The sequence below is a fragment of the Lolium perenne genome, chromosome 1 (genome assembly GCF_019359855.2).
Source record: "Lolium perenne isolate Kyuss_39 chromosome 1, Kyuss_2.0, whole genome shotgun sequence".
Taxonomy (NCBI): Eukaryota; Viridiplantae; Streptophyta; class Magnoliopsida; order Poales; family Poaceae; genus Lolium; species Lolium perenne.
Window position 1 is genome coordinate 92,719,768 of NC_067244.2, and position 72,089 is coordinate 92,791,856.

General features: G+C 46.6%; 1 protein-coding gene across 1 annotated transcript; it reads right to left on the reverse strand.

Moving 5' to 3' along the window:
• Positions 1-7,745: 7,745 nt before the first annotated feature.
• On the reverse strand, positions 7,746-29,086 carry LOC127305425 (probable prolyl 4-hydroxylase 7). The gene is made up of 7 exons (XM_051335852.2): positions 28,866-29,086; positions 28,711-28,768; positions 28,516-28,620; positions 8,832-8,889; positions 8,569-8,744; positions 8,445-8,505; positions 7,746-8,251 (listed from the first exon to the last, which is right to left on the reverse strand). The coding sequence occupies exons 1-7, from the start codon at positions 28,991-28,993 to the stop codon at positions 7,941-7,943; spliced, it is 897 nt and encodes a 298-aa protein (XP_051191812.1). The 5' UTR covers positions 28,994-29,086; the 3' UTR covers positions 7,746-7,940.
• Positions 29,087-72,089: the final 43,003 nt, after the last annotated feature.

Below are 72,089 nucleotides of genomic sequence, written 5' to 3' on the forward strand. Positions count from 1 at the left end.
GTGAATATCTGAGTTATGAGTTTGGATGAGTTTGGCATGCATTTAAAGAAATGCGGAATACTTTCACAATTGACACCGCCGGGAACACCACAACGAAACGGTGTGTCCGAACGTCGTAATCGAACTCTCTTAGATATGGTTCGTTCTATGATGTCTCTTATTGATTTGCCGTTATCATTTTGGAGTTATGCATTAGAGACAGCCGCATTCACTTTAAATAGAGCACCATCAAAATCCGTAGAAACGACACCGTATGAATTATGGTTTAATAAGAAACCTAAGCTGTCGTTCCTTAAAGTTTGGGGTTGCGAAGCCTATGTAATGAAGTTACAACCGGACAAGCTAGAACCCAAAGCGGAGAAATGCGTCTTCATAGGATACCCTAAGGAAACTATAGAGTACACTTTCTATCACAGATCCGAAGGCAAAATCTTTGTTGCTAAGAACGGAACCTTTCTTGAGAAAGAATTTCTCACTAAAGAAGTGACTGGAAGAAAAGTAGAACTCGATGAGATTGATGAATCTATACTCGTTGATCAGAGTAGCGCAGTACCGGAAGTTGTACCTGTACCGCCTACACCGGCAACAGAGGAAGCTAATGATAATGATCATGATCATGAAACTTCGAACGAGGAAACTACTGAACCTCGCAGATCGACAAGGGAACGTGCCACTCCTGATTGGTATGATCCTTGTCTAAATGTCATGATTGTGAATAACAATGATGAGGACCCTGCGACGTATGAAGAAGCGATGATGAGCCCATATTCCAACAAATGGCAAGAAGCCATGAAATCCGAAATGGGATCCATGTATGATAACAAAGTATGGACTTTGGTAGACTTACCTGATAGCCAAAAGGCTGTCGAGAATAAATGGATCTTCAAGAGAAAAACAGATGCTGATGGTAATATTACTGTCTATAAAGCTCGACTTGTCGCAAAGGGTTTTCGACAAATTCAAGGAGTTGACTACGATGAGACTTTCTCACCTGTAGCGAAGCTAAAATCTGTGAGGATTTTGTTAGCAATAGCTGCATTTTTCGATTATGAGATTTGGCAGATGGATGTCAAAACGGCGTTCCTTAATGGAGACATTGAGGAAGAGTTGTATATGGTACCACCCAAAGGTTTTGTCGATCTTAAAAATGCTGACAAAGTATGCAAACTTCAGCGTTCAATCTATGGACTGAAGCAAGCATCAAGAAGTTGGAACCGACGCTTTGATAAGGTGATCAAAGACTTCGGGTTTATACAGTGTCATGGAGATGCCTGTATTTACAAGAAAGTGAGTGGGAGCTCTGTAGCATTCCTGATATTATATGTAGATGACATATTATTGATCGGGAATGATATAGAACTATTAAGCAGTGTAAAAGGTTATTTGAATAATAGTTTTTCAATGAAAAACCTTGGTGAAGCATCATATATATTAGGCATCAAGATTTATAGAGATAGATCAAGACGCCTAATAGGGCTATCACAGAGTACATACCTGGATAAGATTCTAAAGAAGTTTAGAATGGACGAAAGTAAGAAAGGGTTCTTACCTATGTTACCAGGCAAGGTCTTGAGTAAGACTCAAGGACCGGCTACGGCAGAAGAAAGAGAAATGATGAGTAATATCCCCTATGCCTCGGCAGTAGGATCTATCATGTATGCCATGCTATGTACTAGACCGGATATAGCACATGCCGTTAGTTTGACTAGCAGATATCAAAGTGATCCAGGAATGGAACATTGGACAGGTCAAGAATATCTGAAGTACTTGAAAAGAACTAAGGATATGTTTCTTTGTTATGGAGGTGACCAAGAGCTCGTTGTAAGCGGTTACACCGATGCAAGTTGGAACAACGATCCCGATGACTCTAAGTCACGGTGCAGGTACGTGTTTATATTGAATGGTGCTGCGATGGTCGGGCAAGCTCGAAGCAGTGCACGGTGGCGAAGTCTTCAACAGAATCAGAGTACATAGCGGCTTCAGAGGCTTCATCAGAAGCGGTATGGATGAAGAGGTTCATTGTAGAGCTCGGTGTGGTTACTAGTGCATTGGACCCATTAATCATTTACTGTGATAACATGGGTGCCATCGCCAATGCACAAGAGCCAAGGTCACACAAGAGGCTGAAGCATATCAAGTTGCGTTACCACTCGATTCGCGAGTACATCGAAGATGGAGAAGTAAAGATTTGCAAAGTACACACTGATCTGAATGTAGCAGATCCGTTGACTAAAGCTCTCCCTAGGGCAAAGCATGACCAACACCAGAATGCCATGGGTGTTAGGTATATTACAATGTAATCTAGATTATTGACTCTAGTGCAAGTGGGAGACTGAAGGAGATATGCCCTAGAGGCAATAATAAAGTGGTTATTATTTATATCTTTATGTTTATGATAAATGTTTATATATCATGCTATAATTGTATTAACTGAAACATTAGTACATGTGTGATATGTAGACAAACAAAGAGTCCCTAGTATGCCTCTTAACTAGCTTGTTGATTAATGGATGATTAGTTTCATAATCATGAACATTGGATGTTATTAATAACAAGGTTATATCATTATATGAATGATGTAATGGACACACCCAATTAAGCGTAGCATAAGATCACGTCATTAAGTTATTTGCTATAAGCTTTCGATACATAGTTACCTAGTCCTTATGACCATGAGATCGTGTAAATCACTTATACCGGAAAGGTACTTTGATTACACCAAACGCCACTGCGTAAATGGGTGGTTATAAAGGTGGGATTAAGTATCCGGAAAGTATGAGTTGAGGCATATGGATCAACAGTGGGATTTGTCCATCCCGATGACGGATAGATATACTCTGGGCCCTCTCGGTGGAATGTCGTCTAAATGTCTTGCAAGCATATGAATAAGTTCATAAGAGACCACATACCACGGTACGAGTAAAGAGTACTTGTCAGGAGACGAGGTTGAACAAGGTATAGAGTGATACCGAAGATCAAACCTCGGACAAGTAAAATATCGCGTGACAAAGGGAATCGGTATCGTATGTGAATGGTTCATTCGATCACTAAAGTCATCGTTGAATATGTGGGAGCCATTATGAACCTCCAGATCCCGCTATTGGTTATTGGTCGGAGTGAGTACTCAACCATGTCCGCATAGTTCGCGAACCGTAGGGTGACACACTTAAAGTTGGATGTTGAAATGGTAGAACTTGAATATGGAATGGAGTTCGAATATTTGTTCGGAGTCCCGGATGAGATCACGGACATCACGAGGAGTTCCGGAATGGTCCGGAGAATAAGATTCATATATAGGATGTCATTTTATGTGATTTAAAATGATTCGGAAGGTTCTATGGAAGGTTCTAGAAGGTTCTAGAAAAGTCCGGAAGAAACCACCAAGGAAGGTGGAGTCCCGGAGGGACTCCACCTCCATGGCCGGCCAACCCTAGAGGGGGAGGAGTCCCAAGTGGACTCCCCCTATGGGGGCTGGCCACCCCCCCACATGGAAGGGGGGAATCCCACCCCAAGTGGGATTCCCACCTTGGGTAGGTTTCCCTATCACATGGAAGGTTTTGGGTTCGGGTCTTATTCGGAGACTTGTAGTCCAACACTTGGGGCTTCCACCTATATAATGAGGGGCCAAGGGGAGGGGGCCGGCCACCCCAAGACCACAGCCTGGCCGCACCCCCCAAGTGGCCGGCCACCCCCTCCCAAACCCTAGCCGCCCCCCTCTCCTCCATAAGCTCTCGCACGCTTAGCAAAGCTCCGCCGGAGTTCTCCACCGCCACCGACACCACGCCGTCGTGCTGTCGGATTCAAGAGGAGCTACTACTTCCGCTGCCCGCTGGAACGGGAGGTGGACGTCGTCTTCATCAACAACCGAATGTGTGACCGAGTACGGAGGTGCTGCCCGTGGTGATTAAGATCTTCTACGCGCTTTTGCAAGCGGCAAGTGAACGTCTACCGCAGCAACAAGAGCCTCATCTTGTAGGCTTTGGAATCTCTTCAAGGGTGAGACTCGATAATCCCCTCGTTGCTACCGTCTTCTAGATTGCATCTTGGCTTGGATTTCGTGCTCGCGGTAGGAAAATTTTTGTTTTCTATGCAACGTTATCCTACAATGGTGTGAGAGACAGACACCCGCAAAGCCACTTATGCAATACAAGTTGCATGTCAAGCGTGGAGCAAGTCTCATGAGACGCGGTCATGTAAAGTTAGCCCGGGCCGCTTCATCCCACCATCCCGCAAGATGCAAAGTACACTAACTAAAAACAACAAAAGCATCAACGCCCACAAATCCATTGTGTTCTAATCGTGCAACATATCTATGCATAGACACGGCTCTGATACCACTGAAGGGTTCGTTGCATGGAAACCAAAAAAATTCTACCGTGAACATGAACAAAACCAAGATCCAATCTAGGAAGAAGCAAGATCTAATCTATGAAGATCGAAGCAACGAGATGTATGAGAGACTAACCCTCGAAGATCCAAAGCCTTACGAGATCAGATCTCGTTGTTGATGAAGTCGATCGTTCGGTGCTGCAATCCGGCAGCACTTCCGTACTCGGTCGTGCGTACAGTGTCGATGAAGTCCGTCCTCTCCCCGTTCCAGCGGGCAGCGGAGGTGTGGTGGATCTCCTCGGAAGTCCATCAGCACGACGGCGTGGTGGTGGTGGTGGAGGAGAATTCCCTGCAGGGCTTCGCCTAAACCGGAGCAGGAAGAAGCAGGAGGGAGGAGAGGTGGCAGCTTGGGCTCAGAGTAGGGGAGGGGGACGGCTGCCCCTCTCCTCTATTTATAAAGGGAGGGTGCAGCCAGGGTTGCCCCCCTTGGCCCACCTCCTCCTAGGGCCGGCGCATGGGACGGGGGGGTGTGAAAAAACCCCCCCCCCCCCCCCCCCCCAAGTCTTCCCCCCTAACTTTTAGGGATTTGATCTTATCCCCTTGGGATTTGATCTTATCTCTTGGGGCTGGCCGGCTGGGCCTCTTGTATTAAGGCATCGCTTTCGCGGTCAGCGCTTCCGCGTCTACGCCGCATCCTTCGCCTTCAATGTCGCGGTTGCCTGTTCTGCGTGCGCACTAGCGGGCAGCGGCTAGGCTTCTGCGACGTCTTTAATGGCATCGTATCCCGCACGCGGCCGGCCTTAAAAGTCGACCAGCACCGTTCTTGCCCTCGCCTACCTACACCTCCACTCCCATCTGCATCGCTGCGCGCCACCGCAGCACCATGGGGAAGAAGAAGAAGAAGAACGACTTTGAGGTGTCCGGCAGCGGTGCCAAGGAGGAGCGGCCGGGCAGGGTGGCACTGCCCGTCAGCGTGGGGAGGCTGATGCACGCGCACTGGACGCCGTGCGACGCCTAGAGGGGCGTGCACATGCCTGGCGACTGGCGGCTCAGCTATCGCCGGGTGCCCGTCCCTCCGGTGCCTACGCGCGAGCCAGAGAGGAGCGCCGAGATCCTGCGAAAGAGGCGGTACCTGCCGCCGGACCTCCGCGCCGATCCGGCGTACGCCATCGACTCCGATAGCTGGCGCACGTATCTCGTGTCTGAGAGGGATCGGAGGAGGAGGGCGGGCTTCATGGGCGACAGGGACTTTCCCTTCGACCGTCCACCGCCGCCTCGTCCTCGAAGACAGCAGGCGCCGACGCGTGCGCACCAGGCGCCGACGCCGGCGCAGTACGAGGACGACTTTGACGAATACGGCGACGACTACATCGAGGCACTGGCGTACCACAACGAGGAGGTCAAGGACGACAGCGATGACTACGTCGTGGTCGTTTTCTAGGATTGGCAGCTGGCCATGGCGGAGGGCCGCGAGTTTGAGTTCCCGGACAACATGACGGACGACGAGATGGAGAAGCTCGGCGTCCTCGTCTCCGAGAAGGACCGACCTATGCAGCCACCGCTGCCCCGGTACGCCACCGGCTTCATGTCGCCGGGCCTGTCGGGGGATGAAGCCCTACGACTGGCGCTACAGGACTCGGTCGCGCCACAACCGTCGCCGTACAACCCCTGGGCTCCTCCTCCGCCGCCACAGCCCTGGGTGCCTCCACCGCCGCCACAGCCACAGCTCTGGGCGCCTCCACCTCCGCCACAGCCACAGTCTGGGCGCCTCCACCTCCAGCACCGCCGGCGCGCCCGACGTACGTTCCGCCGGTTCCCCACTGGCCGTGGACGGTATCGGAGCTCATCGTGCTCGACAACGGCGAGGAAGCGGTAGACGCAGGCGTTTAGGGTTTATTTTCATGTGTTGAACTATGTAAATTATGTTTTCATGTTATAAAAAAAATGATTCTCACAAAAACGTCGTGCCGCTGAAGCCACCCGACGCAAACGGACGTGCGGTCGATTTCGACCATTTCAGCCGACGCAAACGAACGCGCGCGGACATTTTCGAATGCTGAAATAGATGCCTAAGTGCTACGAGCTGTGAGGTAGAAACCCTCGTATTCAGATGTATTATGATTATGAGTGACAGATTCAGTGACCGATTTTCCTTACTTTCCCTGCATCAATCTTAAAGCAAATCTACGCGGTGGATCTATAGGGGGTGTGCCACCCATGAGCCAAAAGTCTGCGTCGCTCTGCAGTGCCCTCTTTTGGCCCATATGGATGCTTCGGCGCTAAACACAAAATGGAGGTCGGTCAGGCCCCAGCCATGACCCCATACCCAAATGATGTACGTTTTAAATAAAATTATTATTATTTCACTATAAATAAAAAACTAGTCATATTCATATCTAGGCTTATAGTACATGTACTCGAAGTCGTTGTCGTCGAAGGAGCCGTCGTCGTCGCTAGCCGGACGCGGCTCGAACCTACGTGGCGGCGGTGGTGGTTGCATCCGTAGAGGCTTCGGCGGCGCACGCGGAGGGGACAGATGGCTGCAGCGGTTACAACCTAGGCCGTCGTCGCCACGGCGTGCACGGTAGGCCTGCTCCTCCTACTGGCCAGCCTCCACCAGCAACGGCAGTGGCGGCTTTAGGGGGAGGAGGGAGGAGGATAGGGCGTCCGAATGACTAAGGCGCTGCGCTCGCTGCCGCCCTTCTTCGGCGGCTGGAAGTGAGGGTATTGCAGGCAGGGGTAGTCGCCCACGAAGATGTGGTTCATCACAACCTCGAGGGTCCGGCGCCCCATCAGCCAGCCTCGTTGTTGTCCACGGGAGGCGGCCCACCCCCCTCGTACCTGGCGAGCTCCATCTCCCATCGATTGGCGAAGGTGTCCCAAGTTGCGGCATTGTCGGGATCCCAGCAAGGATCCATGCGCTGCCCGGGGGTGAGCTCGACGTAGTAGTGGTGGGTGATGGCCGCGCCAAGCTGCACCTTGGGGCCGAGGGAGACCGGTACACCTCCGGTGTTTAGGCGCCAACCCCGGGGGGCATATGAACCCTAGCGAGCAGGGGAGCGCCTCCACCTCCGCATGGGTGAGGGCAAGATCACTGGACGCCATGGGTGAGATGTGAGAGAGAGAGAGATATATGTAGAACTAGGGTATAAGATGTGGCCCTTCCACCACTTGCCGCCTTCATATAGCAGCAACAATGGCAAGAAGCGATGGAAAGGACAGGAAGATGTAGGCAGGAATCGACGGAACTGGCAACTGGCAGCGAGATGTGGCCCGCGGCGACTTTCCAGCCTTCGGCGCCCACCCCCGCTAGCCTCCTTTCTACTGGGTTCAGCCCGAGGGCACCGGATTGAAAGTTGTGCAATTATTGGCTCAGCTAAAACGGGTAAATTACTAATTAGCCGAAAGCTTGGACATGAGGACAATTGTTTTTTTCTCCAGCTGCAATTTATTCCAAGACAATATATGATAGATCTTGAATTTCAATTCATTCCAGGCCGCACATGATATCCATGAGCAAACGTATATACCAACCCTGGACTTAGCACTGGATCAATAATTTATCCATTCCATCTTGCCTATCAGGGCGGTGGATGGATGGTTTAAGTAACTTACTGTACGCATACGTTGCAACTCTTCCTGCAGAAGCCAGGTGCTTCCTTGGTGCCCACCATATAGTTAGGATTCTTGGCGCACTCCCCCACTGCCGCCCACTGAGCACACAGAACATTCTCATCCACACACCCATCACCGGAACCTCCGTGCTTGTCAGGCTTCTCGAACGACCTCACATGGATCCATTTCGTCGCGGACCACTTCTGGCCTTCGATGACCGGGCAGCTCCCATGCAAGCTGTCAGGATCTGTTGTTGCATCTGGGTGAAGGCTGAAGAACAGCAGAGCATCACCTTTCGTGGGCTTTACTGCAGAGGGCAGCCAGCATTTAAGTTTCACAATGACTTGAACTGTCACTGTATAGTATACCAGTAAGATATGTAAAGCTACCAGGCGTATGAAAGAACCAAGTTCTACTGAGCATTGAAGCTATCATGCCAAAAAGGGGTACAGGGGCAACATTCCAATATCAAGCGAGAAGGGTTCTCAAAGGTACTTTACCTGCATATCCATTTTTAGCACACTCAGATGTCATCTCATCCTTGTGTTGTGTTAACTTCCCCTGCAGAATATGTGCAGGTGCGTGAGAGACCTAGGACAGTTGAAGGGACTGTGGGCAAATTACCTCTGCGTTGGGGAAGATGGTCTCTCCACCCTTCTCAACATTAGATAGGTACATGAGTACAGTCGCAATTCGGTGACCCCCCAGGGCTTGGTTGTTTTTGTCATGGAAGTAATCATAGTGTGGCTCATACTTCTCGCCATTCTCATAATGTAATATTTGAATGGACTCGCCATTCTCTGTCCATGGGCATAATTCAAATACTATTATTGACTATTAAAAAAACACAAAGACATAAGATGTAATGGATAGATCAACTGAAGTACCTGATGGAAGGAAAGTCCAAGCAGCAATTCTCTCCTCTATCCTTGCTACTACTTCATCCTGCCAAATGATTAGTTTAGTTAATATATTGATGTTACATGTTGTACATTGTACTGACGTAGTTACCAGAAGATGTGCCTTATGTAGTGTTATACTAATTCCATGTGCCATGGCACACGCACACACAGATAATATATGCTAACAAGCAACACAACTTACTATAGTTCAACTAACTTCCAACCAAACTAGCTCTAACATGGCCTTTGGTCCAGAAATGATTTAAGGAATCTTTATTGCATCTGTTTCTGAGCACGCGTATTTGGAGTGAACATGAATCAACATCACAGCACTCAATAACTCAGGTTCAGCTGTTAAGTCTGAAACAATCACAAATGCAAGCTTGAGAATGGCCAGCACTAAAAAGACCCAGACTGGGGTGATCCAACAAATCATAGCCATCTAACCGGTATCGTACAGTTCATATCTCACCCACGTTTGCGGTAAAACAGTGTCAGTCAGTCGGACGATAATCAATACTGTAACCGCCTCGCCCATTTTTTTCCCACAACCAGCGCCATCACACGCCCTGCCCGACGAGACCATGCCGCCGCCGCAACCCTGCCCGACGCGATCACATCGCCACCCTGCACACCGCGCCGCCTCTTAGCTGCAGGCCTGCTACTGGATCCCTGCACCCCGTGCCGCTGGAGCCCTCCACGCCGGTGCCAGCGCCCTGCATATCGCCGCCACAGCTACCTCCCCACCATTGCCGAGTACGTGGTGGCTGTTGAGAATACTTGATTACGCTGATAGGTGTGGCGTTCACGACCAGTCCACACCATGCCACCCGCGTGCCCCAAACGGGTTCCCTGGTATATTAATCATGTGCATGCAAGAGTACTTCTGAACCTGCTGCTGCGACGGTATGCCTCCCCTGACGGTACGCTGCAGGCGAAGATGTCCACTGTGAAGAGGATGCAGGTCAGGGCTGTACGTTTCTTATTGAGGGCCGGGATGTGGTCAGTGTTGAGAGGGATTGATGTCATGCTGCTGGAGAAACGAGGTATGAATTATATATTTTAACTACCACGAGTATTTGCTTACAGTGTGCTTCCAGGTGCAGAAATATCCATACACATGATGTGTTATATATAAAAGTAGTTGCCGTTTTAAAAGTAGTTGCCATTTTAACATTTTCTCCTCCTTCTATTGATACGGGGTGGCCTTTGGACACCTCCTCCTCAAGACCGACAAGCCCTACACGTGGCCCAATGACACGAGCTCGGGCCAAAGCCATACACCAAGAGGTGAATTCGCTCCTTTCCACATATACATTGAACACCTCTTTGGATTGAATGCTACCTCATGCAAGTGCTCTATGTGTCATCAGGTACCAAGCTCACCAAGGAACTGAAGGAGAAGAAGGAACACCGCCAACGGAGAAGACAGCCCAGGGCCAGCACTGCCGCCACCACCAGGCCGGCACTGCCGCCCAGAGCACCCCGGCACTGCCGGCCGAAACTGCCCGGCGCTGCCGGCCTGAGTACCCCGGCACTGCCGGCCCCGGAATCCCGACACTGCCGGCCTGACGCCTTCGACGCCCCGAAGCCCGGCATTGCCGCCGCTGGACCACCGGCACTGCCGGCCTCCCCCAAGTCAACGACATCTGAGCCGTCCGTTTGAATCCTGTGGCTGTATACTTTTCACAAATGACTAAGTTACCCCTCCACGGATCTGGGCTATATATATGCTTGTACCAGCCACGAATTAGGGTTAGAATTAGAACCAAGAAGAACTTGAGCTTTGCTCTTACCCCCTTGAGGGAAACCCTAGATCCTAGATCTTGTATCACTCGATCTCCTTACCGAATCCTTGTGGATCTCTTTGGTGACTTCTACTGGTTGTTGATCTTTTGCTTGCACTTCTACCGTTTGGTCTTTTGCTTGCACTTCCATCAACCTTCCGGTCTTTTCACCCTTCTAGATCTCTCGGGTTCGATTCGTCGATCTCTTTGCGGGACTTCTACCGGAAGGTCTTTTCCTGCAACCTCTATCGAGTTGGTGGTTCGGGCCAACGAGGACAAACCGATTTGTGTGCGTGTGTGAGTTTGTATCCCGTGAATCCCCTCCGTGTTCTTCGTGTTCTTCGCGTTCCTCCTCCTTCCCCCACGAAATCCATCCAAATCCGTGAAGATCGGGCACATCCTTGGGCTTAGCCCTTATCATATGGTATCAAGAGCTCCTTGGTTGCCACGGATTTGACCCCCACCCCTCCAAAAAAATTCTTGAGAAAATTTTCGAAAATCCCAAAAAATAGCCCTAAATTGGCCTTGGTTGGATCTGACAATTTGTTGACTTTTTGGTGGTTTTGGTCCAATAGAAACTTGGTCCTTGGTGTTGATCTACAATTCCCCCAACTTTTCACACCGGATTGTGCCAATTTTCCCACGAAATCGAAGATTTTCGGGTCAGTTTTCCACCAAATCGACGAACAGCCGCGACCAGGCCGCATCGCCGTCAGAAGGACCGGCATCGCTGCCGAGGCCGGCTGCCGCCCCCTGCACACCGGCATCGCCGCCGAGGCCGGCATCGCTGCTCCCTGGACGCCGCACCGCCATTGCCCCGAATTTTTCACAGCTCACTTCGTTTTCGTTTTGGCATTTCCAATTTGTGTTTGAACTTCGGTTTGAGTGCCATTTCAGCTACCACAAGCTTCCGCAACATCGACGACGGCACCCCGAGGATCCAAGCGGTTCATTTGACACCCCCACCACCATAGCAAGTTCAAGGTCGTCGGCCACCATCATCAAGTGGTATAACTTGCCTCCTAACTTGTAGCCCTAGCCTCTTTTGCGTACCTATCCCATCGAGAGTGGTTTTCTAGTGTTGCGAAGCATTGCGCAAGCGTCCCGACCGTGAGGGTGTGCGTGTGTTGAGCAAAGCTACGAAGCAAGCTCGGTGTGAAAAGATAAGTAAAAGAAGTGTGACATACTTACATAGATAGTAGTATCCTTGCATAGTGAGAAAAAGAAAGAAAAATACAAAAATAAAAAGAGTGTGTGTGACACCGATACACAAAAGAGTCCAAAGCTTATAAGCAAAAGAGAGAAAAGAGAAGAGAGGCGTCTTGCGCAAATCTAGTTGCTTCTCAATTTTGCAACCAAGCCACGGTCTCTCTTGCGTTGGCGTGACACCGAGCTAGTAGTCTTCATTAGGACCAATTTTGTTCGAGCTCATTTTCCTAAGTCGCGCTAACCCCATTTTGTCCCACGCGTGTGTTCCACCTTGTGTATGCCTTTTGTGATCACCGCTATTGACTTGTGACTTTTGGATCTTACCCACTTTTAACAATAGACTTTTCGTTTGGTTCTTCCATTTGGCTTTCCACATCCATACCTAACACCATATAGAGTTTTTGTTTTGTGTGTGTGCATACATATCGGTTGTCCTCCGACTTGAAACACCTTTTCGATTTTGGTTTGCAAGTTTTGACACTTTTGGTAGTTTTTCCTAACCACCCACCACATAGTTCTTGTTTTAGCTGTAACCATGTCTAGTGGAGAAGGGAACCAACTACCGATGACGCGTCACCAACATTGGATAGCTACTCAAGCCGTCCACTCCAAGCTCAATGAATTTGAAGCAATGATGAAAGATACCGCCGTCCGCTATGAAGAAAGAGCTCAAGTGCAAAGGATAGACCTCAATAACCAAGTTCAAGACCTCAATGAGAAGATTGAAGCTCAAGGCAAAGAGTTGAAAGCAACACTCGCCTTACAAGGTCAAGAAACAAGGGAGATGAAGACGGCGTTGGGCAATATTCTTCACACACTCAACCGCCAAGACAATAGGAGACACCACTTAAGGTCTTCACGCTCTCAAAGTTCAAGGTCACGAGCTCCTACACCGTCTCACCATGATTCCAATGAAGACCCACGCCACCACAATGTGGATGCTCAAGTGCTTCAACAACAAGCTCAAGAAGCGGAGCAAGCATGATTTCGACTTGTCCAAGAACGTCAACGCCTTGAAGAAGAGCGCCTTCACCAAGAGACCCTCCAAGCTCAATTCCAACAAGAGCAAGAACGCCTACGACATGATCAAGAGCTAGTTCGTGCAAGAGAACAAGAGCGTATCCGCAATGAACAACAAGCACTTGAAGAACAAGAACGGCAACGACATGCACAAGAAGCTCAAGCTAGAAGGCAATGCATTAATGAAGAGGAACAAAGGCAAGCGCATCAAGAGCGTCAAATCATCAATGTTGTTCAACCTCAAAGAGATGGGGCACCACGTCCTCCACGCCAAGACAATCATCGCCATCATGATGATAGACCTCATGGTAGAAGACCACCTCCTCGGGAGAGAAATGAGGAATCAAGTCATCACCAAGCATCAAGTGAAGAAAGTGTGATGCCTCGACACCGCCGCAGCAATGATGATCAAGATCAAGGCCATGGAAGACCACCTCCTCGTCATCAACGTCAAGAACATGATGAAGAAAGACAACCTCCTAGACGCAATGACCGCAATGACGAAGAAATCTTTGGGAAGCTAAAGTTCACCATGCCCAAGTTTCAAGGAGAGGAAGACCCCGATGCATATTTGTCGTGGGTACTCAAGGTTGACAAGATATTCCGCATCCACAACTTCTCCGAAGCAAAGAAAGTGGCCATGGCATCACTTGAGTTTGAAGGATATGCAAATGTTTGGTGGGAAGAAGTCAACAAGAAGCGTGAAAAAGAAGACTTGGAGCCCATTGACACATGGGAAGAGATGCAAGAAGTCATGCAAAAACGCTTTGTGCCCACCCACCACAAACGTGACCTCTTCAACAAGCTCACTCAACTCAAGCAAAGCTTCAAATCCGTTGAGGAGTATTACAAGGAGATGCACATGACCATGATGAGTGCCAATGTAGATGAGCGAGAAGAGCAAACTATGGCAAGATTCTTGAATGGATTGAACATTCCCGTCAAGAGGATAGTGGAGTTCTTGCCTTACACCAACATGATTGAGTTACTTCATCAAGCTACAAGGGCCGAGCGCCAAGTGCGAGAAGATTTGGCAAGTGCAAAAACAAAAACCTTCTTCGCCGCAAGAAATGCCACAAACGCATCCTCAAGCATCAAAAATACAAGTGCTATTGCTTCCAAGGATCCTACAAAGCAAGCAAGAAGTGCCATCAAGACTACAAGCTTCAAGCCGGACCAATCAACTATGCTCTCCAAAGCTTCCACCGGATCTAGTAACATCACTTGCTTCAAGTGTGGTGCTCGAAGGACATAAATCCTTTGAATGCAAGAACACAAGAGTTATGATAACTCGGGATGATGGAGATGTGGAGTACTTGAGTGAAGGTGAATATGAAGCCTTGGTACAAGCCGCAACCAATCATGAAGATGATGACTTGGAAGACCAAGAGCAAGTCCTATGTGTGCATGATGCAAGCCCATCACTTGTGGTGACCAAAGTGTTGACAACCCATGCACTCCGCAATGAAGACCAAAGATGCAATATCTTCCAAACAAGAGCCTGAATCAATGGCAAGTCAATAAATGTTATCATCGATGGAGGGAGTTGCCACAACCTCGCAAGCACCGAACTATGCTCCAAGCTCAACCTCACGCTCCGGAAACATCCCCATCCTTACCATGTGCAATGGCTAAGTGACAATGGAAATGTGAAGATACAACATACCATCACAATATCCTTCAAGATTGGCGCCTATGAAGACACCGTTGATTGTGATGTCGTGCCCATGACGGTGTGCCACATGCTACTTGGTCGCCCTTGGTAATATGACAAAAGAGCAAACCATGATGGCTACACAAATGCCTATAGCTTCAAGGTCGGCGACAAGACATTCATCTTACGCCCAATGACTCCTAGCCAAGTAATTGCGGACAATGCAAAGGCTTTAGCGGGGGCTAAGGAAGCTACTATCACTAGTGAGATGAGCGGTGAGAGAGTGACCCACCAAAAAGAAAGTGAGCGCCACAAGCTATATGTGAGTGAGATGAAGAGTGTCCTCATAGCTTCAAAGAGTGAGATGAGAGAAGTGCACCACAACCCATCCACCAAATTGCACTATGTGCTCATTTGCAAGGGTCCACCATCGGAGACTAACAACTAAAAACACTTCCTTCGTCTTTGTTGTCTCTTTTCAAGGAGTTCCAAGATGTCTTCCCTGACGAGCTTCCTCATGGACTACCACCGCTTAGAGGGATCGAGCACCGCATCGACCTCATACGCGGCGCCCATCTACCAAACCGCGCCGCCTACCGCACCAACCCCGAAGACACAAAGGAGATTCAACGCCAAATTCAAGATCTCCTCGAAAAAGGGTATGTACGTGAAAGCTTAAGCCCTTGTGCGATTCCCATGATTCTCGTTCCTTAAACCGGATGAGTCGCAAAGAATGTGTATGGATTGTCGCCCCATCAATGCCATTACCGTTCGATACCGCCATCCCATTCCGCGTTTAGATGATATGCTTGATGAATTGAGTGGTGCCACGATTTTCTCTAAGATAGATTTGCGTAGTGGCTACCACCAAATCCGCATGGCAATTGGTGATGAATGGAAGACGGCATTCAAGACCAAACTTGGTCTCTATGAATGGCTTGTCATGCCATTTGGTCTTTCAAATGCTCCATCTACTTTTATGGGTCTCATGAATCACATCTTGCGACCTCTCATTGGCAAGAGTGTGGTTGTCTACTTTGATGATATTCTCATTTATAGCAAAAATCTCGAGGACCATGTGCAACATGTGAGAGAAGTCTTATGCATCTTGCGCCGTGAAAAGCTTTTTGCAAATCTTCCCAAGTGCACCTTTGCACAAAGCAAGTTGGTTTTTCTTGGATTTGTGGTTTCCGCCAATGGGATTGAAGTTGATTCTTCGAAGGTTGAGGCCATCCACAATTGGCCTACTCCTACAAATGTTGGTCAAGTTTGAAGTTTTCATGGACTTGCCGGTTTCTATAGACGCTTTGTGAAAGATTTTAGCACCATTGCTTGCCCTTTAAATGAGCTTACAAAAAAGAATGTTCCGTTTGTTTGGGGCAAGGCACAACAAAACGCTTTTGATGAATTGAAAAAGAAACTCACCGAGGCACCACTTCTCGTTCTTCCCGATTTTACTAAAACTTTTGAGATTGAATGTGATGCGAGTGGACTTGGAATTGGTGGTGTCCTTATGCAAAATGGAAAACCCGTGACATACTATAGCGAGAAGTTGGATGGCGCACGCCTCAACTATCCTATATATGTCAAGGAACTTTATGCTTTGGTTCGTGTTCTTGAAGTTTGGCAACATTATCTTTGGCCAAAAGAGTTTGTCATTCACTCCGACCATGAGTCTTTGAAGTATTTGAAAAGTCAACACAATTTGAACAAAAGACATGCAAAGTGGGTTGAGTTCATCGAGTCCTTTCCATATGTAATCAAATACAAGAAGGGCAAGGACAATGTAGTTGCGGTTCAAGGGCAACAAACTTTGCATTCCCATGTTGTCGCTTCGCCTTTTGCTCTTACAAGAATCGCATGGTGGTGGTCTTATGGGATACTTTGGACGAGAGAAGACATATGCAATGCTATCAACTCACTACTATTGGCCAAGGATGTACCGCGACGTGGAACGCCTTTGCCGACGGTGTACAACATGCTTACAAGCTAAGTCCACTTCCAACCCCTATGGCCTTTATACACCGTTGCCTATTCCTTATGCTCCTTGGTCCGATATAAGCATGGATTTCGTACTACGATTGCCTCGAACCAAATATGGTCATGATTCCATTTTTGTAGTGGTTGATCGATTCTCTAAAATGGCTCATTTCGTACCATGCTCCCGAACGGATGATGCTTCACATATTGCCTCCTTGTTTTTTAGGGAAATTGTGAGACTCCATGGTGTACCACGAAGCATTGTCTCCGACCGCGATGTCAAATTCATGAGCTACCTTTGGAAGACATTGATGGCAAAGTTCAACGTCAAGCTTTTGTTCTCGTCATCCTCGCACCCACAAACCGATGGGCAAACCGAAGTGGTGAACCGAAGCCTCTCCACACTACTCCGAGTCCTTGTCAAAAAGAATTTGAAGGCGTGGGAAGATTGCATCCCGCATGCGGAATTTGCCTACAACCGCGCCAAGCACTCTACAACAATGAGAAGTCCATTCATGGTCGTCTACGGGTTTGAACCACCTACGGCGATTGACCTCCTTCCTCTTCCGCTACATGAGCAAGTGAACATGAACATCGACAAGCGAGCCCAATACATGAAGAAACTACATGAAGATACAAGGGCAACGATCGAACAACAAGTTCTCCGTCACGCCACTAGACTCAACATAAAGAAGAAGGCACGGATCTTCAATGAAGGAGACCTAGTGTGGATACACCTTCGCAAGGACCGTTTCCCTCAAGAAAGAAACTCCAAGCTCAAGCCCCGAGGCGATGGTCCATTCAAGGTCCTCAAGAGCATCAACGACAACGCCTACGTCATTGACATACCGACATCAAAGTACTTGGTGAGCAACACATTCAATGTGTCCGACCTCTCACCCTATCATGGCGATGAGGAAAACACAGAGTCGAGGACGACTCTTTCCCAAGGGGGAGATGATACGGGGTGGCCTTTGGACACCTCCTCCTCAAGACCGACAAGCCCTACACGTGGCCCAATGACACGAGCTCAGGCCAAAGCCATACACCAAGAGGTGAATTCGCTCCTTTCCACATATACATTGAACACCTCTTTGGATGGAATGCTACCTCATGCAAGTGCTCTATGTGTCATCAGGTACCAAGCTCACCAAGGAACTGAAGGAGAAGGAACTGGAGAAGAAGAAGGAACGCCGCCAACGGAGAAGACAGCCAGTGGCCGCAGATCGCTGCCACCACCAGCCAAGACCGCCAGAGCACTCCCAAGATCGCCGATCGAATCGCTGCAGATCGCTGCTCGAGCACTTCCCAAGATCGCTGCTGGAATCTCGATCGCTGCCCCTGACACCTGTCGACGCCTAAAGCCCTAAGACTGCCGCTGGACCACCGGCACTATCGGTCACCCGCATCGTCGCTGCTGGACCATCAGATCGCCGGCCTCCCCCAAGTCAACGACATCTGAGCCATCCGTTTGAATCCTGTGGCTGTATACTTTTCACAAATGACTAAGTTACCCCTCCACGGATCTGGGCTATATATATGCTTGTACCAGCCACGAATTAGGGTTAGAATTAGAACGAAGAACTTGAGCTTTGCTCTTACCCCCTTGAGGGAAACCCTAGATCCTAGATCTTGTATCACTCGATCTCCTTGCCGAATCCTTGTGGATCTCTTTGGTGACTTCTACTGGTTGTTGATCTTTTGCTTGCACTTCTACCGTTTGGTCTTTTGCTTGCACTTCCATCAACCTTCCGGTCTTTTCACCCTTCTAGATCTCTCGGGTTCGATTCGCCGATCTCTTTGCGGGACTTCTACAAGAAGGTCTTTTCCTGCAACCTCTATCGAGTTGGTGGTTCGGGCCAACGAGGACAAACCGATTTGTGTGCGTGTGTGAGTTTGTATCCCGCGAATCCCCTCCGTGTTCTTCGTGTTCTTCGTGTTCTTCGCGTTCCTCCTCCTTCCCCCCACGAAATCCACCCAAATCCGTGAAGATCGGGCACATCCTTTCATGTCCCATTATGATCATGGAGATATGGTGCAAGAATATATTCAATAATGATTCTTTAATCTAAAAGAAATTACTAGATTGAATCTATTTGCATTAAAAAAAACGATCGAAAAAGGGCTGAGTGATTCTTTTCCTTGTACTACAGAGGTAGGTATCCTGCAGTTAATTATCTTTTGTGTGAGATATCAATTAGCTTCAATGGTGAAGGTTATTTTCTTATAACTAGAGAGGTATGCATCCTCAAGTTTCATTTTTTGAAGTTTATTTTCTTGGGCGCATTATCAATCAGCTTCCATGGTAACATATTTTTGTTTCATTTCAGTAGAGAAGAAGGGATCTCACATTTCCATTTTTGTTCTAATCAGCCAGATCTCTGGGTGACATAGCAGCTTTTGACCACAAACAAGGCTTCAGGTAATGGAGCAACACGCGCATTTGAGAGATGGTCCTCATTTCTCCTAATGATTTTAGTAAGCTAAGAATTTCACTTATCTCTTCATCTACCAGACCATCAAAATGCAAAACTAAAGCTACAAAGAAAGTTGCTTTCTTGCGTGCATCACTTTGAAAGTTTGATTCACTATGGTACATTCGTGTTGATCTATCATGCATGTCTATTTGATATTCTGCTTTAAAAGTGGAGCACCCAGGAGAATACCTGACCAATGTGCATCTATTTTAGGTCTTATACAAATATATATATTTGTAAATTTCTGGCCAGATTTTTGTGCTTTTTAGCCGGTGAGTATATAATATTCTTCAGGGTCTTTGCATCTTGATTTTTTAAGTCAGCATGGTGCATCCAACTTGTGTGATGAGATACCACAAGTAAAGAAAGAATGGTTGTATATTGGATCCCTTGCTTCAGATAGTTATCCTACATGTTTTCTTAAATTAAACGCATGGCTTAGTTGCATAGAAGACTGAATGTGGTTTCTTAAGGCCCAAATTTTAGCTTTTCAAGTTAAACTAAAACTATAGAAAGCATGGTGAAACTCATTCAAAAAAGGTGGGATTCAGAAGATGTCGCAAATACCAAAGACATTATGATACTTACTACAACCATTTTGTATTCCATGTGAAAATTAACTCTATAGAATACACATGCATTGCACGTGCTCGATTACTATATGTCCAGTAAGTTGGCACAACATTCAGGTAAAATTGTCAACAAGACTGGTATAGAACATGATGAGCATGTTGCACATATGCAAGAAAGAAGCAGAGCAGTTAAGTCATAAACAGACACAATCAGAAAAATAAGGTGAGGATCCAGATATTGGAATGGAACACCGAAAAGCCAATGCAAACAAACAAACACACCTCAACAAGGAGTCTCTCATCCAATTAAAATTGAAAAGTATATGCTTAAAACAATCACCTAAACAAAGCATGATGCTGGTAATGGCATAATCCAAGTATGGCTGAATACAACTTGTTGAGCAGGCACATAACTACTATACTAAAAGGGAACAAACTTCTTTTTTCTGCTAATTTTGGGGAGGCTAGATGATTAACATGGTGTTGACACCTAATCCTTTGTGCTCTTAACTTTTTAGTGTGGACTGTTTTGGTGCTCCCTGAGAATTTCAGTGAGACTCAGATTTCATGCGATGTTAGCACATAGCAAATATGTTTGTTCTTGTTTGGGTTCTCCGTCGTGTGGCTGTAGCACGGTTGCATGTGGAACAGTGCTGGTGATGTGGGTCCTGTCTCGAGTTGTTTCTGGACGTGGCAGGCTCGAGCGTGGTCCGTCAGCAGTTGACAACACTGCTCAAACTCAACTCAGTCAAACCGATCTGGTTTGTCTCTTGTTTTTTCTGGTTCCACTGGTCAAAGCGGTGCACTGCACCTTGTCCAACTCCTCTTAGTCTTTTCTTTTTCTCTAATTTGTTTCCTGTGGAGTCCTCCTCTTCTCCACCTCCCAAATCCATCTTCTCATCCTGGCGGCTCACCGACGAGGCCATTCACAGCAGCCGAAATGCCCAGCGTCATTACTTCCCGTGAAAACAGCAGGAGGTGGCCTAGACCTAGCATCCACCACCGCTACTCCCACGACTTCACCAAGCGGCCGCCGCAATCGTTTCACACAGGAGAAAGCAAAGGAGAGGCCGGAGCTGGGAGCATTCCCGGCAATACAAAAACGTTGGAAGTACAGCTAAGTAGTGAAGGCTCATGCAGCCTATAAATAGAGGCCCAACCTCTACCTATGTAATCGGACTATGTACTCACTACCTATCAATAAAAGAGAACTTTGTGTTCTTTTAGATCTTGGATTAGATCTTGTGTGTTGAGAGTTTTGGACTGAACTCATGACAGCCCCCGCCCCTAGAGCGATATCTAGCTTACGGCCCTAGAGCGATATCAAGCGCAGCACATTGAAGTGGTTCCTTCAACATTTGTGTTGTCCACGTTGTAGCAACAAGGTGGAGTTGTTCCTCCACAACATTGTGTTGCTTCACCAGACACGCCAAACGGAGACCGCATAACAGCATAACACAGTCTCCGTTTGGTGTGTCTGGTCTGAGCGGCGTTTTTCTAGCCTGCAAAACGCTTTTGGGGTGCCCTCCATCAGCATATTTGCGGTTTGCTAGAGTTGGCTAGAGTTGCTCTCAGTAGAGCGAGCCGAGACGAAGTATTTGGCGCTTGAGAGTGGGCAGATGTGAGGCAAGGGTGCTTCAATGACAAGAGGCAACGACTTAATTGGGTGTTTCTAACATGAAGGTCCATTTCTGTAACGATCATCATGAAGGAATTGAGGGAAATGAGGAGTCTAAGGGCGAGAGAGATGGACGATAGATCATAGTAGTGCCCGAATTTTACATAATAGTGATAGCCACCATTCCCGCCAGACTCCCTGTTAGTATCTCTAGCCTCACTTTCATGAAGAGGATAACACTAGGGAGAGTTGGGGCAATTTTAGTTGGTTTATTTCTCACCCATCTCACACAATGCCATTTTCAAACTGAGGGCACAGGGGTACAGTGCTAGCCAGCTAGAATATGCTAGTCTAAAAGCTACTAACTACCAGTCCTTGATGCCCCTAAAAGCAGTTAAAGATCAGAGATGCTATCCTATCCTAACAGCCAGTCCTCCACAAAGGAACATGTGTGTGTTGCAGTCCTTCACAAGAACCATGTGCCAAAATACAAAGACTTATTCATCATTCTCCCCCTAAGCCTTGTACACCGTCTTGCGGGAGCGCTGAGCCATCCCGATCCGGGAGCAGAGCTCGAGGAACTTGATCCTCCCAAGAGGCTTGGTGAGCAGATCCGCGAGCTGATCCGTGGTGTTGATGTAGCTTGCCTTGATGCTCCCATCCTCCAAGCAGCCTCGGATGAAGTGATATCTCAACCGAATGTGCTTGCTCCGTTCATGGAAAACAGGGTTCTTCGCCAGGCCAGAGCAGACTTGCTGTTCACCATGAGCTACACAGCTCTAGTGTCTCGACCGAGGAGATCACCAAGCAGCCGAGCGAGCCAGAGCGCCTGCACAGCGGTTGAGGCTGCGATGTACTCGGCCTGAGCACCTGAGCTGGACAAGGCCACCACCTGCTGCTTGACCGACTGCCAGCTCACAAGGCACTTGCCGAGGAAGAATAGAATCCCGCTCGTGCTCTTGCTGGTGTCGATGTCGCCGGCATGGTCGTTGTCGTTGTACCCGACGAAGTCTGCCACCCCAGGACACCTAGGGTAGTGGAGGCCAAGGTCGAGAGTCCCCGCAATGTAGCGGATGATCCTCTTCATAGCCTGTAGGTGCTCCGTCGTCGTTCGATCCATGAACCGACTAACGTAGCCGACGGAGAAGGCCAAGTCCGACCGTGTGTGGGCGAGGTAGCGAAGGCTCCCCACAAGACGCCGGTATTGTGTGGCGTCCACTTCCTCCGGCGTGCTGCCGCGACTCAATTTCAGCCTCTCCTCGATCGGAGTGAGGGCTGGGTTGCACTCGGTGAGCCCAGCTATCTCAACGATGCGCTTGGCGTAGGCGGTCCTGGTGCACCTCGATCTCCAGATAGAAGGAGAGGAGCCATAGATCACTCATCTAGAAGGCGGCCTTCATCTCTTCCTTGAATGCCGCCACCTTTGCATTCTTGATGCCGATGATCACCAAGTCGTCGACATAGACGCCCACCAACAAGGTGTTCCTCCACTCCCCCGTAGGTAGACGACCGCCTCGTGCGGGCTTTGCTCAAAGCCCATTGCCTTCAGCGTGGAATCCAGCTTGGCATTCCACGCCCGTGGTGCCTGCCGCATGCCCTAGAGAGCCTTGCACAGGCGGAGTACCTTGCCCTCCTTGCCGAGAATCGCAAATCCCGGCGGCTGCTGCACGTAGACCTCCTCCTTCAAGTCGATGTTGAGGAAGGCAGACTTAACATCCATGTGATGGACGCGCCAGCCCTCCTGGGTAGCTAGCGCAAGGAGGAGTCGCACGGACTCCATCCGTGCCACGGGAGCGAAGGCGTCGTCGAAGTCGACCCCCTCCTGCTGCAAGAAGCCTCGTGCCACCAAGCGAGCCTTGTGCTTGATGATGGCGCCGGCTTCATCTCTCTTCAGCTTGAACACCCATTTGAGGGTGATCGCGCGGTGACCAAGAGGGAGGTCAACAAGCTCCCAGGTGCGATTCTTCTCGACCGCATCCATCTCCAACTGCATGGCGACGCACCATGTTGCGTCTCTCTCAGCCTCTGGGCTCGCCGTTGTCACGCGCAAGCTGCAGCTGCGCCTCCAGGTCGCGTGGCACCTGTCCCGGCACCGGCTGGTCGCCAAGAAGGTTCTCCATCGTACGGTACCGCAGCGGCTCGCCGCCATGATACGCGTCGATGCGCTCCCCGTCGTGAGAGAGCGGGGAAGCGAACTCCGCCGGCTGTGCTCAACATGAGCTGGTGTAGACATGCCCAGAGGAGTGACTGCCGGTGCTGGAGTACGTGGTGACGCCGGCTGTGGTGGTGTAGCAACCACCGGGATCGATGGAGACTTGGGGAAGAGCTGCCTCGAAGTGGACGTACTCGACAATGAAGTCGTCATACGTCGGAGTCGAGCTGTCCTCCACCGCCTTACCCCATGCCCATCTCGCCCTTCGTTGAACACGACGTCTCGCAACGTGCGCACACACTGTGTCTTGGGTTCGAGGATGCGGTAGGCCTTCGAGCCCTCCGAGTTGCCAATGAACACTCCCGGAGTGCTCTTGTCGTCGAGCTTGCCGATGTGGCCGAGCTCCTTGGCGAATGCGAGGCAGCCGAAGAACCGCAGGTGGGAGACCGCTGGCTTTCGCCCATGCCAAGCCTCATACGGTGTCCTGCCGCCGAGTGCCTTAGTAGGCGAGCGGTTGAGGATGTAGACAGCCGTCAACACCACCTCTCCCCAAAAGATAGCCAGCATCTCTCTCTGCTTGAGGAGGGCCTGAGCCATCCCCACAACCGTCTGGTTGCGCCGCTCGACGACGCTGTTCTGCTACAGGTTGTAAGGCGCGGAGTAGTGGCGTTGGATGCCTTCATCAGCGCAGTACGACGCGAATTTAGTCGCTGTGAATTCGCCGTCGTTGTCGATACACAGCACGCGTCCTCGTGTGGCCGGTGTCACCGGGCTACACAAGTTCCCGGTGCACGAGCTCGAGCTTCTCCGTGGCTCTGAAGCTCGCCAGCTGGGGAATGGGGAGTCGTCTTGCTTCGTCAAAACACAGACGTCGCAGAACTGCTCCACATGGTCAAGGCATGGCATGCCTCGCACCATCTCCGTGGTACTGAGCCGCTTCAGGGCCTCGATGTGAAGGTGCCCGAAGCGCTCGCGCCACTGCCACGCCTCGTCCTCCCGACGAGCAACAAGACAGAGGGGTTTTGCCACCTGCACATCAAGAACATAGAGGCGATTTGTGCCTCTGGTTACCTTGGCAAGCAGGCGACGGTGGCGACCCTAGATGCGCAGAACTCATTCTCGATTAGCACGCGGGAGCCGTTCTCATCCAGTTGTCCCAGGCTGATGATGGAGTTCCTCAGCACGAGGATGTAGTAGACACCGGTGAGCAGTCGGTGCTCTCCAATCTTGGCAGCGAAGATGACGAAGCCGACACCCTTGATCTCAACGGCAGAGGCATCCCCAAACTTGACGGAGCCTCACACGTCGGAGTCGAGCTCGGCGAAGAACACCCGTCAGCCGGTCATGTGGTGGGTGGCGCCGGTGTCGAGGCAGTCTTGTCATTGCCAGAGCAATCATCGAGAAGGGCGTGTGCTTTCTGCTCGCCAGGGTGGAGGAGAGTGGTACGGTGGAGAGCCGCTGCGATCGGTGCCGCTGGAGACAGCTCGCTCCTCCTCCCCCGCCTTTGCGACGTGGGCCTGGCCACGTCGTGGATGTCGGCACTCGTTGGCCCAATGACCAAGCTTGCCAAAGTTGTGGCAGACGTCGTCCTTTGCCGGCTTGGGCTTGCCGGCGACGCCTCTGCCGGCATCACCTTGCGCCTTGGCATGGCCATCCTTCTGCGCCTTGCGTGGCTTGCCGCGCTTGCGGCCTCCTGTCGAGGAAGAAGACTCTCCCTTCTTCCTGTCACCGTGGCCGGCATCCCACTGCTCCCGAGTGAGGAGGAGCTTCCCGCCGGTGGTGATGGGCCCTGACGAATACTGTGGTTCGTCGGTGTCGACGACCTTGAGGCGGCCTGTCGCCTCCTCGATCGTCATAGTGGAGAGGTCCAGCGGGGATCGATCGAGCGAGTCATCTGCTTGTACTTCTCAGGGACGCAGCGAAAGAGCTTCTCGACATCTCTCTCCTTGCCGTAAGCGTCATCGCCGGACTACACCATCTTCTGCAGCAGAGTGTTAAGACGGAGAGCAAAGTCATCAACGTTCTCACCTGGCTTGAAGGCCAGGTTCTCCCACACCTTGTGAAGTGCCTGCAGTGTGGACTTGCGAGCACGGTCGCTGCCGATGCGTGCCGCGGCGATGGCGTCCCAAGCCTCCTTGGCAGTCTGCTTGTGGGAGAGCGAGAACTGCATCTCGGCCGTGCATCTCGGCCGGGACTGCGGCGATGAGGGCGTCCAGCGCCCGTCGATCCTCATGATGGTCGACGTCGCCGTCGTGGACTGCCTCCACATGTGCCGCACCTGGAGCCTGATCTTCATGATCGCAGCCCACTCGACGTATTTGGTTTTGGTGAGGGTAGGCCACCCAACAGCGGGACCAACATCCCTGACCACAGTCTGAACCCCGTAGAGGCCGCGATCTTGGTCATCCCAGCCATCGCCGTGCGCTCCTCCTCTGGGAGCGCCATCCCGAGGTGCACGGGCGTGCTCGGCTGCCCACTGCGCCGCCCATTGAGCCGCCTGTTGCGCCGCTGCGTCGACTTGGTCTGCATCAGCAGAAACCGAGTTGTTGGTGCTGTCGCGCAACACCTCGACCTCCGCCGCCGCACGTGCTGCCTCCGCTGCTATTGCTTCTACCTCCGCTCTGGCTGCTGCCAGCTCCGCCGCTGCCAGCCTCGACGCCCTTGCTGCCGCCGCAGGGGCTGCTGCAGCCACTCGTTCACGCTCCTCTGCCACGACGCGATCAGCCTCCTGCCGACGCCGCATGCTGGAGGTAGCTGTGTGCTGAGAGTGGCCGTCGGACATGGCTCGCTGCTGGGGGCTGGGCGCTGCTTCCGACGAGCTGCTGCTCGACAACCCGAATGGAGGGAAGTAACCAGGGGCAGTTGAGGCTGCAACTGGCTGGGGCTGCTCCCTTCCCTGTGAAGGGGAGGAGTAGGAAATGCTCAAGCTGCAGGGCAACCTTGCTCTGATACCACTTGTTAGTATCTCAAGCCTCACTTTCATGAAGAAGAGGATGACACTAGGAGAGTTGGGGCAATTTTCGTTGGTTTATTTCTCACACGTCGCACACAATGCCATTTCCAAACTGAGGGCACGGGGGTACAGATTTATAGCTGCTAGCCAGCCAGAATATGCTAGTCTAAAAGCTGCTAACTACCTACCAGTCCTTGATGCCCCTAAAAGCAGTCAAAGATCTGGGATGCTATCCTATCCTAACAGCCAGTCCTTCACAAAGACCATGTGTGTGCTGCAGTCCTTCACAAGAACCATGAGCAGCAGCAGCTCCACAAAGACCAGAATACAAAGACTTATTCATCACTCCCACCCGATCTCGACTCGCTCTACTGAGCACCTTCTACCACCAGCAATTCATCTACACACCTCTTTTTGCGCCGCTGGCAAGCTACTCCGGTGAAGGTGCTGACTGCTTAGTTTCTCTGTTTTCCCATAGCGACTGAAATGATCTATCATTGAGACTGGGCATGTTCTTGTGCTACTTTGCGTCATTTTCCCCCGTCAGATCTAACCTATTGACTCCATTGGTCATAAAGCAAGAGCCATGAAACATACTGGATGTGAGGCAAGTTTGCTTGAATGACAGCAGGCAATGACTGAATCAGAGGCTCCTCCACTGGTTGCTTATGGCTCCTCATCTTCTCCTCCACTGGTCACTGCTGCTCCGAGGCTCCTCCACTGGTTGCTGAGGGTGCTGGTCTGCTCCTCCCTCCGCTGGCTGCTTCTGCTAGTCTGCTCCTCCGCCGGTGGCTGCTGCTCTTGCTGGTCTGGTCTTCCACCGATCTGCTGCTTCTCCCAGGGTCCTCCGCCAACTCTCCTTCATTGGCCTTCTACTGTATTACATATTCACATGGTATTTGACCATCAGTAATTACATATTGTATTACATATTCCTCCACTGATCTGCTGCTGCTCCCAGGGTCAACATGAGTCGTGACTAGTCACAACTAGTCTATGAGTCACTACCGCAGATCGACTCGTCGACTCGTAATCCTTGGCCGTGCCCTAGTCAGGTTCGAGGAAGTTGCTCGATGAAGAGCCTATATAAAAACATGCACTTGGACTACATGTCGCATTTGCCTTGGTCTGTCCCCTTACGCCAGACTTGTGAGTCCCAAAGGTCACACACGCTGCCAAGAGCCGTGAAATGCAGGCTTTGGGTTGTCTGTGTTTCGATGCCCCAGAAATTGTTTCTAAGTGATTCTTTTCTTCAAACTTATTGTTTTATGTAACCTTTCTCCCAAATTGTTATGTTTTCTTGTTATTTACTCAATAACAAACCCAACATACCAGGTCCAATGTAACCCGGCTTCAATTAAGGAACCATGTTAACTTTACAAAATTGAAAATTTATGATGTTATGTGAAGACTCTAATACCTTTTAAAACTTGAACTCCAGGTGTGTCAGAAGAAACAAATACATGTTTGTTGTAAATAGCATTTTCCTATATTTCTTTCCTTCTGTTTTAACAGTATTCAGAATTTTCGCATTTTTGTCACTCGACATAATGAAAGTGGACTGAAAATATTAGCCATGGATGGCGTAAATTAAGCTATACATGTATGTTTTCTTCAAATTCCACATTGATTTCGTGCATTGAACATCGAAGCTGTGAGATTACACCTGAATTGTGACTTGCACCTGATAAATTGATGAAAGAAATAGTATATGCTATTGTTGTTGCCTGCTGCTAGTTAGATGAACCAATAAATGCACACATTCCACTCACAAATCATGGTGACATAAGAACACTGTAACATCAATTAATTAATCCGAACATAGAAATTCACCTTCTAAATCATTAATCTCTACCATCCTGAATCAATACAAGCACATAATTCGCCCTCCTAGGCAGCCCTGTAATAGTTTAATCGCGAGTTTTGAAAAGATAAATGAAAAACTTCTTCATCGTAACAAGCCTATGGCAGTGGCTCTGGCGCCTACAAAAGGATCCCGCCAAAATATCAATCCATTTGTTCTACGACCTAAAAAGGCCACTAGGCTAATCAAGATTTCTAATACGGAGTACCAAATATAAATATCAAATGTCCTGTAACAGGTGCACTTACTAATTCCCTTATCAACATCGGTAGAGACAGAAGCAATTCCTACCTAGGTCTCTAGGTTATCAGCTGTTCAGCACTGTAACCCCGGAAGATTATCAAAAACATAAAAATAAAATCACAGGGTGCATTCGTGCTGACCTGCTTCTTCTCCAGGAACATGCCAGAGCTGGTCCGCACCTCGCTCTGGACGCTCTTACCGGATTCGTTGTCCGCCACCATAGACTTCTCAAGCTTATCCTTCGCCTACATACCACGCAAGAGCAATCGAATAAATCAACCCAAAAAAAAAAAAAATCAGCCTCAGGACAACGAGATCGAGTGGCGAACACTCACCAGCTCGATCATGTGGTCGCATTCCGCGTCCGACAGGAACCCCTTGAGGAGGAACGCCCTAACCGCGGCGCGTACGAGGGAAACAGCCATCAGGGTCGTACGTACACAATGGGCCTGAGAGATGTGAAGGGGGGAGGGGTAGATCAGATCGTTACCTGGGTCGCCACGAGAGCTGGACGATGCGGGAGGGGTCAAAAGCGCCAGAACCGGGGACGCTCGACGCGGCGTAGACCCCGGCGGCGGCAAGGTGGAGCGCTAGGACAGCGAGGAGAAGACGAGCCATAGCAGTGCGAGATGAAGGGGAGAACGCGGAGGAATCCTAGTCAGGAAAGAAGGCCGGAAGGCCTTTGGGTGCTGCTGCGGGTTGCGTGGATTCTCCAGCAGGCGCGGAAGGTAAAAACGGTGGGTATCTAAATCAAAAAAAATTAAGTAAACGATCATTTATATTATTAAAGCTAACAAACCGCTCCATTAAAACCTTTCAGTTCTCTTAGGTATCATGGTAAGGAAAAAGAGTGTGTCTAACCTTGCTGCAATCATAGTACAATTACATCGTTTACAAGCAAGTTTAAAAGAAAGCAAGGATATCATCGTTTCAGGTGATCTAATTCTAAAAGCAAAACCTAGTTATATCATAACCTTCTTTATTTATCAATGCATTAAAACGCAAACCTTTTGTGTTTTCGCGAAAAGAAAACCTAGCTATATCATCAGCAACCTGGTTAGCTTCTCTTAGGCAAAATTGATAGGAGACACTCCCTATAGAGGAAGCAAAATCCACACAATCATCAAGAATGGCTGAAGATTCACTCCACCATCTGCCGCTCCCATTGCATGCTTCAATAGTTTCAAGTGAATCAGACTCCACGATGACTATTGAATCCCAATCTGTCGGGGGGATTGCCCTGGTAGGGCAAGACTATGGCAAATATGTCATAATATGTTATTTGTATGCCGGATTAAAGATTGATCCGGATTCTAAAGGTTAAGTTAAACAATGCTAAGTTAGTACAAACCGGTATCCCAGGAGGGGTTTGCCGGAGTACGGGGAGCAATAGAGTTTGTGCCACCAAGGCAAAGATACCGGAGCTCAGAGGTAGATACCGGAGATCCGGCATAGGCTCAACTGTAGCATGTCGGCATTCCAGTCAAAGATTCCTCCAAGTACCAAAGGACAGGATGAGCGAAGCACTTCAGCTTTAATCGAAGCCCTGACATTAAAGGAGCTGCTGACGTTAAAGATACCGGACGATGTCACCAGTTCCTGATTAAAGACAGAAGCGGTGTCACTGGGGCCAAAGAAGCTTTCTAAAATAGCTTAGCTCACCAAAGATGCCATTAGGGTTTCTTCCCTTGTAAGCCACCCTCTCCCCTATATAAGGAGAGGGGGCACACCCCTGCGGGGGGAGATCAATTCAGTAGCAAGTAGAACTAGATCTTCTATCGTACGTTCTTCAACCTCTAGCTTTCAGCCAACTTTAGCAATACAATCCGGAATCATGTTCCTCTTTCCCTCTTAACCAAACCCTTCCCTAGATCCTCCAGCGCACATTCGGCCCCAACTTAAGCCATCCCATGGCATCTGCCGTTCCACCACGACGACAGTTGGCGCCCACCATGGGGCCAGCAGCTGCGCTTGTTGGAGTTCATATTCGGGCGGGCCTCCTCACCGTCTCCGGCGAGCGTGTGGTGTCCGGCCTCGTCCAGCGCCTCGGCTCGCTGGATTTCGTCATCGACAACGCGGGCTGCTTCGCCAACGGCGGCCGCTTCTCCGAGAACGGTCGCATCATCGAGTTCGGCTCCAACCATATCTACCTCGGCACCGTGCCGGAGCCCCGGTACCCATCGCTGGTGCTGGTGGCGCCGGATCCGCCAAGATCTTCAGCTGCTCGCGGGCCGCGCTCCGACCGCTCCGCTGGCAACGTCGAGGTGATGATGGCTGGCGCTGGAGGCGCCGGCAAAGGAACTACGGAAGAAGGTGCCAGGCAAACCAAGTTCGGGCGCACGGCCAAGCCACCCACCGAGCGCGATGAGATTGTCGCCGATACTTCTACTGCGCCACCGGCAGCAACCTCGCTGCAAGCGGCCATGAGCGTGTTGGCCACGCCCATCGCGCACAACGCCGATGCCGCGGCCACCCAGGCTGAGCTGGAGGCGCAGCGGCAGAAACTGCTCTCCGGCGCGGCGGATGTCATCCAGGCCCAGCAGGAGCTCAACCTGACCCTACGTGAGTATAACGCTGCACATGGCTTTGCTTCTCTTAGCGTGAACCCGGCTAGAGTTGCGGGAAACCGACTTAGATGTCGTAACTTAGACCAGGATCTGCGCCGGGAAGTTCTTTCCGGTAAGAGCGCGTCGGTATCTTTGGGCATGCTAGAGAAACCTAAGTACAACAGTCCGGATAAAACTTTGAAAGCCGCTAGAGCTGAAGTAGAAGCATGTGAATCACTAACCGGTGATGCTCTAGTAAAACAGCAAGCTAGAGTAAAAGAGTTACTTGATACAATTGAGGCACAAAATGCAGAGATGGCCCGGAATAACAAAGCGGCATCGCAATCTGTTAGTTCGGCAAGAAACGCCGGAAGCAAGTCGCATGAGCAGGCATCGTCCCCCCATCCCGACAGAAAAGGAGAAAAAGATGTGAATGCACAGCAAATGACTTTGTATGATCCGGTTCTATCCGGAAAACAAAAAGTCGGGCAACATGATGCCGGTAGAAAAAGGCAAGGGGCAAGCTATGCCGGAAATGGCAATGTCGGAAATGCTTATGCCAGAAACGGTGAAACAGGGCAAAACTATCGCCCAGCAAGAGCGGGTTATGTCGCACAAGAGGCACCACCACAGAGGTACCAAAGGGGTGCCGCAGCTGCGCCCAACCGGTATGATGATGCCGATTCCGGATGGGAACAAGCCAAAAATTACCAGAATCCTTTGGGGGAACGTGTTGGAGAAAGATGCTTGCCGGATAGAGATGCGCAACACAGGCTGGACAGAGTGTATTTGTCCGAAATGATCGAAGCCGAGGGTTCTCCGGGTCCGCAATGTTTTGGCCCACGGATCATGAGGAGGAACCACTGGTGCGTAACTTCCAGTTACCCCGTGACACAAGAACATACGATGGCACCACTAAGCCAGAAGATTGGCTTGCGGACTATGTCACATCGGTATAAGTCGCTGGAGGTGGAGGAACCGCCGCGGGTGGAGGAAACCGGCGTTGGGCGGTAAGATACATACCGTCAGTGCTGGTAGGACCGGCACGCATTTGGCTTAACAACTTGCCAAAAGGGAAGCATAAACGGCTGGCTTGATTTTGAAGAAGCACGTGAGCAACTTCAGCAGTACATACCGGAGGCCAAACTGACCGCAGCAGGTCGCCATGTGCCAGCAGCGCGAAAATGAAACCGACCGGGATTATTTGACATGGTGGAACTCCACAAGAAATTCTTGCGAGGGCGTGATTGAGGCACATGCAATTGCTTGGTTCTGTAATGGGTGCCGGAGAGGCTCACCGTTGTGGCAAAAGTTACAAAGAAACATGCCAACCACTTCGGCAGAAATTATCCGGGTGGCAGATAGCTACGCGTTGGGAGATCCAATGCAACCGGCAATCGCGGGCGATCCTTTGCCAAGAATCCCACTGCGCCAAGATCAATACCGGAATAACCACCATAACAAAAGAAGGGAAGATTTTCCGGATAGACGATACGGAATGCAACAAGTGGCCGCAGTGCAGGACAATTCCGGCGCTGGCGGAAGCCAAAGGCAAAAAACGGAACGCAACCGTGGGTTGGCCAGAAGAAACAGTGGGTTGAGAAAAAACAATGGCAAGAACAGGCAAAATACACCATGGAATCCGCCATGGATCAGCCGTGCCGCTGGCACACGCCGAACCCAACTATACCGGCAAACCACTTGACAAAAGATTGCTCATGGACCAAGAGATTGATGGAAAGAGGTGCGGAGAAAGATGCTAGAGACCAAGGTTTTGATGCATTGCCACCACTGCCACCGCTAACCAGGGCGAATGCGCAACCGGTTTACGCTCAGCAGAACAGGCCGCAGCAGTAGCAACACCTCCCCCCACTCCCCTTGCCCCGCCGCTGCCGATGGTCGCCGTCGGGCCTAGCCCGCGCGGTTGATGGCGGTTGCGAGGCCCCCCTCTTCGTATTCGGCTGGCGGAGGCTCAGCACGCCGCGTGTGAAGGCTCCCCTCGAGGTCATGGCGGCGGCGGCCGGTCGATGGCTGCGGGCGGCGCGGGCGGTGCCGCCTGGCCGGCATCTGGCCGGCGCAAGCAAGCGACGGAACAAGGCGGCGGCGCGTCGGGCGTCCGCTCCGCCTGGGGCGGCTTCCAGGAGGGCGCGGGGCGCTGGGTGGTTCGGCCGGCTGGGCAGAGGCCCGGCCCCGTTTTGAGGCCCCTTCCCTCGCGTCTCCTCCGCCGGATCTCGCACTGTCGGTAGCCAGGGTGGTTGCTGGCCGCGGATCACGCAGCGGAAGCCCCTCTCCGTCCATATTCCTCAGATCTGGCGGCAGCGCGCGTCATGGTGGCTGTGGGCTGCCTAGATCTTTGGAGCTGCTCACTCACCTGGTGACAAGGGATTAACTTATCAATGCCTACTGGTTGTAGACTAGGGTTTTAGTCGGAAGTAGAGGGCAAGTAGATCTCGAAGGTTTCAGCCGAAAAGTGCTCGACGATATGAAAACTAGGGTTTTGTGAGACAATGAATCGATGCTTTCTTTGTCCCTCGACTCCCCCTTATATAGGAGGCGGAGCCGAGGGATTCGTAATACACAAGTTACAGAGTCCGGGAGGGTTTCCAACCCATCCCGCCAGATTACAAGTATTATTTCCTAATACAACTCTAGCTTTCCTTAACAATAACTTGGGCTTCCGATTCTTCTTATTCTTCGAGTTGTGGGCCTCCAGTAAACCCCGGGTACCATCTTCGGCAGGCCCATTGGGGATGCCTATGTCAGTAGCCCCCGAGATTTTACTTGAATCGCAGAATCAGGGAAAATCTCCAGCTTTATATTCATTCAATAGCTCTGCCGAATTTTATCACATATCTCTGGATACGTAATTATATATTGTACAGGGATAATGGTAGTTGGGGCTAGTTCATCTAACGGATTAGGTACTAGTTAACTGCTCTAGTGGCAATCCGCAAAAATCTACTTCAAGATCACGTCTCTAGACATGATCTCGGGATACTGGTGTAAACTTCGACAGGTGCCGCTTAAGGTCTTACCATTCCATCGAGTCCCAGTCATATTTTATCGGGTACCTAACGCGTCCGTTAGGATTTTTCTTCGTATCTGTTGATACGGAAAAAAGTAGCAAACCGACGTCAGAGACGGCGCCACGCCTCTCAGAACGGATCTGGGGTCTTACCTTCGCAAAGTTTTGCGGCATTCAAGATTGTTCGCAACTTTGGCGCTCAGAGAATATATTGTCGAGTGCTTTTTCGGCTGCTGGAATAGCACATTTTATTGAGTCAACGGATGACTTATATTGCCTTCCCGATGGGAGTATATGTAGAGTTATTTACATAACTCGAAATATGCTCACTTTTTCTTCTTCCTTCTCTCTTTTTTATAATTTCATCGGGCACGCGAACAGCGTTCCCGATGGGAGTAGCCCCCGAGGCTACAGCCAAGGACTTGTGCTTGGGTGTAGGCTCAACACTTTTCGTTGCTATATTTTCCTTCTTTCTCGAGGTTTTCATATCTATCGGGTGCGCGACCAGCGCTCCCGATGGGAGTAGCCCCCGAGGCTATGAACAAATGCTTGTATTTGGTCATAGGCTCTCGCCATTTTCTATTTTGTCATTCTCAAATTTTTCATTTTTCCAAAGTAGCCCCCGAGCATTTGCTCAAAAACTTGTATTTGACCAAAGGCTCTCGGAATAATCAATAATCTTCTGTTGTCGCCATTCTTATGAAGCTTCATAGCCGAGATTTTCTCTTGCCAAGGTGACATCACTGCTGACGATAGCCAAGATCACTGTATCGGGAAAACGCGAGGACTGCGCTCTCTCTGTCTTGCGGGCCCAAATTTCTTATCAAGTTGACACGTCGTGCAAGTGGGGGACACACGTCCTCCACTTTTTCTGGTGCACGTACTGTAGCGCCTGTTCCTTCCCTTCTCAGTGAAATTGCGTTTTTACCCCTTGTCCACGTGTACACCATCTATCTCACAATTTCTCCATCCAACGGTGCATCGATTCACCGCACCTCTACTTAAGGTCGTCGTCTTCCTCCTTCCACACTTTCGCTCGCGCCGCTCCTCTGCTCTCCTCTGCCAAAATCCTCCAGTGCGCCCCACAGCTCTTGAGCTCAACCACGCTCGCGCTTTCTCCTCCACTCTCGTTGATGCCACCGCGTGCGCGGCTCACCAGGCACAGCACGCCCGAGTCCAAGATGGCCGCTGAAGATCTGGAGTGGGAGAGATCCAAAATCTCCAATCAAGACATGAACCTGCTGAAGAAGCTCGGGTTCACGAAGAAGGAGAACGCCCTGCGCTTCCCCAAGGAAGAAAGCTATCCATCGCCTCCAATCGAATATCGGGTCAGTTTCGTTGACCATCTCATTCGCGGTCTTTCTCCCCCTATCCATGAGTTCCTTCGTGGTCTCCTCTTTGTCTACGGGCTGCAGCTGCATCAGCTGACGCCCAACTCCATTCTCCACGTGTCGATTTTTATCACCCTTTGTGAATGCTTCCTCGGAGTCCAACCTAATTGGGCTCTGTGGAAGCGCATCTTCTGCCTCTGCCGCAATGGCTCCCACAACGTCGCCTACAACATCGGCGGCGTTGTCATTTGCGTTCGCTCTGATGTCGAGTACTTCGACGTCAAGTTCCCCGATTCCGTCCAGGGGTGGTGCAAAAGATGGCTCTATGTGCACGAAGAAAGCTCCGACTCAGTGGAGTACAATATTGCTCCTTTCGACGGAGGAGCCAAGATTCTTCGCCGCCGTTCCTGGGACGCTGAAGCCACCGAGAAGAGAAATCGGCGACAGAGGCGCTGATGACTCGCATCCATGAGCTCCAGAACACTCGTGGCAAGGAATCGTCGGGTATCCAGATCACAGCCCACTTTCTTAGGATTAGAGTGCAGCCTTTACAAGCTCGCAAAAATCCCCTTTGGATGTATGCTGGTGAAGAAGATGTCGACAGGCTCTCCAAAGACCTTCCTGTGAAGGATTTGGAGAAACTGATCCGAAGAATTTCGTCGCTCGGCAAGAAGGATACTATTCCATCCTCTTGCCGCGTTGAGCCATATAGTGGCACCAACGCCCTTCCCGAGGTAATTTTTCCCTTGACTACTATCTTGTCTTCTCGATTTTTTTAGTATTTGTTGACTACTATCTTGCTAGCGTCCTTTGCATAACTTTTGTCGACACTCCTTGTTTTTTGCAGAACCATCCTGTTCTAGCTTCTCTTCCTCCTCTTCCTGAAGGTGGAGAAGTCGAAGAACGGACTGTTGTCACCGATGACAACCAGGGTATTTCTCGCCCTGAGAGTGAAGTCGCGGGTTCTCAAAAATCCGCGGCTTCCTCTGAAAAAGAAGCCGGGTCTGAGGCTACTGCCTCGACACGCTCCCTTCCTTCCGTTGTTTCTCCAAGGAACAAGAGGAAAAGGGACGAAGTCACCGATTCCGGTGCCTCCAAAGCCGGCACATCTCCTGCCGAAGAAGTTGGTCCTTCTGAAAGGAAGACAACTTTCAACCCTTACGAGGATGCCCTTGTCAGCTCGTAAGTTCTTATTGCTCTTTGTTGTTTGCTCTCGATGTTTTTGTCTATGTTGATTCTTATATTGTCACCTTTTATTGTAGTGGTGACGAGGATGAAGATCAACCTATTGATGCAACTGCTCGAACGAGTACGTCGCGCACTTTAGTTGTCTCTGAAGCTCAGCCTGATGGAGATGAAACCTCGCCTCCTCAGTAAAACATCGAGCATCCTACTCCATCTGCAAGCCCCCGTGCCCCTTCACCAAAGAGGGCTAGGGTTGAGTCGGCCAAAGAGCCTACCTTGCTACTTGGTAGCTCCACGACTCCTCCTCTGAATGATGTAAGTTGCTCACTTCTTCCTTTTTTGTGTCGAATATTTCAATGCTGTCAACTCTTCTCTGGTTTGGCTTCTTTTTTCCTTTTACTGTCGAACGTTTTACTTCTTATATTGATATTTCTTTGTCTATCTTTCCTTTTAGCCTTTGATGAAGGAGTTTATCCGTCTCGGTACCCAATTCATCGGGTACCGTGACCATGCTAAAAAAGCCGAAGGTATTATTTTGCTACTTCTTTTGGTAAATGACCTCTCCATCATTTCTTGTCATGACATTTATTGCTGTCGACTATTTTGCCAGAAAATCTTGTAGAAGCCAACAAGCGTGTTGATTCTCTTGCTCGTAAACTGGAGCAAAGTGAAAAGGCTCGTAAGAAAGCTGAAGCAGATGCTGCCGCTGTGGAAGATCTTCGACAAAGACTTCATGACGCGGAAACTTCTTTGAGTGACAACATAGCCGAGAAAGCTGCTCATGAAAAAGAAATCCTCAGTCGTTTGCAGTCGCAGAGTCGACGTTTTGTTAGTAAGTACTCAATTCCTTGTTATTTCTTCGGGTTGTCAAATTTATCCTTACGCACTTTTTGACGAGCTTTCTTTTGCTTGTTTTTAGGGAAAACGCATCAAGATTTTGACTTGGAATGTCCTGAAAGTGATCAGCTTCTTGACGCGCTTTCTCTCCTTGAATTTCATGGAGAGGAGGCACGTGAGGGCCTTGCTGAAGCCCGAACAGGTCTGTCGCGTCTTTTCCCTTACTTCTTTCCGAAGAAAGAAGAGCCCAAGATTTTCACTGCTCTCGCCAAGTGCTTCAACTCTCAAGAAGATCTTGGGCTCAAACTTCGCCAAGAAGGCCTGAAGATTGGCGTCGAAGGCACCATTGCTCTGGTTGCTGACAGCCAACAAGACGTCGACTGGGCTAAAGTTGGCGATGTTTTTTTTTGAAACGGAGGCAAAAGCTTTGCCTCATCTATTAATTAAGAAGAGGGTGTCCAGTTTTTAGGAGAAAACCGGGCGAAAACCTACAACGACATGATCAAACCCACACAAACAATACACCCACAACCAAACCTAACAGTGTCGCACCCACTCTAGCCAACACAAGAACAACATAGCCAACACTAGAACAACGCAAGGAAGACCCACTAAAAAAAACATGACAACTCAAAAAGAGTCCAACGATCAATCAGATGTCGAAGCTTTTCTTGCTATGGCTCTCTTCCTTCTTTTGCCCCTAATAGATACTTTCTTGAGAGACTTATCCACCTTTCTGATCATGTTCTCCGAAGCCTTCCCCGCCAAGACGCAGTCAATATCCTTGCCATATCCAGGGCTAGGCGCTTCTAAACTAGCGAGTAAGCCGCAAAGCTCTTTAGCAAAAAGAGCATCAGAGCTAGCAGCCAACACTCCTCCACAATCCAAAGAGGCGACAGACTGGCAAGGCTTCGACTGCGGTGCCGAGGGCGTCATAGCCACCGCCAAGGCCTTCAAAGAGCCCAACACCAACGGAAGCACCACAGAAGAATCCTCACACAACTCATGTAGCTCTGGCGTGATCTGCAACATCGGATCCAAGATCCCATCAATGCCCTTGCTCTTAGAGGGAGCCGACACAACAAGCTGTGGTGACTGACAGGGGCTGCCACGAGGAGAGAAACTACTGTAGAGATGTTCTTCATCAACCACAAATGACTTATGCATAGCGGAGTCCAGCGGTAGCGAATCCTGCATGGTGGCAAGCTCCTGCCCACCAGAAGAACATGCCTCTATCGGCTCCAAACAATTACCAACGCATGCCAACAACAACTTGAGACTTGCCACCTCTTCACGAAGGGGGCGAGAAACCTCCTCAACGCGATCAACAACCAACTGAGCGAGCTCCATGCGCAGCAAAGCAAACTGGCACTGAATGCGCGAGTCCAAATTGGCGTTGACATTGAACTCCTCACAACACCTTGGAGGGGGCATTGGCAGTGATGTTGTAGGCGAGGACGAGCGGCACACGACCTCAGCCCAACTCCAAGACTCTGAAGTATGACGAGGCTGAGCGGACGGAGAGTGGCTCCTCTGGCAAGGAGCATGTGCGTCCGGAGAACGAGTACGAGTGTCCGGAGAGCGAGAACGAGCAGCTGGAAAGCGCACACGGCAGAATCGCTCCGGATGACCAGGTTGACGACAACGGATGCACATGAAGGGCGCATGGCATGCGCTAACCTGGTGGTCACGCTCGAGACACCAAAAGCATCTCCCACGAGCCCAACGCTTGAAGGCGAGACTACGCTCGAGACCTTCCTTCCGATGCAAAGACGATGGCTCGCGGCCGGGGCGGCCACCCCGACCCACCTGTACCCAATCCTCCTCGTCACCAAGAGCATCAACAACAACATCAGAGAGGCGTTCGCAGGGCTCTGCTAGCGCCTCCTCAGCATGGCACACATTAGCGATGGCACAAACCGAGTCAGAAACAATGCCTTTGGTGGAGGCCAACGGCGACCGCTTAGCCAATTTTTCATCGTTGTCATCCACGTCGGAGCCCAAAGAAGCAGCGCAAAGCAAGCTTGGGGCCAACAGCGCATCACTGGCAGGGCCACCCGAGGCAACCGTCGACAGCGATAAGGACCCAAGCCCCTCGACCAACACGGCAGGGTCGCATAGCAGCCTGCTAGGAGGGCGAGGACCAGTTGGAGGAGCGGCCGCCATCACGGACCTATGGCGGAGGCGAGGACGAGGATGGCGGAGGCGGGGACGAGGTGAGGCTATGCCAGCGAGGAGCGGCTCCGGGGCGGAGCAAATTTTCCTCGTCAGTCTGGGGTCGTCTTCAAGCGAAGCAGCAACGGGGGCGGCTGGCGCTGTCGAACTTGAGGCCAGCTCGGTCGTAGGCTGAAGCGGCGCCAACTCGGCCATGGGCGAGACGAGGACGAACTCCACCGACGAAGCAGCTGAGGGATAACAACGCGGCTACAGAGCTTGCTCTGCATGAGCCGATGGCGCTGCTGGGGGAAGAAGCGTTGTCTCTGCAGCTTCATCGCAGCTGGAGCTAGGAGCTGAGGCCAGCACGGCCGCCGCCGGCGCATCACGAGATCTCGGGCGCTGGGTCGCCGTCGCCGGCCCAGGGGGTGGGCGGGCGCGAGCCCTAGCCATCCGGCCATGATTGGACGGGCCAGACCTGCGGTGGGCGAGCGCGGCCGCGACAAGCTGGACGGCTGCGGCCGGAGGAGCAGGAGGAGCCGGAGAGGCCGCAGCCACGGAGTTGAGCCGGAACAGCTCGACGCCCATGCGAGAGGCACGACTGCCGTGACCCCGGCGACAACGGCGCCCGGCCTCGGGAGGGGTGGACAGAGGAGACCAAGGAGGCTCCGGATCCGATCGGAGCAGAGGCTATGGAGGCCGGAGCTAGGAGATCAAGGCGACGGCGCGCCGACCCTGGACGCGGCCATGCTCGCGCGAGCTTTCTCTCTCTAGATAACACTTACGGAAACCTTATCAATCGAACAAATCCACCCGTTCGAGTTGGCGATATAAAGGAGATGGAGACGAAGAAATGGCAATCTTTGATTAAGGCTGCCAAGCCAAACTCAAAGCCAATCCTTGCCTTCTTTGGCTGCAAGCCAACTCCTGCTCCCAGCTCGTCGAAGCTGGAGGTCAAGTAGACCACTTTGCCTTCTCTTTTTTTTTCTCTTCTCTTTTTTTATGCTGTCGCCAAAGTAGCTTTTGGCGACACTCTCCTATTAGTTCAGTAGGGAGTCGTCCTTCTGTAATAGCCATGTAAATACTTTGCAAATCAATGGAGATCTATTTTGCTTGATGATTGATGTCGAAACTTTTATTTCCAGTTGATATTTGATAACTACACTTCAACTCCTCGTCCTTCCGATGCTTTTCCTGCTTCCTCCCAGTCGAAGAAAATGCCTGTTGATAATGAGTTTGTTGAAGATTTTTCAAGTAAGGGTTCAGCACAAGACTTGGAGGAACTTCGTCAACAGCTTCAGTATATGAAGAAGCAGACACTTATAATAATGGACCAGTCTCGAAAATTATCCGAAAAGGAAAAAGTTGCACTGCAGCAAGCTCAAGAGGCCATAGCTGCCAAAGAAGCCGCCATTGCTGAAGCTGCACAGGCTACCACCCGAGAGAATTTTATGCTCGAGTTGATGACTGAAGCAAGTTTGGATATGACAGGTATGCTTTGCAAACCAAAACTTCCTCTGTTTTTTTCCCTGTTTCCTCTTTTGAAATTCTTGTGCTGTCACCAAATAGGTTCCTTTCTAGACCCTGCTGCCGAGGACCAACAGGTGGATACAAGGACAAATCTCCTTGTTAATCTTTCACTTGACCATGGTTCTCTTTTCTGGGCTACTCCAGAACGCACCCGCCAAATTGTCAGATTCCAGGACCGCGCTTGTGATACGTGTCAGGCACACGTCCGTTGGGAACCCCAAGAGGAAGGTGTGATGCGTACAGCAGCAAGTTTTCCCTCAGTAAGAAACCAAGGTTATCGAACCAGTAGGAGTCAAGAAGCACGTGAAGGTTGATGGTGGCGGAGTGTAGTGCGGCGCAACACCAGGGATTCCGGCGCCAACGTGGAACCTGCACAACACAATCAAAGTACTTTGCCCCAACGTAATAAAGCTGAGGTTGTCAATCTCACCGCTTGTCAGAAACAAAGGATTAGATGTATAGTGTGGAAGATGATGTTTGCGAAGAACAGTAAGAACAATGTTTGCAGTAGATTGTATTCGATGTAAAAGAATGGACCGGGATCCACAGTTCACTAGTGGTGTCTCTCCAATAAGAAATAGCATGTTGGGTGAACAAATTACAGTTGGGCAATTGACAAATAAAGAGGGCATAACAATGCACATACATATTATGATGAGTAGTGTGAAATTCAATTGGGCATTACGACAAAGTACATAGACCGCTATCCAGCATGCATCTATGCCTAAAAAGTCCACCTTCGGGTTAGCATCCGCACCCCTTCCAGTATTAAGTTGCAAACAACAGACAATTGCATTAAGTATGGTGCATAATATAATCAACACAAATATCCTTAGACAAAGCATTGATATTTTATCCCTAGTGGCAACAGCACATCCACAACCTTAGAACTTTCTCACATCGTCCTGCATTAAATGGAGGCATGAACCCACTATCGAGCATAAATACTCCCTCTTGGAGTTACAAGTATCATCTTGGCCAGAGCCTCTACTAGCAACGAAGAGCATGCAAGATCTTAAACAACACATATATGATAGATTGATAATCAACATAACATAGTATTCCATATTCATCGGATCCCAACAAACGCAACATGTAGCATTACAAATAGATGATCTTGATCATGATAGGCAGCTCACAAGATCTAACAATGATAACACATGAGGAGAAGACAACCATCTAGCTACTGCTATGGACCCATAGTCTAGGGGTGAACTACTCACACATCACTCCGGAGGCGATCATGGCGATGAAGAGTCCTCCGGGAGATGATTCCCCTCTCCGGCAGGGTGCCGGAGGCGATCTCCTGAATCCCCCGAGATGGGATTGGCAGCGGCGGCATCTCTGGAAGGTTTTCCGTATCGTGGCTCTCGGTACTGGGGTTTTCTCGACGAAGGCTTTAAGTAGGCGGAAGGGTAGGTTTAGGGGCGATGCGAGGGCCCCACACAACAGGGCAGCGCGGGCCCAGCCCTGGCCGCGCGGCCCTGGCGTGGCGGCGCCTCGTTGCCCCACTTCGTAATCCTTTCGGTCTTCTGGAAGCTTCGTGGAAAAATAAGACCCTGGGCGTTGATTTCGCCCAATTCCGAGAATATTTCCTTTGTAGGATTTCTAAAACCAAAAACAGCAGAAAACAACAACTGGCTCTTCGGCATCTTGTCAATAGGTTAGTGCCGGAAAATGCATAAATATGACATAAAGTGGTATAAAACATGTGAGTATCATCATAAAAGTAGCATGGAACATAAGAAATTATAGATACGTTTGAGACGTATCAAGCATCCCCAAGCTTAGTTCCTACTCGTCCTCGAGTAGGTAAACGATAACAAAGATAATTTCTAAAGTGACATGCTATCATAATCTTGATCAATACTATTGTAAGCATATGTAATGAATGAAGTGATTCGAAGCAATGGTAAAGACAATGAATAAACAACTGAACCATATAGCAAAGACTTTTCATGAATAGTACTTTCAAGACAAGCATCAATAAGACTTGCATATGAGTTAACTCATAAAGCAATAGATTCTTAGTAGAAAGTTTTGAAGCAACACAAAGGAAGATATAAGTTTCAGCGGTTGCTTTCAACTTTAACATGTTTATCTCATGGATAATTGTCAACACAAAGTAATATGATGAATGCAAATAAGCAAGTATGTAAGAATCAATGCACAGTTAGCACAAGTGTTTGCTTCTGAGATGGAAGGAAGTAGGTAAACTGACTCAACATAAAAGTAGAAGAATAGGCCCTTCGCAAAGGGAAGCATGGATTGCTATATTTGTGCTAGAGCTTTTATTTTGAAAAAAAGAAATAATTTTGTCAACGGTAGTAATAAAGCATATGTGTTATGTATAAGATATCCTATAAGTTGCAAGCCTCATGCATAGATTACCAATAGTGCCCGCACCTTGTCCTAATTAGCTTGGATTTACATGGATTATCATTGCATAACATATGTTTTAACCAAGTGTCACAAAGGGGTACGTCTATGCCGCCTGTACAAAGGTCTAAGGAGAAAGCTCGCATTGGATTTCTCGCTTTTGATTATTCTCAACTTAGACATCCATACCGGGACAACATAGACAACAAATAATGGACTCCTCTTTAATGCATAAGCATTCAACAACAGATAATATTCTCATAAGAGATTGAGGATTGTTGTCCAAACTGAAACTTCCACCATGGATCATGGCTTTAGTTAGCGGCCCAATGTTCTTCTCTAACAATATGCATACTCAAACTATTTGATCATGATAAATCACCCTTACTTCAGACAAGATGAACATGCATAGCAACTCACATGATATTCAACAAAGGTGAAATAGTTGATGGCGTCCCCAGGAACATGGTTACCGTTCAACAAGCAACTTATCTTTATTATTAAACACGAATCGGTGGTGGTCGTACGTGAAAAAACCACTTTGATTGTTTCGTACGTCAAAAAAACCCTTCGCCCGTTCGAAAAACCGTCAGAGCTACAATCGGTCTGTACCGTAAAAAGAAACCCAACCAATCGAGGAGTCTAAAGCGGCCACGGCGGGACCTTGGACACTAATCCATGCCCGAAACCTCAACTCAACTTACAAAGGGAAACCCAGCCGAAGGAATAGCTAGACGCATCAGGACTACGCTGGCTGTACCGGTGGCCGGCGTGCTCAGGCGAAGCTATGCCAGCTGCTGCCATTGCGTGAGGAGACGCACCTACAAATCTTCCAGGCAAGATCGCATCGCGCTCGCACTCCACAAGGCAAGACGCTTGGAGGAGAAGAAGCTTTGCAGGACCAGGGCTTGATCAACCAATAAGCGTGCATGCTATCCACGCGCTCGATCCAACCTGCGTCAGCTGGCCGTGCAGATTGACAAGGACATGGCTGTGATGACACAATGTGACCAGGACGAGGGGCCTTCCTCGTTTAACCGGGCAGAAGTGCAGAACAGGCCATGCTATGCTGGTGTACGGTGCAGGTAAATTTGGACAGAGCATAACACGCCGACGCGGAGCAGGCCGATTAAAAGGAAAAGAACCGCCTCCATCAAAAGTGTGCACTTCCGCCTGCGAAACCCTCACCCATGGCCCGCCCCCACCTTCCGCAGCTCGTCGTTTGTTGCGCTTGTGCGCCCGCGGTCGATTGGATCCGAGTGCTCCCGTGAGGTTGATGAGCAACAGCAAAAAAGGTGTGGCGTTGTTGTCCCTGTCATGAAAAGTAACACCAGCCGGCATGGCCACAAGCAAGATGGTACAGTGGCTAGCACCCCACGCACACAGAGGGAGGTAGGATGGAGTTGCCGTGGCCTTCCGTGGAGGCTACTTGCGCAGCGAAGCTCAGGTGTATGTTGTTATTGTCGGACATGTCTTCAGCTCGAGTTCTGACGACGATAGGAACTGGCTTGGTGATTTTGCGACTTGGACCAGCTGCATCCATAGGTGTTTGGTCGCTGATACAACATATATCACCCTAGGATGACCAAAGTGCTAGGTGCCAGATCACAGGTGCAGAAACTGCTGGCATGTATTGGCGATTTTGTGGAAAGGGAAATACCGTGACTGAGACCCATGTTTTTTTCTCTATAGGTGTAAGCATGTGCTACATCACAGAAGTAACATTGTGAATTCAATCATGTTTGACCTTATCAGTGAAACTGCTGAGATATAATGCATGGCTATTCTTCAGGTCGAGTGCTCAACAATGCATCACTAACATGAAATTGTATAGTTTCTTTTTGTGCAGGAATGAGAATTCAAACAATTTTGTCGAAAACTCAAACAATTTTTGGTTCATGAGGGAGGGTCTTGAGGCGGTTTCTGAATGTCTTCTTTAGTTCTTGTACATATGTATGGGTATAAAGGTGGATTGTAGTCAATTGGCCAATCAATACAGCAATTACAAAAACATGGAGAGAAGAATTACAAAAAATTAGCTAAAATTTAGAAGTAGCCACTGTGATCGACAAGCACCAAACGAAGTCCTTGGCTCCCACTAATGTTTTAAAATAGTTATAGCATTATTATTGTAATTCTTCTGTCCTTTTTAGCCGTGTGCATCCGTATTGTTATTAGAGCACTATGTTATTCCAGAGTCAATGTGTAATTAGTATCTTCTGATATTAATGTATACTCTTGTTGAAAAAAAAGGTCCAGAAAAGAATAGCATAGACGAGGCCAGCAGTGTGTATCTGAATTTGGATCAGAACAGCTGAACAAGCAGCACGATAATAGGGTACGACTGATGTTGTCGTGTGCTGGGACACACATTGTCTTTACTTTATGTTATGTGCTATGACAAGCAAGGGAGAGAAAAGTGTAGGTCGCAAACAGAAAGTAACAATATTGGTGTATGAAAGTATATTGTCTAAGTTGCTGCATCTAAATGTATATTTGTTAGTTGTGTCTACACGTCCTAGGGAAGGGACATTCGATGATCAACAAGTCTTTTTGTGTCATTCATAACAAAACGTTCATTCTCCACACTATGTACGCGTGTTAGTAGTTTAATACCTATACAATATCAGTGAATGTTACAGATTATGTTAGGTATGTTATAATTATATTGGAAGATTCATGCATCGTTGTGAAGAAATTTGCATAGAATATGATGGAAAAGAAAAACCGATTGTAATTTCCTTACGAGATTAAAGTGGAAAAGAACTGCGTCCCCAAGAGTTCTTTTTCGATGATATTGTCCCGTAGCAACGCACAGGTATAGTGCTAGTTAAGAAATAAGATACATAAGTACATATTCAATACCACAATAGTTTTTAAGCTATTTTTCCCATGAGCTATATATTGCAAAGACAAAGGAATGGAATTTTAAAGGTAGCACTCAAGCAATTTACTTTGGAATGGCAGAAAAGTACCATGTAGTAGGTAGGTATGGTGGACACAAATGGCATAGTTTTTGGCTCAAGGATTTGGATGCACGAGAAGTAATCCCTCTCAATACAAGGCTTAGGCTAGCAAGATTGTTTGAAGCAAACACAAGTATGAACCGGTACAGCAAAACTTACATAAGAACATATTGCAAGCATTATAAGATTCTACACTGTCTTCCTTGTTGTTCAAACCCTCACCAGAAAATATCTAGACTTTAGAGAGACCAATCATGCAAACCAAATGTCAACAAGCTCTACGGTATTTCTTCATTAATATGTGCAAAGTACATGATGCAAGAGCTTAAACATGATCTATATGAGCACAACAATTGCCAAGTATCAAATTATTCAAGGCATTATACTAATTACCACATGTAACATTTTATGTTTCCAACCATATAACAATGAACGAAGCAGTTTCAACCTTCGCCATGAACATTAAGAGTAAAGCTAAGAACATATGTGTTCATATGCAACAGCGGAGCGTGTCTCTCTCCCACACAAAGAATGCTAGGATCCAATTTTATTCAAACAAAACAAAAACAAGAACATAAAGACACTCCAAGTAAAGCACATAAGATGTGACAGAATAAAAATATAGTTTCACTAGAGGTGACCTGATAAGTTGTCGATGAAGAAGGGGATGCCTTGGGCATCCCCAAGCTTAGATGCTTGAGTCTTCTTGAAATATGCCGGGATGAACCACGGGGGCATCCCCAAGCTTAGAGTTTTCACTCTCCTTGATCATATTGTATCATCCTCCTCTCTTGATCCTTGAAAACTTCTTCCACACCAAACTCAAAACAAACTCATTAGAGGGTTAGTGCATAATCAAAAATTCACATGTTCAGAGGTGGCATAATTATTCTTAACACTTCTGGACATTGCACAAAGCTACTGAAAGTTAATGGAACAAAGAAATCCATCAAACATAGCAAAACAGGCAATGCGAAATAAAAGGCAGAATCTGTCAAAACAGAACAGTCCGTAAAGACGAATTTTTCTGGGGCACTAAACTTGCTCAGATGAAAATGCTCAAATTGAATGAAAGTTGTGTACATATCTGAGGATCACTCACGTAAATTGGCAGATTTTTCTGAGTTACCTACAGAGAATACTACTCAAATTCGTGACTGCAAGAAATCTGTTTCTGCGCAGTAATCCAAATCTAGTATGAACCTTACTATCAAAGACTTTACTTGGCACAACAATGCAATAAAATAAAGATAAGGAGAGGTTGCTACAGTAGTAACAACTTCCAAGACTCAAATATAAAACAAAAGTGCAGAAGTAAAATAAACACATGGGTTATCTCCCAAGAAGTGCTTTCTTTATAGCCATTAAGATGGGCTCGGTAATTTTAATGATGCTCTCGCAAGAAATAAGAGTTGAAGCAAAAGAGAGCATCAAAAGCAAATAAGAAACACTTTTAAGTCTAACCCACTTCCTATGAAAAGGAATCTTGTAAATAAACAAGTCATGTAAGCATAATGCAATAAGCATAGGAAAACTAGACAAGCGCAACTTCAAGATTTTCAGCAAAAAGAGAGGTGTTTTAGTAACATGGAAATCCCTACAACCATATTGTCCTCTCTCATAAAGATTTTCAGTAGCATCATGAACAAACTCAACAATATAACTATCACATGAATCATTCTTATCATGAGCTACATGCATAAAATTATTACTCTCCACATAAGCATAGTCATTACTATTAATTGTAGTGGAAGCAAATTCAATAAAATAGCTATCATTATTATTCTCATCACCATAATCATCATATATAGGAGGTAAAGTATCATCAAAGTAAATTTTCTCCTCCATGCTTGGGGGACTAGAAATATCATGCTCATCAAAACCAGCTTCCCTAAGCTTAGAATTTTCCATAGCATTAGCAACAATGGTGTTCAAATCATTCATACTAATAGCATCGCCAGTAGCACGCATATAAAGTTCCATAGGTTTTTTAATTTTCTCTTCAAACACCTCATGTCCTAACTCAAGATAAATACTATAAAGATCTCTAATATTTTTATTGTTTTCCGTTAAGCCTAACTAGTGAAATAAAAACATGCATGGAATTAAGTAAAGTAAAACAAGTAACTAATTTTTTTTTGTGTTTTTGATATGGAAAGCAAACAAAGCAGTAAATAAAATAAAGTAAAGCAAGACAAAAACAAAGTAAAGAGATTGGAAGTGAGAGACTCCCCTTGCAGCGTGTCTTGATCTCCCCGGCAACGGCGCCAGAAAATGTGCTTGATACGCGTGAGGCACACGTCCGTTGGGAACCCCAAGAGGAAGGTGTGATGCGTACAGCAGCAAGTTTTCCCTCAGTAAGAAACCAAGGTTATCGAACCAGTAGGAGTCAAGAAGCACGTGAAGGTTGATGGTGGCGGAGTGTAGTGCGACGCAACACCAGGGATTCCGGCGCCAACGTAGAACCTGCACAACACAATCAAAGTACTTTGCCCCAACGTGACAGTGAGGTTGTCAATCTCACCGGCTTGATGTAACAAAGGATTAGATGTATAGTGTGGAAAATGATGTTTGCGAAGAACAGTAAGAACAAGTATTGCAGTAGATTGTATTCGATGTAAAAGAATGGACCGGGGCCCACAATTCACTAGTGGTGTCTCTCCAATAAGAAATAGCATGTTGGGTGAACAAATTACAGTTGGGCAATTGACAAATAAAGAGGGCATAACAATGCACATACATATTATGATGAGTAGTGTGAAATTCAATTGGGCATTACGACAAAGTACATAGACCGCTATCCAGCATGCATCTATGCCTAAAAAGTCCACCTTCGGGTTAGAATCCGCACCTCTTCCAGTATTAAGTTGCAAACAACAGACAATTGCATTAAGTATGGTGCGTAATGTAATCAACACAAATATCCTTAGACAAAGCATTAATGTTTTATCCCTAGTGGCAACAGCACATCCACAACCTTAGAACTTTCTGTCACTATCCCAGATTAAATGGAGGCATGAACCCACTATCGAGCATAAATACTCCCTCTTGGAGTTACAAGTATCAACTTGGCCAGAGCCTCTACTAGCAACGGAGAGCATGCAAGATCTTAAACAACACATATATGATAGATTGATAATCAACATAACATAGTATTCCATATTCATCGGATCCCAACAAACGCAACATGTAGCATTACAAATAGATGATCTTGATCATGATAGGCAGCTCACAAGATCTAACAATGATAGCACATGAGGAGAAGACAACCATCTAGCTACTGCTATGGACCCATAGTCCAGGGGTGAACTACTCACACATCACTCTGGAGGCGATCATGGCGATGAAGAGTCCTCCGGGAGATGATTCCCCTCTCCGGCAGGGTGCCGGAGGCGATCTCCTGAATCCCCCGAGATGGGATTGGCGGCGGCGGCGTCTCTGGAAGGTTTTCCGTATCGTGGCTCTCGGTACTGGGGTTTTCTCGACGAAGGCTTTAACTAGGCGGAAGGGTAGGTTTAGGGGCGACGCGAGGGCCCCACACAACAGGGCGGCGTGGGCCTAGCCCTGGCCGCGCGGCCCTGGCGTGGCGGCGCCTCGTCGCCCCACTTCGTAATCCTTTCGGTCTTCTGGAAGCTTCGTGGAAAACTAAGACCCTGGGCGTTGATTTCGTCCAATTCCGAGAATATTTCCTTTGTAGGATTTCTGAAACCAAAAACAGCAGTAAAACAAAGAATCGGCTCTTCGGCATCTTGTCAATAGGTTAGTGCCGGAAAATGCATAAATATGACATAAAGTGTGTATAAAACATGTGAGTATCATCATAAAAGTAGCATGGAACATAAGAAATTATAGATACGTTTGAGACGTATCAGCTTGTCAAGTTCGTGAGTTCCTTGATTTCTGTACAAGAACCTTGTCTCTAGTTTATAGTACCATGTTTCCTCGGAACAAAATACCGGATACTCTTCCTGCTCTGATGGAAAAATTTCGGGATGCCCCTCGTATCCATAATTTTGTGCGGGCTCAACTATCTGCTGGGGCAAGGTTCGCCATGATTATGATACAGATCTGCTACCCGAAATTAGATCTGACGAAGATTGTCACCAAGTGTCTAGCCAAGCAGTCGAAGCGAAAGAGGAACATCGATAAACTCAACGACACTGTAACTCCTGTAGCCGAAGAAATGATGGATGAACTTCTTCGGATGGACTCAGAGTTCTTTGTAAAAGGTAGCCATGCTGAACATACGACTGGTGCTGCAAACAACAAAGGTGTAACCATAGATGATATATTAGGTAGCAACTGAGTTGTACTATATTGCGGGAATTCATATATGTTTTTTGCGTCGAATTTATTTTAATGGTGAAGTTGTCTATATTGTAAAGTATAATCTATATTGTAAAGCCCCTGAGCCTTTGGCCGGAGCTCAAGCTATTTTTATGTCTCGATGAATTTACTATTTTGCGAGAAGATATATATATTTGTTGCTACGGGTTATGAGCCCCCGAGCCTGTCGACGAAAAAGATGTATGTCACCAATATCTTTTACTATATTGCAGCACCGCGAGCCCGCCTCATTAAAAACCTTTCAGCCCCACTCGGTGCCCTGAAAGGAAAAGAGTGCGTCTGAAAACTCATGGGCGTTTCAGTACATTGTATTTTTACAAGGAGGACTATATTTCGACTCTAGGCGTAAAAACGCCTTAGCTGCGCCACGTTCCAGGTGTTTTTCTCGGGAGCTCCCGTCTTCTTGTCCTTTATCCTGTACGCTCCTCCTTCGATTACTTCTGTGACGATGTAAGGGCCAAGCCATGGCGACTCAAGTTTTTCATTGCTGTTTTGATTGAGTCGTAGAACTAAGTCTCCAACCTGAAAGTATCTTGGCCGCAAACGTCGACTGTGGTAGTTTTTCAAGTCTTCCTGGTACTTAGTGACTCGTGATAATACTTCATCTCGAGCTTCGTCAAGTGCGTCGACATCGTCTTCTAATGCTTTTCTTGAAGCCTCTTCATCGTATTCCGTGACTCTTGGATAATCATGCTCTATTTCTATTGGTAGTACTGCCTCGGCTCCATGGACCAGAAAAAACGGAGTCTCCTGTGTCGCTGTATTTGGTGTTGTTCGAATACTCCATAACACACTCGGCAACTCCTCTGGCCAAGTATGTCGAGCTTTTTCCAATGGTCCTAGCAAGTGATGACCCACAAGTATAGGGGGTGTATCGTAGTATTTTCAATAAATAAGAGTGTCGAACCCAACGAGGAGCAGAAGGTGTTGACTAGCAGTTTCGATGAAGGATTCACTGTAAATGCTCACAGACAAGTATTCAGGGGATTTTGATGTAGCAGATGAATAAAGTATGAGTAAGTAAAATGCGAGAGAAATAGTTGCAGCGAGTGGCCCAATCCTTTTTAGCACAAAGGACAAGCCGGTTTTTTACTTATAATGACCAAACGTTCTTGAGGACACACGGGAATTTAGTCTAGTGCTTTCGCTTCATATAGCTGATTAATCTTCATTGTTTTGATAAGTGTTGTGTGGGTGAACCTATGCTAATGCACCGCCCTTCCTAGGACTAATACATACTTGTGATTATACCCCTTGCAAGCATCCGCAACTACAAGAAAGTAATTAAGATAAATCTAACCACCGCCTTAAACTCTGAGATCCTGCTATCCCTCCTGCATCGATATACCAACAGGGGTTTAGGTTTCTGTCACTCCGGCAACCCCGCAATTAGCAAACGAATACAAGATGTATTCCCCTAGGCCCATAAAGGTGAAGTATCATGTAGTCGACGTTCACATGACACCACTAGATGAATAACACCACAACTTAAATATCATAACATTGAATATTACTCAACCATAATTCACTACTAACATTTAGACTTCACCCATGTCCTCAAGAACTAAACGAACTACTCACGAGACATCATATGGAACATGATCAGAGGTGATATGATGATGAATAACAATCTGAACATAAACCTTGGTTCAATGGTTTCACTCAATAGCATCAATAACAAGTAGAAATCAATACCGAGAGAGTTTCCCCTATCAAACAATCAAGATCCAACCCTAATTGTTACAACGGTGACGAGGTGCAGCGATGGAGATGGCGGTGATGATGTTGGAGATGATGGTGATGATGATGGAGATGATGTCCAGCTCGATGACGGTGACGATGGCGTCGATTTCCCCCTCCGGGAGGGAATTTCCCCGGCAGATTTCAGCCTGCCGGAGAGCTCTTTTCTCTCTGGTGTTTTCCGCCCCGCAGAGGCGGATGTGACTCTTCGCGACTATCCTCTGGAGCTTAGGTTTTCGGGACGAAGAAGTACGCGAAGGAGAGGAGGCCAGAGGGGGCTGTGGGCCCCCTCCCCACATGGCGGCGCGGCCAGGCCAGGGCCCGCGCCAGCCTATGGGGGGGCCATGGCGGCCCTCCTCGGCTCCTCCTTTTGGCTACCTTCGTCTTCTGGAAAAATAGGATTTTCAGTATAATTTCCGTCAATTGTTGATCTTCCGAAATATTGCATTCTGACGGCGCTTTTTGCAGCAGAATCCTAACTCCGGTGCGCGATTCTCCAACAATCATGAAACATGCAAAATAGATGAAATAACATAAGTATCACCTCCAAATATGAAATATATCAATGAATAACAGTAAGTTATGATATAAAATAGTGATGCAAAATGGACGTATCAACTCCCCCCAAGCTTAGACTTCGCTTGTCCCCAAGCGAAACTGAACTCAGTAAACAGGACCACATGTTTATGGAGTGAAGAGTCGATAAACCAAATACGGACAAGAAGCATCATATTAATTCACACAAGACATTCTAGTGAACAACTTCCTCATATAATTCAACTTGAAACAAGTAGAAGGTAATCACAAATAAAGGTGCATAAGAAATCATAATTGGTGATGGCAAACTTCGTTCTTGGTCGTAGAACAAGCTTAATGATTGTACTTATCTATCGAGCAGCGCTCTTATGTTAAAGCTTATATGGCACAACTTGCATACTCAATCATAATAATCTCCTCATAATCATTGATAACTTTTAAAGCTATATTCATTCAGATAAAACTTGTACTAAACAAGGAAGAGTAAAAGGCATGATTAAGTAGATCACAATATAAATGATTTGATCACAACAACTCAAATGCTTGCTTAAGATGGAGGGAAATAGGTTTACTGACTCAACATAAAGTAAAAGATAGGCCCTTCGCAGAGGGAAGCATCGATTAAATCATGTGCTAGAGCTTTTTCAGTTTTGAAATCATATAGAGAGCATAAAAGTAAAGCTTTGAGAGGTGTTTATTGTTGTCAACGAATGGTAATGGGTACTCTAACCCCCTTGCCAGACAAACTCTCGAAGAGCGGCTCCCATAAAGTTTTATTTTTGGTTGACACTCCTTCCAACCTTTGCTTTCACAAACCATGGCTAACCGAATCCTCGGGTGCCTTCCAATCATTCTCATACCATGAAGGAGTGTCTTTTTATTTTAGTTTTATTTAGATGACACTCCTCCCCACCTTTGCTTTCTCAAGCCACGGCTAACCGAATCCTCGGGTGCCTTCCAACAATCTCATACCATGGAGTAGTGTCCATTTGTAAAATTATGAAGGTTAATTAATCGGGGCTGGAAACCCCATTGCCAGCTCTTTTTGCAAAATTATTGGATAAGTGGATGAAGCCACTAGTCCATTGGTGAAAGTTGCCCAACAAGATTGAAAGATAAAACACCACATACTTCCTCATGAGCTATAAAACATTGACACAAATAAGGGATGATAAATTTTGAATTGTTTAAAGGTAGCACACGAAGTATTTACTTGGAATGGCAGGAAATACCATGTGGTAGGTAGTTATGGTGGACACTGATGGTGTAGGTTTGGGTTAAGGTTTGGATGCACGAGAAGCATTCCCTCTCAGTACAGGTTTTTGGCTAGCAAGGTTGATTAGCAAGCATAAGAGTTGAGGGAAACAAACAAATATACATGCGATAGAAACAATCATGCATCTTCCTTGTAAGCACAAACAATTTTAACTTCAAAATAATAAGCTAAGAGCTAACAAGAAAGACAATGAAACAACTACATGTATTTCTCTTTTCTACTTAAACTTCAAAGTGTTGTTGCTATTGACCAATGCTAAGTTTGCCAAAACCAAATAGATTTACTCAATGCTCCCATAGTGATACCAATACTAATAACAAGATCAATCATATAATAGAGATTGCAAACTAAAATAAGATGTGCAATATGTAAATGATAAGACTTCTCATTAATATTCCATAACGATAACTCACACCAAGGGATACATAGACAACCAACTAAGGAGAGATACTTCCACACTGCAACCCATCTTATATGATAACTTCCCTACTCATGATATGACACTACTTGATAGTAAAAAGTAAAAGATAGTGATGATGTGATACCGCGGCACTCCCCCAAGCTTGGAACAAACCAAGGGGGTGCCAATACCGATGATGAATTACTCCTTCGGCGGTGGTGATGATGGAACAACCTCGATGGGAGTGAGGAACCGCTCTAGCATTCTTTGAAGTCGGTGATTCTCCTCCTGAAGTATCTCCACTTCCCTTCTCAGAGCACGGTATTGATCACAAAACTTATCTGTAACCCGTAAAGCTTCTTCCAAAACAGGGAAAGAGTTGAGGCTAGGGGCAGGTGGTAAGGGTCCCTGCAAGTTATGAGAAAAAGAACGTCGAGTGTCAATAGATCCCACGAATATTTGCTTACTCCCAACGGCTTGTTGCTCTTGCTTTGACGACATCTTCTTCACTTCTTCCTCCGAAAGCCCCTTGCCCTTGTTGTTGGAGACCATGGTGCTTCTAGATCAAAGATAGATCCTGGCAGAAAACAACTCGAAACAAAACACGTCGAGAAAACGATATACGGACCTCCAGGGGTCCGGGGGATTATATAGAATAAATTTTTGCGACAAAAGGAAAGTACCAGGACAAACCAGAGTCGGAGAGGGGCCACGAGGGACCCACCTCATAGGGCGGCGCGGCCAGGCAGGGGCCCGCGCCGGCCTATGGGGGCACGCCCTCGTGCGTCTCCTCCACTCCGTTTCGATCTCGTAATTTTTCATATTTTCCAAAAACAGCAAAAATATTGTTCGGAAAGTAAAACGCGAACTTTTTATTACCAGTACTGTTACCTATTTAAAGTCGAACTCTGCCGGACTGTCAATTTGGCCTTTGATGTAAGCCTCCGGTGTCACAACTCGAATAACATCAACATCTTCATTATAAGAATCACCAGAGATATAATGCTTGAGTCTTTGTCCATTCACCACTTGTGTGGCATCGCCTTGGAGAGAACTAATTTTAATTGCTCCTGAACGATACACCTCCACAACGACATATGGTCCTTCCCATTTTGAGAGTAATTTTCCTACAAAGAATCTGAGACGAGACCGATACAATAGGACTTTATCCCCAACATTAAATTCTCTTTTGATAATTCTTCTATCATGCCATTTCTTAACTTTCTCTTTAAAGAGTTTAGCATTTTCATAAGCTTCACTTCTCCATTCATCTAGAGAACTCAATTGTAGCAATCTATTCTTACCGGAAAGTTTAGGATCTTTATTTAGTTCTCTTACATCCCAATAAGCTTTGTGCTCTAGTTCTAAAGGTAAATGACAAGCTTTTCCATAAACCATTTTATACGGTGACATACCCATGGGATTTTTATAAGCAGTTCTATAAGCCCATAGTGCTTCCTTCAATTTACTAGCCCAATTCTTTCTAGATTTATTAACAGTCTTTTGCAAGATATATTTAATCTCTCTATTTGATAATTCTACTTGCCCACTAGTTTGAGGATGATAAGCGGAAGCAATCTGATACGTCTCCGACGTATCGATAATTTCTTGTGTTCCATGCCACATTATTGATGATATCTACATGTTTTATGCACACTTTATGTCATATTCGTGCATTTTCTGGAACTAACCTATTAACAAGATGCCGAAGTGCCAGTTCCTGTTTTCTGCTGTTTTTGGTTTCAGAAATCCTAGTAACGAAATATTCTCGGAATCGGACGAAATCAACGCCCAAGTTCCTATTTTCACCGGAAGCATCCGTAACACCGGGAAGGACCAGAGGGGGCACTGGCCCCAGGACCATAGGCCGGCGCGGCCCAGGCCCTGGCCGCGCCGCCCTATGGTGTCGTCGCCCTTCGACCCTCCCGCGCCGCCTCTTCGCCTATATAAAGCCCCTGGATCGAAAACCCCGATACGTTCGACGAAAACCACGAAACCTTCCGTAGCCGCCGCCATCGCGAGGCCAAGATCCGGGGACAGAGTCTCTCGTTCCGCACGCTGCCGGAACGGGGAAGTGCCCCCGGAAGGCTCCTCCATCGACACCGCTGCCATCTCCACCGCCATCTTCATCACCGCTGCTGCTCCCATGAGGAGGGAGTAGTTCTCCATCGAGGCTCGGGGCTGTACCGGTAGCTATGTGGTTAATCTCTCTTCCATGTACCTCAATACAATAATCTCATGAGCTGCTTTACATGATTGAGATTCATATGAGTTTTGTATCACAATTCATCTATGTGCTACTCTAGTGATGTTATTAAAGTATTCTATTCCTCCTGCATGGTGTAAAGGTGACTAGTGTGTGCACCATGTGGTTCTTGTCGTAGGCTATGATCATGATCTCTTGTGGATTGTGAAGTTAACTATTACTATGATGGTATTGATGTGATCTATTTGGTTATGTTGATCTATCTTGCACTATAAGGTTACTAAAATATGAACATTAATTGTGGAGCTTGTTAACTCCGGCATTGAGGGTTCGTGTAATCCTACGCAATGTGTTCATCATCCAACAAAAGTGTAGAGTATGCATTTATCTATTCTGTTATGTGATCAATGTTGAGAGTGTCCACTAGTGAAAGTATGATCCCTAGGCCTTGTTCCTAAATACTGCTATCGCTGCTTGTTTACTGTTTTACTGTGTTACTACTGCTGCAATACTACCACCATCAACTACACGCCGGCAAGCTATTTTCTGGCACCGTTGCTACTGCTCATACTTATTCATACCACCTGTATTTCACTATCTCTTCGCCGAACTAGTGCACCTATTTGGTGTGTTGGGGACACAAGAGACTTCTTGCTTTGTGGTTGCAGGGTTGCATGAGAGGGATATCTTTGACCTCTTCCTCCCTGAGTTCGATAAACCTTGGGTGATCCACTTAAGGGAAAACTTACTGCTGTTCTACAAACCTCTGCTCTTGGAGGCCCAACACTGTCTACAGGAAAAGGAGGGGGAAAGTAGACATCAAGCTATTTTCTGGCGCCGTTGCCGGGGAGGAAAGGTAAAAGGTACTCACACTCCGGATCTCGGCTACTAAGCTATTTTCCGGCACCGTAAGTACTCGAAGCTATTTCCTTTAGATCCTGCAATTGCAACTTTTTGTTTCTTGTTTACACTAGTTTGGCATAATGGACAAGAATGAGCTTCTTATTCTATTTCCTGATTTAAAACATGGATTGTTTGATGCGAAAATTAAAAAACCTATGGAATCTTATTTGCATGCTGGTAGTAATATTAGTATGAACGCTTTGAACACCATTGTTGATAATAATATAGAAAGTTCTAAGCTTGGGGAAGCTGGTTTTCATGATCTTTTTAGTCCCCCAAGCATTGAGGAGAAAATTTTCTTTGATGATGCTTTGCCTCCTATTTATGATGATTATAATGATAGTGGTCTTTTGGTGCCACCTACTATGGAGAGTAAATTTAATTATGATTATACTATGCCTCCTACACTTGATGAGAATAATAATAATGATAGCTACTTTGTTGAATTTGCTCCCACTACAACTAATAAAATTGATTATGCTTATGTGGAGAGTAATTATTTTATGCATGAGACTCATGATAATAATGCTTTATGTGATGGTTATATTGTTGAGTTTGCTCATGATGCTACTGGACATTATTATGAGAGAGGAAAATATGGTTGTAGAAATTTTCATGTTACTAAAACACCTCTCTATGTGCTGAAATTTTTGAAGCTATACTTGTTTTATCTTTCTATGCTTGTTGCATTATGCTTCTTGAACTTGTTTATTTACAAGATTCCTATGCATAGGAAGCATGTTAGACTTAAATTTGTTTTGAATTTGCCTCTTGAAGCTCTCTTTTGCTTCAAATACTATTTCCCGCGAATGGATCATTAAAACTGTTGAGCCCATCTTAATGGCTATAAAGAAAGAACTTCTTGGGAGATAACCCATGTGTTATTTTGCTACAGTACTTTGTTTTATATTTGTGTCTTGGAAGTTGTTTACTACTGTAGCAACCTCTCCTTATCTTAGTTTTGTGTTTTGTTGTGCCAAGTGAAGCCTCTAATCGAAGGTTGATACTAGATTTGGATTTCTGCGCAGAAACAGATTTCTATCTGTCACGAATCTGGGCTGTTTTCTCTGTATAAAAATCAGAAAAATATGCCAATTTACGTGCGTGTTCCTCAGATATGTACGTAACTTTCATTAGTTTTGAGTTTTCTGATTTGAGCAACGGAAGTATTTATTAGAAATTCATCTTTACGGACTGTTCTGTTTTGACAGATTCTGCCTTTTATTTCGCATTGCTTCTTTCGCTGTGTTGGGTGGATTTCTTTGTTCCATTACCTTCCAGTAGCTTTGAGCAATGTCCAGAAGTGTTAAGAATGATTGTGTCACCTCTGAACATGTGAGTTTTTGATTATGTACTAACCCCTCTAATGAAGTTTATGAGAAGTTTGGTGTGAAGGAAGTTTTCAAGGGTCAAGAGAGGAGGATGATATACTATGATCAAGAAGAGTGAAAGCTCTAAGCTTGGGGATGCCCCGGTGGTTCACCCCTGCATATATCAAGAAGACTCAAGCGTCTAAGCTTGGGGATGCCCAAGGCATCCCCTTCTTCATCGACAAATTATCAGGTTCCTTCTCTTGAAACTATATTTTTATTCGGTCACATCTTATGTGTTTTACTTGGAGCGTCTGTATGCTTTTATTTTTGTTTGTGTTTGAATAAATTGGATTACATCATGCTTGTGTGAGAGAGAGACACGCTCCACTGTTGCATATGAACACATGTGTTCTTAGCTTTTAGTATTCATGGCGAAGTTTCTTCTTCGTTAAATTGTTATATGGTTGGAATTGGAAAATGATACATGTAGTAATTTGCTATAATGTCTTGGGTAATGTGATACTTGGCAATTGTTGTGCTCATGTTTAAGCTCTTGCATCATATACTTTGCACCCATTAATGAAGAAATACATAGAGCATGCTTAAATTTGGTTTGCATATTTGGTTTCTCTAAGGTCTAGATAATTTCTAGTATTGAGTTTGAACAACAAGGAAGACGGTGTAGAGTCTTATAATGTTTTCAATATGTCTTTTATGTGAGTTTTGCTGCACCGGTTCATCCTTGTGTTTGTTTCAAATAAGCCTTGCTAGCCTAAACCTTGTATCGAGAGGGAATACTTCTCATGCATCCAAAATACTTGAGCCAACCACTATGCCATTTGTGTCCACCATACCTACCTACTACATGGTATTTCCTGCCATTCCAAAGTAAATTGCTTGAGTGCTACCTTTAAACAATTCAAAATTTATCACCTCTGATTTGTGTCAATGTTTTATAGCTCATGAGGAAGTATGTGGTGTTTATCTTTCAATCTTGTTGGGCAACTTTCACTAATGGACTAGTGGCTTCATCCGCTTATCCAATAATTTTGTAAAAAGAGCTGGCAATGGGATTCCCAGTCCCAAATTAATTAACAAAAATAGACACTCCTCCATGGTATGTGATTGTTGGACGGCACCCGAAGGATTCGGTTAGCCATGGCTTGTGTAAGCAAAGGTTGGGAGGAGTGTCATCATCATAATAAAACTAAAATAAAAAGGCACTCCTTCATGGTATGAGATTGTTGGCAGGCACCCGAGGATTCGGTTAGCCATGGTTTGTGAAAGAAAGGTTGGAAGGAGTGCCATCCAAAAATAAAATAAAATGGGAGCCGCTCTTTGAAGGTTTGTCTGGCAAGGGGGTTAGAGTACCCGCTACCATTCGTTGACAACAACATACACCTCTCAAAATTTTATTTTTATGCTCTCTATATGTTTTCAAAATCAAAGCTCTAGCACAAATATAGCAATCGATGCTTTTCCTCTATGGAGGACCATTCTTTTACTTTCATTGTTGAGTCAGTTCACCTATTTCTCTCCACCTCAAGAAGCAAACACTTGTGTGAACTGTGCATTGATTCCTACATACTTGCATATTGCATTTGTTATATTACTCTATGTTGACAATATCCATGAGATATACATGTTACAAGTTGAAAGCAACCGCTGAAACTTAATCTTCCTTTGTGTTGCTTCAATACCTTTACTTTGATTTATTGCTTTATGAGTTAACTCTTATGCAAGACTTATTGATGCTTGTCTTGAAGTGCTATTCATGAAAAGTCTTTGCTTTATGATTCATTTGTTTACTCATGTCATTTACATTGTTTTGATCGCTGCATTCACTACATATGCTTTACAAATAGTATGATCAAGGTTATGATGGCATGTCACTCCAGAAATTATCTTTGTTATCGTTTTACCTGCTCGGGACGAGCAGAACTAAGCTTGGGGATGCTGATACGTCTCTGACGTATCGATAATTTCTTGTGTTCCATGCCACATTATTGATGATATCTACATGTTTTATGCACACTTTATGTCATATTCGTGCATTTTCTGGAACTAACCTATTAACAAGATGCCGAAGTGCCAGTTCCTGTTTTCTGCTGTTTTTGGTTTCAGAAATCCTAGTAACGAAATATTCTCGGAATCGGACGAAATCAACGCCCAAGTTCCTATTTTCACCGGAAGCATCCAGAACACCCGGGAAGGACCAGAGGGGGGGCACTGGGCCCCCAGACCATAGGCCGGCGCGGCCCAGGCCCTGGCCACGCCGCCCTATGGTGTCGTCGCCCCTTCGACCCTCCTGCGCCACCTCTTCGCCTATATAAAGCCCCTGGATCGAAAACCCTGATACGTTCGACGAAAACCACAGAAACCTTCCAGAGCCGCCGCCATCGCGAGGCCAAGATCTAGGGGACAGGAGTCTCTGTTCCGGCACGCTGCCGGAACGGGGAAGTGCCCCCGGAAGGCTCCTCCATCGACACCGCTGCCATCTCCACCGCCATCTTCATCACCGCTGCTGCTCCCATGAGGAGGGAGTAGTTCTCCATCGAGGCTCGGGGCTGTACCGGTAGCTATGTGGTTAATCTCTCTTCCATGTACCTCAATACAATAATCTCATGAGCTGCTTTACATGATTGAGATTCATATGAGTTTTGTATCACAATTCATCTATGTGCTACTCTAGTGATGTTATTAAAGTATTCTATTCCTCCTGCATGGTGTAAAGGTGACTAGTGTGTGCACCATGTGGTTCTTGTCGTAGGCTATGATCATGATCTCTTGTGGATTGTGAAGTTAACTATTACTATGATGGTATTGATGTGATCTATTTGGTTATGTTGATCTATCTTGCACTATAAGGTTACTAAAATATGAACATTAATTGTGGAGCTTGTTAACTCCGGCATTGAGGGTTCGTGTAATCCTACGCAATGTGTTCATCATCCAACAAAAGTGTAGAGTATGCATTTATCTATTCTGTTATGTGATCAATGATGAGAGTGTCCACTAGTGAAAGTATGATCCCTAGGCCTTGTTCCTAAATACTGCTATCGCTGCTTGTTTACTGTTTTACTGTGTTACTACTGCTGCAATACTACCACCATCAACTACACGCCGGCAAGCTATTTTCTGGCACCGTTGCTACTGCTCATACTTATTCATACCACCTGTATTTCACTATCTCTTCGCCGAACTAGTGCACCTATTTGGTGTGTTGGGGACACAAGAGACTTCTTGCTTTGTGGTTGCAGGGTTGCATGAGAGGGATATCTTTGACCTCTTCCTCCCTGAGTTCGATAAACCTTGGGTGATCCACTTAAGGGAAAACTTACTGCTGTTCTACAAACCTCTGCTCTTGGAGGCCCAACACTGTCTACAGGAAAAGGAGGGGGAAAGTAGACATCACAATCCTATGATTAATACCATATTTAGCAAGAGTTTTTCTAAAACCACCATGAATAAAATGAGAACCTCCATCAGTCATAAGATATCTAGGAACTCCAAATCTAGGAAAAATAATATCTAAAAGCATTTTTAAAGAGGTCTCACCATCATCACTTTTTGTGGGTATGGCTTCCACCCATTTAGTAACATAATCAACAGCAACAAGTATATGAGTGTTACCTTCTGAAGAGGGGAAAGGCCCCATGAGGTCAAATCCCCAACAATCGAATGGTTCAATAACAAGAGTATAATTCATAGGCATTTCATTGCGTCTAGAGATATTGCCAACCCTTTGACATTCATCACAAGATAAAATAAACCTTCTTGCATCTTTGAAGAGAGCTGGCCAATAAAAACCTGATTGTAGAACCTTTTGCGCGGTTCTATCTCCAGCGTGATGTCCTCCATAAGCACTACCATGACATTTACTCAATATCTCTTGTTGTTCATATTCGGGAACACATCTTCGCAGAATACCATCCACTCCTTCTTTATATAAGTGTGGGTCATCCCAAAAATAATGCCTCAACTCATAGAAGAATTCCCTCCTTTGCTGAGCTGAAAAGGTTGGAGGCAAGTACTTGAAAACAATAAAGTTAGCATAATCAGCATACCAAGGACTATCTCGCGAGCTCACCTTTATTACAGCCAATTGTTCATTTGGAAAACTATCATTAACAGGAACAGGATCATAAGCAATATTTTCCAATCTAGACAAATTATCAGCAACAGGATTATCAGCACCTTTCCTATCTATAATATGCAAATCAAATTCTTGCAATAGAAGCACCCATCTAATAAGCCTTGGCTTAGCATCTTTCTTTTGCATTAGGTATCTAATTGCAGCATGATCAGTATGAATTATAACTTTTGAATCAACAATACAGGATCTAAACTTGTCACAAGCAAATACTACAGCTAACAATTCTTTTTCAGTAGTAGCATAATTTCTTTGAGCAGCATCAAGGGTTTTACTAGCATAATGAATAACATTTAATTTTTTATCTACTCGCTGTCCAAGAACAGCGCCTACAGCAAAATCACTAGCATCACACATAATTTCAAAAGGTAAGTTCCAATCAGGAGGTTCAACTATAGGAGCAGTTGTTAAGGCTTTCTTTAGACTTTCAAAAGCTTCCTTACAATCATCATCAAAAACAAAAGGTACATCTTTTTGAAGAAGATTAGTAAGAGGCTTTGAAATCTTGGAGAAGTCTTTAATAAACCTCCTATAAAACCCAGATGACCAAGAACACTACGAATACCTTTAACATCCCTTGGATAGGGCATCTTCTCAATTGCTTCAACTTTAGCTCTATCAACTTCAATACCTCTCTCGGAAATTTTATGTCCCAATACAATTCCTTCATTAACCATAAAGTGGCATTTCTCCCAATTAAGAACAAGGTTAGTTTCTTCACACCTCTGCAAAACTTTATCAAGGTTCCGCAAGCAATTATCAAAAGAATTCCCATAGACAGAAAAATCATCCATTAATACCTCTACAATATTCTCGCAGAAGCCATGAAAAATAGCAGACATGCATCTTTGAAAAGTAGCAGGAGCATTACATAAACCAAAAGGCATACGTCTATAAGCATAAGTTCCATAGGGACAAGTGAAAGTGGTTTTCTCTTGATCCTTAGTTTTAACAGCAATTTGTGAAAACCCAGAATATCCATCAAGAAAGCAAAAATGAGTATTTTTAGATAACCTTTCTAACATTTGATCAATAAAAGGTAAAGGGTAATGATCTTTCTTAGTAACCTTATTAACTTTTCGATAATCAATGCACATTCTATACCCCACAACTACTCTTTGAGGGATGAGCTCATCATTATCATTAGGTACAACAGTCATTCCTCCTTTCTTAGGAACACAATGCACATGACTAACCCTTCTACTATCAGCAATAGGATATATAATACCAGCTTCAAGAAGTTTTAATACCTCATTTCTTACCACATCCTTCATCTTAGGAATTAGACGACGCTGATGTTCAACAATAGGCTTTGCATCATCTTCCATATTAATGGCATGTTGGCAAATAGAAGGAGAAATCCCCTTCAAGTCATCAAGAGTGTAGCCAATAGCTCCTCGGTGTTTCTTCAATATTTCCAATAACCTTTCTTCCTCGAATTCTGAAAGCTTAGAACTAATAATAACAGGATATATTTTCTTATCATCAATATGAGCATATTTAAGATTATCAGGCAATGGTTTTAAATCAAAAATAGGATCTTCCTTTGGTGGTGGTGTTGTACTTAGATCTTCTACCGGTAAATCATGTTTGAGAATAGGTTGACGAAGGAAAATTTCATCAAGCTCATTTCTTTCTTCCCTAAAGACTTCACTCTCACTATTCTCCAAATGTTGCTGCAAAGGATTATTAGGAGCAAGAGCAATAGATGCACACTGTTCAACTCTAAAATCATTATTAGGCAAATCAGCTTTATAAGGAGTTTTGGCAAATTTAGAGAAATTAAACTCATAAGATTCACCAGCAAATTTAGTCACAATTTTCTCTTTCTTGCAATCTATAACAGCTCCAGAAGTATTTAGAAAAGGTCTACCAAAAATGATAGGACAATGCTTACTAGCAGCAGAACCAAGTACCAAAAAGTCAGCAGGATATTTAATCTTACCACATAGAACTTCCACATCTCGAACAATACCAATTGGAGAGATAGTTTCTCTATTAGCTAGCCGAATAACCACATCAATATCTTCAAGTTCACAAGAACCAATTTCATGCATAATCTCCGTGTAAAGCTCATAAGGAATAGCACTAATACTTGCACCAATATCGTATAAACCATAATAGCAATGATCACCAATTCTAACAGATAGCATAGGAATGCTAGTTTTCCTAGACTTATTAGGATGTGAAACAATATTAGAAGCATCTTCACAAAAAATAATATGACCATCTTCCACATTTTCAGTCACAAGATCTTTAACTATTGCAATAGCAGGTTCAACCTTTATTTGCTCTTCAGGTTCTATAGGTTTCTTTGCACTTTTATTAACAACACTATTTATAACAGAATACTCCTTCATTTTAGCAGGGAAAGGAGTTTTTTCAATATAAGCTTCAGGAAGAACATGATCAACAGTTTCAATTACAACACATTTATTTATAGATGAATCAATTTTATCTTTATACGGTTCATGATACTTATCAAAATTCTTCTTAGGCAATTCATAATGAGAGGCAAAAGCTTTATAAAGATTTGCAACGATTTGAGAATCAAGACCATAAGTAGCACTCATATTACAAAATTTATCAGTAGCCATAAAAGCTTCAATGCATTTATAATCATAGTTTATACATGACTCTCTATCTTTGTCATTCTCCCATCCTTCAGTATTCTCCTGAATCCGATCAAGAAGGTCCCTTTTAAACTCTTCTTTGTTGCGTGTAAATGATCCAGAACAAGAAGTATCCAGCAAGGTCTTATCTTGAAAAGAAAGTCTTGCATAGAAATTATCAATGATAATATTCCCAGGAAGCTCATGAATGGGGCATTTGAGCATTAAAGACTTCAATCTCCCCCACGCTTGGGCAATACTCTCTCCATCATGAGGCCAGAAATTATATATGCGGTTCCGGTCTTTGTGAATTTCACTTGGAGGATAGAATTTAGAATAAAATAGGGGCACAATATCATTCCATTCAAGAGAATCCCCATTCTTCAGTAATTTATACCAATGCGCCGATTTACCAGACAACGATGTAGAGAATAGTTTCTTCCTAACTTCATCCATAGCAATACCTGCACACTTGAATAAACCACATAATTCATGTAAGAACAGTAAATGATCTCCAGGATGGACAGTTCCATCCCCTTCATAGCGGTTATCCACAACACGTTCAATAATTTTCATAGGTATTTTGTATGGAACCTCTTTCTCACCTGGTGCCTCATCCACTACCTTTGCAGTAGTAGTAGACTTTCCAAATAAAAATTCAAGAGAAGATCTCTCCATATTGAATTATAGCAGCAGGCAGAAATAAAATCAGCACGAACAGTAAAAGTTTCCCTTACCAATTCCACTTACCAATAGTGCTTCACTCCCCGGCAATGGCGCCAGAAAATAGTCTTGATGACCCACAAGTATAGGGGGTGTATCGTAGTATTTTCGATAAATAAGAGTGTCGAACCCAACGAGGAGCAGAAGGTGTTGACAAGCAGTTTCGATGAAGGATTCACTGTAAATGCTCACAGACAAGTATTCAGGGGATTTTGATGTAGCAGATGAATAAAGTACGAGTAAGTAAAATGCGAGAGAAATAGTTGCAGTGAGTGGCCCAATCCTTTTTAGCACAAAGGACAAGCTGGTTTGTTTACTTATAATGACCAAACGTTCTTGAGGACACACGGGAATTTAGTCTAGTGCTTTCGCTTCATATAGCTGATTAATCTTCATTGTTTTGATAAGTGTTGTGTGGGTGAACCTATGCTAATGCACCGCCCTTCCTAGGACTAATACATACTTGTGATTATACCCCTTGCAAGCATCCGCAACTACAAGAAAGTAATTAAGATAAATCTAACCACAGCCTTAAACTCTGAGATCCTGCTATCCCTCCTGCATCGATATACCAACGGGGGTTTAGGTTTCTGTCACTCCGGCAACCCCGCAATTAGAAAACGAATACAAGATGTATTCCCCTAGGCACATAAAGGTGAAGTATCATGTAGTCGACGTTCACATGACACCACTAGAAGAATAACACAACAACTTAAATATCATAACATTGAATATTACTCAACCATAATTCACTACTAACATTTAGACTTCACCCATGTCCTCAAGAACTAAACGAACTACTCACGAGACATCATATGGAACATGATCAGAGGTGATATGACGATGAATAACAATCTGAACATAAACGTTGGTTCAATGGTTTCACTCAATAGCATCAATAACAAGTAGAAATCAATACCGGGAGAGTTTCCCCTATCAAACAATCAAGATCCAACCCTAATTGTTACAGCGGTGACGAGGTGCAGCGGTGGAGATGGCGGTGATGATGATGGAGATGATGGTGATGATGATGGAGATGATGTCCAGCTCGATGACGGTGACGATGGCGTTGATTTCCCCCCCGGGAGGGAATTTCCCCGGCAGATTTCAGCCTGCCGGAGAGCTCTTTTCTCTCTGGTGTTTTCCGCCCCGCAGAGGCGGCTGTGACTCTTCGCGACTATCCTCTGGAGATTAGGTTTTCGGGACGAAGAAGTACGCGAAGGAGAGGAGGCCAGAGTGCGCTGTGGGCCCCCTTCCCACATGGCGGCGCGGCCAGGCCAGGGCCCGCACCGGCCTATGGGGGGGCCATGGCGGCCCTCCTCGGCTCCTCCTTTTGGCTACCTTCATCTTCTGGAAAAATAGGATTTTTAGTATAATTTCCGTCAATTGTTGATCTTCCGAAATATTGCATTCTGACGGCGCTTTTTCCAGCAGAATCCTGACTCCGGTGCGCGATTCTCCAACAATCATGAAACATGCAAAATAGATGAAATAACATAAGTATCACCTCCAAATATGAAATATATCAACGAATAACAGTAAGTTATGATATAAAATAGTGATGCAAAATGGACGTATCAGCAAGCGCTTCTTGATACCATTGCAGATGATACCATTGGATTTCTCGACTTGACCATTGGTCTGCGGGTGCCCAACTGACGCGAAGTGCAATTTGATGCCTACCTCTGCACGGTATGCCTTGAATTCCTTGGATGTAAAATTACTGCCATTGTCCGTGACGATGCTATGAGGTACTCCAAATCGAAAGACAATGCTTTTCACGAATTTTATTGCCGACGCTGCGTCTGGTGAGTTTATCGGCTTTGCTTCTATCCACTTGGTGAATTTGTCGACAGCGACGAGCATATACTCGTATCCTCCTGGCGAGGCCTTGTGTAACTTTCCCACCATATCGAGGCCCCATTGAGCAAAGGGCCAATACAACGGTATTGGCATCAACTCTGCTGCCGGAGAATGAGGCTTCACGGAAAATCTCTGGCGTGCGTCGCAAGTTCGTACTATCTCCTTCGCATCCTCGATTGCTGTCAACCAATAAAATCCAGCTCTGAAAACCTTGGCCGCGATAGCTCGACTGCTTGCGTGATGACCATATATTCCCTCGTGTACGTCCTTCAGAATTATCCTTCCTTCTTTAGGTGTGATGCATCTTTGTAACACACCTGAAATACTTCGCTTGTACAGCTCCCCTTTGACCACAGTAAAGACTTTAGACCGTCTAATAACTCGCCTTGCTTCAACTGGGTCGTCGGTTATTTCTTTCCTTAAGATGTATGATATGTACGCTTGCATCCATGGAATCTGCACCATCATCACTAGTTCATGTTCCTCTTCTTCTTCTAGTGCTTCTTTAGGAGCCGTCGAGGTTTTCTCATCCTTCTGCTTCTTCTATGCTTTCTTCGGCTTTGTAGACCTCTCGGTTATCTCTTCCTAGAACACACCTGGTGGAATTGCGAGGCACTGCGATCCGATGTTTGCATGAACATTGGCTTCGTCATTGCTCAACCTGCTGATGTGATTTACTTCGCATCCATCAAATAGCTTTTCTAGCTCATTGTATACTTCTTTGTATGCCACCATGCTATCATTGACTGCATCACATTGGTTCATGACTTGCCGAGCCACCAATTGTGAATCGCCAAATATTTTTAGTCGAGTTGCACCACAAGCCTTCGCCATCTTCATCCCGTGTATAAGAGCTTCGTATTCTGCCTCATTGTTAGATGCATTTGGGAACATCATCCGTAAGACATACTTTAATTTGTCGCCTTCAGGTGTTATGAGTATCACGCCTGCTCCAGCTCCCTCTAATCTCTTGGACCCGTCAAAGTTCATAGTCCAAGTTCTCGATAAATCCGGGGGTCCTGTATTTTGTAGCCCCATCCACTCTGCGATGAAATCTGGCAAAATTTGCGACTTTATTGCTTTTCTTTTTTCATACGTGATGTCCCGAGGGGAAGTTCTATTCCCCAAAGGGAGACACGACCCGTAGCTTCTGGATTGTTTAGTATGTTGGATAAAGGCGCCTCGTTGACCACTATTATCGGATGCGCCGAAAAATAGTGCCGCAATTTTCTTGCGGTTGTAAACACTCCATATGCTAGCTTCTGGTACTGCGGGTACCGCTGTTTTGAAGGCGATAAAACTTCACTGATGAAATATACCGGCCTCTGCACTCCATGGAGTTTTCCTTCCTCTTCTCTTTCGACAACAAGTGCCGTGCTGACCACCTGAGGTGTGGCTACAATATATAACAGGAGGGGTTCCTTCTCTTTAGGCGCCACCAAGATTGGTGGTGTCGAAATTGTGCGTTTGAGATCCTCGAAAGCTATATCTGCCTCTTTGTTCCACTGGAACTTCTCTCCTTGCTTGATTAAAGCGTAGAACGGTAACGCCTTTTCTCCCAGCCTGGCGACGAATCTGCTTAAAGTTGCGACTCGCCCAGTTAACTGCTGTATTTCTTTCAATTTTGTTGGCTTCCTCATTGTTACGATAGCTTGAATTTTTTCTGGATTAGCTTCAATCCCTCTTGCTGAGACTAGGAACCTGAGAAGTTCTCCTGTAGGGACGCCGAAAGAACACTTCGTCGGGTTCAGCTTGAGACAAAACTTGTCAAGGTTGTCAAAAGTTTCCTTTAGGTCCTCGTTTAGCGTTGCTCCCTTTTTTGATGTTATGACGACATCGTCAATGTACACTTGTATGTTTTTCCCAATCTGTGTTGCTAAGCACTTCTGCATCATCCGCTGATATGTTGCTCCCGCGTTTTTCAGACCAAAGGGCATTGTTTTGTAGCAAAACACGCCATAAGGTGTAATGAACGCTGTTTTGACCTCATCCTCTTCTTTGAACCTGATGTGGTTATAGCCAGAATATGCGTCCAGGAAGGAAAGACGTTCACATCCTGCCGTGGAGTCGATGATTTGATCGATCCTTGGGAGGGGAAAGTGATCCTTTGGACAGTGCTTGTTGAGACACGTAAAGTCGACACACATGCGAAGGACTTTGGTGTTTTTCTTCGGGACCAACACTGGGTTTGCTACCCACGTGGCCTCTGTATGTAGTTCTTTAATGAAACCAACTTCTCTGAGTCGATCAATCTCTGACAGCATAGCTTTGCGGTTTGGTTCCGAAAAACGCCGCAAGGGTTGCTTAATTGGTCTCGCTAGTGGATCCAAGTTTAGGTGGTGCTCGGCAAGTTCCCTGGGTACTCCTGGCATGTCAGCTGGACACCATGCGAAGATTTTCCAGTGCTCACGGAGGAACTCGACGAGCACGCTTTCCTATGCGAGGTCCATGTCTGTCGCGATGGATGTCATTTTCTTCGGATCTGTCGGGTGAATCTGCACCTCCTTGGAATCTTTCGCAGTGTTAAAGGTTGGTTCTTTATTGGGCCTCCCTACCTCTGGCAGCACATCATAATCAGTCATGAGCCTTGACGCCATGTATTCTGCTTGCATCCCGAAAGTTTCTGACAGTCGATGAAAATCCTTGTCACATTTATCGGCTAATGCGAAGCTTCCTTTGACTGTGATTGGTCCCTTAGGTCCAGGTAACCTCCATAACAAGTATGTGTAATGTGGTACCGCCATAAACCTGGCATATATTGGTCGTCCCAACAAGGTGTGATATTGCAACGGGAAATCCACGACTTCAAACTCCACCCTTTCTATTCTGTAATTTTCTCGGGTCCCAAACTGAACGTCGAGATTGATCTTCCCCAACGGATAACTCGGCTTCTCTGGCGTGATACCATGGAAACGTGTGTCGGTTGGTTTCAGATTTGCTAGAGATATGTTCATCTTCCTTAGCATATCTGCGTACATAAGGTTTAGACTGCCGCCTCCATCTATGAATACTCGAGATACGTCGAATCCTGCAATTACTGCTGGTAAGATAAGTGCTGACTGCCCTGGTCGAGGAACTTGCTGCGGGTGATCCGCTATTGTGAAGCCAATGTCTTGCCCTGACCAATTTAGGTACTCAATCGTTGGTGGAGGCATCTTCTCTGCCATGAACACTTGTCGCGAGATTACTTTCTGAGCTCTATTGGACGGCCTACCCTTCTGAATCATCGAGACCCCTCCGTTGGAGTTAGGATCAACGTATGGAGGTGGTTGTGGTGCTGCCGCTATTCTGAGCTGGTGTCGATTTTCGTCCGTAATTGCGGGAGGAGGTGGCAAGTGGATCTCACTCCTGGGCCGTTGAGGATTTCTATTTGTCGCCTAAGCATTGGCTTGCCCTGCAAACCTTAGCATTGCCTGAAAATTTCGACAGTCCTTCTGCAGGTGTCCTGACTGTCTCTTCCCATTGCTGTCGAGATAGAAATGCATCTGACACGGCCCGTTCATCATATTCTCGGGAGACACGAAAGGTCTCTGGAACCTTGGCCCACTATTTTGCCTGTTATTTCGGGAGTCATCTCTATTGTCGCCTCGCTGCTCAATGCTCCTTTTATAGTCATCTCTATTGCCTCCTCCATTATTTCCTCGAAATCCAGCCGATATTTGGCCAGGAGCGTCATAGCTCGAGTACT

What these genes read in the sequence shown, in the direction of transcription:
- LOC127305425 (XM_051335852.2), bottom strand. Translation starts at nt 28,993, where the DNA reads ATGGCTCGTCTTCTCCTCGCTGTCCTAGCGCTCCACCTTGCCGCCGCC. An exon ending in TGTTCCTGGAGAAGAAGCAG is followed by an intron (nt 8,890 to 28,515) that starts GTCAGCACGAAT and finishes ATCATTTGGCAG; the next exon opens with GATGAAGTAGTAGCAAGGAT. An exon ending in TGCTAAAAATGGATATGCAG is followed by an intron (nt 8,252 to 8,444) that starts GTAAAGTACCTT and finishes TGCCCTCTGCAG; the next exon opens with TAAAGCCCACGAAAGGTGAT.